Here is a 58,038-nt window from a genome sequence, read left to right on the forward strand (position 1 = left end):
TCCTTTGACAGCGAATAGCTTTGCCTCGAATAGCCTTCCCTCTTTCGGCTGCTTTAGCGGTAATTCGGTGGCATGAAAGTGGTCGGACTTTGGGCAATGAAGTAGAGGGAACGTACCCAGGGAAAGGTTGGAAGTGACGGAAGGAAGGCGGTGCCATCGTGCTTGAGATCTCACGTAACCAAATGGCGGGCAGGTGCTAAAAAGAGGAGGGACCCCGCTATTCCGCCGATTCGACGTGGTAAGGTGAGGGAAAAGGTGCCTGTTTTCCGGCAAAGGAATGGCCCGGAAGAAATCGAACAGAGGAGGAGGGAGGTTATCGTTCATTCGCCCGCTTACTCGTTCGTCGCACGTGTCTCCAGCCACCCGGCGGTGGCCAGCCAGTAGCAGACGATGCGGTGGACGAGAATTCGTAGCAGATTGTGGTCTCTCGTGCAACTGAATTGAGATGGGTGCCAAGGAACGGTTGAGGGTACTGTCGCTAGCTCGTTCGTCCGTAAGTCTGTTGGGCTATTCGCTTACAACGATAGTCATCGTTGGTGGTTTCTGCAAAATTTTCTTTGCACGCTAACCAACGCTGGTGGTGTTTCTTTGGTGCCATCTCTTGTACCCTTAAAGTGCGACAGCTGCAACACCAGTGGCACGCTCCACGTCATGGCAGCGTTCTGACTCCTTCGGCGCCATCCCACTGCTTGCAACGCTTTGCCTTCGAGAGAAAGTGAGTTTTTGTTTGTACTTGGTAATTTCCTATTACGACGGAAGATTGGCGCTCCTTGGTTTACACTAAGCATGGCCTTAAGCAGCGCTAACTTGACAAAACACCAGAACAAAGAGGGGAGACACACGCCAATCAGGACATATAAAAGAGCCCGGTGACAGACGTGTTATGTGTCTCCCTTCTTCCTTCTTGTGTTTCGTCAAGTTTAGCGCGACTTAAGACCCATGCTTGGTAATATTTCTCAACTAATTTTGGACTGCTTGTTTCCGGAGGGCAGAGAAGTACGTATCATTCGCGCTCTTATATCTTAAGACCCGTGCAATACATATAAGCGCCTACCAGGAATTAAGCCGCGATTTTGCCGTAGGACACCAATAAAGTGTGCCAGTATATGTTTATTATCGTAATAAATTGTGCCGGCGTGAAACACATCTGTATATCAGTGGGCTCGGACGTCGAATAAAGCTGAGGCTTGATTTTGTTTACTACTTCTTGTGAATATTTTGTTCACTTTGCCCTCCGTAATCGCCCTACACCATGCCGGGCCAATCCAATAATCACCGAGAATGACTAATTAGAGGGATGGATAACAAGAAATAAAAAGAAAGGAATGAAAAGAATTCTCACGGGATGCTTCTGCTGGAAATGATAATAACACGAATAAAGCTTTGCTCACCCGCTGATACTTTGCATGAATTGTGTATAGGTAGCAAAATTGGGTTCAAGTTTGTATGGCCTGAAAGCGTAGAAGGTGAACGGCGTATTTATGCCAGCGTCATTTTTCAACTTCTCGTGCAGCGTCTGAAATAAAGAGAGGAGAACATAAACAAGCATATTAGAAGCAGTTCCAATGCGCTCAGAGCTGGTTACTTAAAACCACGCTTGGTAATTTTTCACCACTATCGAATGACACGGCCGTCACACTTTTCTAAAACAAAATCAACAAGGACCCACGATGGAAACCACATGCGGCGTCGTATGCATTCACTAAAAGCCTTGAGCCATGGTGTCACGACTGCGGATGGCTGCGGCGGCGATGCCAGCCATTCGCACCGAGATTAACGCCAGTGAGGTTTTTCGGCAACTCGCTGAAGGTCACGGTCCGAAATGCAGCTGAGAAAACCTTACACACCCTGTTATTGCCGACAGAACACTCAGCTCGCACACTCTAAAAGAAGAAGCAATACTGTCGTCTCACATTACTTCTTGATGCTGTTATCTTGAGTACTCCCGCGATGCTTTCAGCATAGACGTCCTTTGCAAGCGGTCGTTAGTTTAAACTTTCATCGCAGTGGTCGGGCACTTGCCCTTGAAAAGAATGGAGAAAACTCCTGTGTGAGGCTCCGGTTTGGCCCAATTTCTTTCGCAGCATTACCATATCAACCCAACAGCCAAAGTAGCTGTGGCAGCGTTCGTGTGCCGACGACGACGATGTGCCAACCAATGGAGCGCGAGTCGCGCGAGCACGCGAGCACGCTAGCCGCGCGCCCATTGAGCAGGGAGGATAAAGTTAGACTGTAAATAAGTTCCGCCATTATGCGGAAGATCTGCAGGTAAAATAACAGAAAACAACAATTGCGGCACTGTGTGACTGTGTGAAGAACTGTCACTGTGTGAAGAACTAGATGTCGGCCGCTGCGGAGCTCCGTTGTGCCTAGTTGGTACGCCCCACCTCCGTACAGCGTTTTTCATCACTGTACCACCGCATACCACCCGCAAACAAACGAATTGACAGAGCGCTTTAACCGAACTATTGGTCACATGCTTTCGATGTATGTCGCCTCCAACCACACCGACTGGGACCTCATCCTTCCCTATGTCACGTACGCCTACAATACGGCCCCCCAGTTAACGACGGGCTTTTCTCCCTTCTTTCTTCTATATGGCCGCGAACCATCATTTCCCATTGGCACCATTCTTCCTTACAGTCCCAACTCATCAGAGGGTACACCGGTTTCCGAAGCCGCCCGATATGCAGAACAATGTCGGCAACTAGCTCGCTCCCTTACAATGCAAGAACAAGTGCTACAGAAATTTCGTCATGACGACGGGCACCCCCACCACCAGTTTTCGCCTGACGCTCTCGTTTGGTTGTGGGTGCCTCCTACTTCGACACCAGGTGTCTCCTCCAAGTTTGCTTCCCGATACCATGGACCCTACCGGATTCTACAGCAAACTTCTCCGATGAACTACGTCATCGAGCCTCTAACGCCTCTTACGGACCTGCGTCGCGGAGGCCGCGAAATTGTGCACGTAGATCGGCTCAAGCCGCATCACTTCGTCCTCACGACGCCTTAGGCCTCCTCGGCGGCTCCGTCTTCAGGGAGGGGGGAATATGTAAGGAAGAAGGGTGCCGTGCAGAGCTTCGCAGCCGGATCGCCAGTGCTACTGAAGTGGAGCACGGGGTAGACGCTGTCCCTGGTGTGACTTGCTAAGCCTACGCCGTTGTTTCTTCCTGTCGGCTTCGTTCGTGTCGTCCACAGCCGTGTCGGACTTCCTTGCCATAGAGCGAACGCTTCAGTTGCGCCTTCAAATGGCGGACTTTGCCACCATGGGCTGCGGTTAGGCTTGCATGGGGAAGACTTGGACAAATGGGTTCAAGAGCGATGGTCGATAATATGCGAGAAAGCTCAGAAGGAGCGCGAGAAGCGAGTGGTTGAACAGGCGACTGAGAAAGCACATCTGGAAGAAGAGCTTTGCAAGGTACGCCTTCGCACCAAATGCCTATATTCATCACTCACGCATCCTTGCTCCGAAGGGACAAGTTCCATGGTTGGGGATGCAATAGAGCAGTGCAAAGGTGACCGGAAAACTCTCTCGATAGTACATCGGAGGGTTTGCACCATGGTCAAGATAAACCTGAAGATATTGTTACGGGAAGGGAGAAGCGTTCGTCTATTTACAAGTGGCTTTTAATGGCTGATCCAACAAGCGAAGAGCATCGATACTGCTAAACACTTCTTCGTAATCGCTAAGACCACCGTCAGCGTCGTCTTCTTTCCACATTACCGACTGTGACATTACCCCCGTCGGAAAAAGCAGCTGATTGGTGCGGCTCATCGGTCCGAGAAAGGTAAGGTTTGAGACGGCTGACGTGGATGATGTCAGAGAGAGGTGAAGGCACCGTGGCATTCAGCGGAGACACTTCATATGTGACAGGGGTCACCTGGCGAAGGATGCGGTAAGGGCGATAGTATCGCGAGAGGAATTTCTCGGAAAGACCAACATGCCGAGTTGGATACCAAACTAGCACAAGAGCACCTGGTTCGTAGTTCACATCGTGATGGAGCTGGTCGTAACGGCACTTCTGGCGTGTCTCTGAAGCAGAAAGACGAATGCCGGCAATCTGGCGTGCTTGGGTCGCGGTGGCTATTACATCCCGAGTGTACTCTGTCGGCGAGTCGAGTGTCGTCGAAAGGAGAGTCTCGAAAGGCAAAGTCGGCTCACGGCCGAAGAGGAAATAGAAGGGTGAATAGCCAGCTGTGTCGTGGCGCGAGGAATTGTAGGCGAACGTGACAAATGGTAGAGCAATGTCCCAGTCGTGATGATCGGAGGAAACATACATTGCTAGCATGTCAGTTATTGTGCAGTTCAGGCGTTCGGTAAGACCGTTAGTTTGAGGATGGTAAGCGGTAGTAAGTTTGTGTTTAGTAGCACATGATCGAAGTAGGTCGTTTATGACTTTGGCAAGAAAGTATCTGCCGCGATCGGTGAGAAGTTGACGAGGTTCACCGTGGTGCAAGATAACGTCGTTAAGCAAGAAATCTGGGACGTCTGTAGCGCAGCTGGTCGGTAGGGCTCTAGTAATGGCATAGCGAGTTGTATAGTCTGTAGCGACGGCAATCCACCTATTTCCGTCCTTAGATATAGGGAATGGTCCGAGGAGATCAAGGCCAACGCGAAAAAAAGTGTCGGCCGGTATATCCAAAGGCTGCAGCAGTCCGGCAGGAAGCACAGCTGGTATTTGTCGGCGTTGACACGACTCACACGCGGCAGTGTAGCGCCGGACGGAGCGGTTGAGACGGGGCCAGAAAAACCGTCGCCGATTTCGGTCATAGGTCCGCGTGATGCCAAGGTGTCCAGCGGTGGGAACGTCGTGCAGTTGCTGCAGTACAATCTGATGCAGATGCGACGGAATGACAGTTAGCAGCTCGGGCCCGTCGGGGTGCATGTTGCGGCGATACAGGATGCCATTTTGTAGTACGAACATGTGAAGGGATGGGTCAGACGGAGCAGAGAGCAGGTGTTCGATAATGGGGCGTAACGACTCATCGCGTCGTTGTTCAGCGCCAATGCCTTGCAAGGCTGAGAGCGAAAGAACGCAGATCGGTGCGACATCCACTAAACCGTCCGGTACATCGACGGGATAAGGAGACAGGCAGGCGGCGTCCTGAAGTAGACGACGCGACTTGTAGACCACAGTGTATGTGTATTCTTGTAGCCGTAGGGCCCAGCGACCGAGGCGTCCGGTGGGATCCTTGAGGGAGGAAAACCAACAAAGGGCGTGGTGGTCGGTTGTAACTGTAAATGGCCGACCATATATGTAGGGTCGGAACTTGCCCACCGCCCAAATGAGGGCGAGGCACTCGCGCTCAGTAATCGAGTAATTGCGCTCGGCGGGAGAGAGGAGGCGACTGGCGTAGGCGATAACGCCGTCGTGCCCACATTGGCCTTGAGCTAAAACTGCGCCGATGCCGTAGCCACTGGCATCAGTGCGGATTTCTGTCGGAGCGGAGGGGTCAAAATGGGCGAGAACAGGAGGTGTGGTAAGCAGCGTGATGAGCTCCGAGAAAGCAGACACTTGTTCAGAGCCCCAACAGAAAGGAACGTCCTTCTTCAGGAGGTCAGTCAGGGGACGGGCAACATGGGCGAAATTTTCCACAAACCTGCGGAAGTAAGAGCAAAGGCCCATAAAGCTGCGAACATCTTTGGTACAAGTTGGTACGGGGAAATTCTGCACAGCATGAACTTTAGCGGGGTCGGGGCGAATTCCTGACGAATCGACGAGGTGTCCGAGCATGGTTATTTGGCGGTGACCGAAGTGGCACTTGGATGAGTTGAGCTGCAAGCGAGCGGTGCGAAAAACAGAAAGAACAGATGAAAGTCTTTCAAGATGAGTCGCAAAAGTTGAAGAGAATACGATGACGTCATCCAAGTAGCACAAACAGATTGATCATTTCAAACCACGCAAGAGCATGTCCATCATCCATTCAAAGGTCGCCGGGGCATAGCACAAGCCAAATGGCATTACTCGGAAATGATATAGGCCGTCTGGTGTGACGACTGCGGTCTTTTCACGGTCCATTTCGTGAACGGCAATTTGCCAATACCCAGAGCGAAGGTCTATAGGTGAAAAATAAGTGGCACCGTGGAGACAATGCAGAGCATCGTCAGTGCGGGGAAGTGGATGTACATCTTTCTTGGTGATCGTGTTTAGATGACGATAGTCAACGCAGAATCGCCAGCTGTTATCCTTCTTTTTGACGAGAACAACAGGGGACGCCCACGGGCTGGAAGAGTGTTCAATAATCCCTTTGGCAAGCATTTTATCAACCTCGCTCTGGATAACTTGTCGCTCAGAGCGCGACATCCGGTATGGGCGTCTGCGAACAGGTGCTGCATCGCCGGTATTTATCCGATGCGTCACGACCGTGGTTTGACGCAAAGGGCGATCGTTCAGATCGAAAATGTCGGAGTAGGACTCGAGGAGGCAACGGAGCTGTGCGGCTTGTTGGGTTGAGAGGTCCGGTGCAATCATCTTTGTAAAGTCGTCGGTCGGGGCTGATGCAGAAGGCGCAGAATGAGCAGTGGTCGAAGACGGCGCAACAGATAGAGCAGAAATGTGGCACTCGTGCGTTGGTGACAACGTGGCAAGAGACATGCCTCGAGGAACTACTTGCGGGCACTGCCCGAAATTTAGGATGGGAAGACATGTCTGATTGTCCACAACAGAAACGATGGTGTGTGGGAAGGAGACATTGTGAGAAAGCAGGGCTGAAGTCGCGGGAGTAACGACATAGTCTCCGTCAGGTACAGGTGGGCTGGCTAAAACAGGGATGAAGGTTGCTGCAAGAAATGGCAGGCATATGAAATCCGCGGAACAAAGCTGCGCTGGAGCTTGAGCAGCAAGGTCAATTGGAACAGGTAGAGGTAGGTCAAGTTGTACACCACCGGCGGAACAGTCAATCAGAGCAGAATGGGCGGACAAAAAGTCGAGTCCGAGGATCACATTGTGAGGGCAACGTTCAAGCACACTAAACAAAACGGACGTGTGGCGACCGGCGACACAGACACGAGCAGTACACAGTACAAGCACAGCCGGAGTTCCACCACCGGCGACCTGGAGCAGTCGAGTCGGAGCAGGAGTAAGTACTTTTTTCAAGTGCGTTCGAAGTTCCGCACTCACGATGGAAATTTGGGTTCCAGTGTCGATGAGTGCTTTAACGGGCAAACCATCCACGTCCACGTCCAGAAGGTTTCGATTAGTAGGCAGGGTCAGCAGAGGAATTTCAGGCCGGTGTTCTAGAGCATCGTCACCTCCAGGAGCTGCCCCAGTTAGTTTCCCGTCGGAGAGCGGCGACGGTAAGCAGGGGATGGAGAGCGACGCAGCGGAGGCGAACGGGAGCGGCGACTATGGGGTGATGGCGATCGGCTGGTCGCGGTGGCTCGAGCGTTGTCAGGTGCGTCTTCAACCTCGGTGGAGAGTGATCGCGGGCGAGGATTCAGTGGGGAGCGGCGGTAGGCCGGAAAGTTTGGTCGAGAGTGGGCTGGCCAGGAACTTCGACAGTGGCGAGAGATGTATCCCACACGTCCACAGTAAAAGCAGATGGGTCTATCGTCATGAGTGCGCCATTCGGCCGGGTTGCGATAGCTCGGATATGGACCGTATTGGCTACGGGGAACAGGGGCAGAGGCAGCAGACGAAGCAAAGTCAGCACGGCTGGCGGAGCAGATGGATGGAAGACCTACATTGGCAAGTTCTTGGCGAATGACCGACTGAATGAGTGACACAAGCGGCCGGGAATAGTCAAAGCACTGCGTCACTGGCGTGGCTGGAGACGCTGCTTCGATTTCTCGCCGAACGATACGTACGACGTATCGGAGGAGGTGGGCTCACGCGGTGGACCAATGTCTTCGTACGTCGATTAAGCTGCGGTATTAGGTAGACGCGTAAACTGTCCAACTATGCGGCGACTCTTGGCGTCTTCAAAGCGGCGACATTCGTTAATGATCTCATTGACCGTTGTGATGTTCTTATAAACAAGCAGGTTAAACGCGTCGTCCGCGATGCCCTTTAAGACGTGGCTGACCTTGTCTGCCTCTGCCATATTGTTATCTACTTTGCGGCAAAGAGCGAGGACGTCCTGGATGTACGCCACGTAAGATTCAGTGGACGTCTGTACACCGGTCCCAAGGTCCTTCATCGCAGCACGTTGGCGGCCGACGGGTTTGCCGAACAAATATCTAAGCTTCTGTTCACACTGGTCGCAACTCGTAATCTCTTCTTCATGTGTTTCGAACCAGACCCGTGCTGTTTTCTTGAGGTAGAATATTATATTAGCCAGCATAAGCATGTTATCCCACCTGTTCTGTGCGCTGACCCGTTCATAATTCTGTAACCAGTCATCAACGTCAACGTTGTCAATCCCGGAAAACATGCCGGGGTCGCGAGGCTGGGCCAGGATGACCGTCGGTGGCGACGACGGGGCCGCGGTGGAACTTTCTCCTTCGGAAGACATGGCGGCCAGGTTACGTCCGCTGCGGAGCTCCGTCTTGCTCGAGTAATTACCCCGCACGTCCACCAATTATGTTACGGGAAGGAAGAAGCGTTCGTCTATTTACAAGTGGCTTTTAATGGCTGAGCCAACAAGCGAAGAGCATCGATACTGCTAAACACTTCGTCGTCGCTAAGACCGCCGTCAGCGTCGTTTTCTTTCCACATTACCGACTGTGACAATATCAGGGTTTCTGAGGAACCGTGTGTTGTTTCCATAAAAAGTACTGAGGTGTCCTCACTGCGTTCCTCGAATCCGACAAAAGCAACTCCTTGTGACACTATGCGCACTTGGAAGGGTTCAGGACTGTGTACCAAATAAACTCATGGCTTTAAAGATTCAGAAGATCCTTTGTGTTTTCATGCACTCGTGTGTCGTTCTAGCATTGGCAGTGATGCTGCAACAATGCATCACAACATTCACTACCTTATAACGCCGGCAGTGACTTGATCGATGCCATCCACAGACATTAATGCCTGGAGCGATATGATCGCCGATTGCCCAGTGTACCCTGACCGAGAAGATAGATGTATGGTACGGTTGATGTGGGAACGGGTCACTTAAATGAGCTGTAATGTTTCACCTATGATTTCTCTCGGACTTTTGACCTTGGACACGGTGACATAAAGACTCGATTTTGTTTTGCTGAAATAGAGTGTGTCGTAATAGACTGTCGCGCACTTAGCGGCAACGTTCATTTTTTGAAAAAAACTTTGTAAAAAGGGGGCTTATGTGATGTGTGTAGTGCGGACACGGTGTGGTGGTTGGAGAGGACAAGAAGCAGACGAGTAGTGCGCGCGCCAAGGTGAATTCCATGCTGGATGGAAAACGACAACGTCTAATACCGTCAAGCACGTGAACACGAGGCGCAAGAAAAAAAAACAAACAGAAAAAGCCAATCCCATCACAAGACACCACGGAGCTTCAAGCAGCCAATGAGCAAACGAGGAATCGGCCAGAGCGGGAGAAAAAGCGGGGCGCGCTTGCATAAGGGGGATACACAGGGATAGTTCCAGCAAGCGACCCCAGTAGAAAGTTGGCCAGAGGACTGGGAGATGAAGACAGGCCGACGGGTTCCGGACCAGTGCCACCAGGACGTTACCCGACCGAGGCCTCCTTCCAACTCATTCCTGTGTGTCGCCACTCTACCCGATCGTGAATTCCTGCCCAAGGCTGGCCAGCTTCTGCGCCCGTGGGCAGGACGAGAGCAGCGGGGCTACGGGCCCGAGTTCTACGCCCAGCTGCCTGCACAGAACGCCGCCGCAATTTGTTCGTGCCGCGAAGCCGCCTGCCTTCCCTCTCCAAGCCAGTGCTGACGCGCTATGGTTGCCCGATCAACGGTCCAACACCTCGACCTTTGGTGAAACCGGCGCCATTTCTCGTCGTCTTTTCGCCGCTTCTCCACATCGAGATTATTATGCGCCCTTGCAGTCGTGGTCAGCCCGGACTCGCGCACTGTTAACGCCATAGTAGTCCTCAGTGTGTTTCTTGCCGTGATGTCTCTTTGAGTGCTTATTTTATGTTTTCTCCTCTTTCTAGTTTTATTAAAAGTTTGTGTGTGTTTTTGAAACAAACCGCTTTGTCCTCAGTTGGGTTCCCGGAGAACCATCAGAGAACCGAATCCCTAAAGAAAAGCACCTGCATCACATCTTGGTACCCATTGTGTCACCCTAATTGTCCAACGGCTATCTAATTTGCGCAATACATGACCTGCCCAGCCCCATTTTTTTCTCTTAACGTCTATTAGAATATCGTCTATACCCGTTTGCTCTCTTAACCAAAAAGGTCGCGGGGCTGCGGCTGGAACGTGTCATAGCTGATGGTATCGGCCTCGTGGGTCGGAAACAGGAAGCGAGGGGTTCCGCCGAGGTAAATATGACGTTGACCAGCATTACAGTTGCATCCCAGCCAATCTCCTTGCTGACACGCTCGTATGTCCTGAGCCACTCTACCACGTCAACGCTGTTCTCCGGAAAAGTTCCCGGGATCACGGGTATGTAAGAGGGCGATAAATTAGGTGGTGGTGGCAGACGTAGTTGGCAGCGACTTGTCATCAACTGATGTCCTGGCGGTAGAATCGAGATGGCGTGCTCTGCGAAGCTCCAGTGTCGGAAGCACCCAGCACCTCCACCAAATAAATGTAACGCGGAAGCACAGCAGGTAAACTATATAAACAATGCATTTGCAAAGGGTAGCAAGCACTGGCCAACATGGAAGCCAGCCAATATCAAGCAAGGCGCATCGACATCCTCAGGTGAGCCAAAGGCCGCTTATCGGTATGTTCCAGTAAATCCAAGTGTCCACGTCTTCTTCGGATCACACGTTGCAATATATATATATATATATATATATATATATATATATATATATTGTAACGCACAGTTTGCGTGACGGTGCTTTAATCACTTCACCCTGGGCGAACTTGTGCCCGACAAGCAGCTAAACGAGAGCCTCACTAGAACGGCCACAGCAGTTTTCCGCAAGGCACCCGCTCCTCTTCTTGTTTTCTCGTGTCCCGCGCTGATGGCACGTTGCTCCGATTGCGCGTGCCTTGCGGGCCCGTGTTGCCCGCTTCACTGCCGCTATCTTTCGCAGGTAGCAGTAAGAAGCAGGACGGACGCAGGAGGCGGCTGGCGCGTAATTTGAAATCGTCTTGCGTCATTGTCCCCCTTCCAAGAGTGCATCGTCCCGATGCGCATAGAGAAGGCGGTGTTTTGTAGACTGTCAGGAATTCTCAATGTTTGTAGGCGGAAGCAGTTATTGCCTGTCGTAGTACGGTTTCATTCGGACGACATGAACGATTTCTGTTCGATGCCGCCGTCGTGATGAGGTTACTTGACCTTCTGGAGCAACTTCGTAGTTCAATAGACTGATTCGGCGAATTATCCTATACGGGCCAAAATAACGACGAAGAAGCTTCTCTGATAGGCCGCGCATCCGTACGGGAGTCCACACCCATACTCTGTCTCCAGGTGCATACTGGACGTCTCTTCGTCGCAAGTTGTATCGGTCCGCGTCGGTTTGTTGCTGCTGCTGAATGCGGTGTCGCGCCAGCTGCCGTGCTTCTTCAGCTCTTTGTGTGAAGTCGCTGACGTCATTGTCATTTTCGAAGGTCTCATCTACTGGTAGCATTGCATCTAGGGTTGTGGTGACGGTCCGGCCAAACACGAGTTGGAAAGGTGTCATTTGAGTCGTCTCTTGCACAGCGGTATTGCACGCAAACGTGACGTACGGTAGTATCCTGTCCCATGTCCGGTGCTCCATGTCCACGTATATTGACAACATATCAGTCAGCGTTCTGTTCAGTCGTTCAGTCAGTCCATTTGTTTGCGGATGATATGGGGTGGTTTTTCGGTGACTGGTGTGCGTCAATTTCATGATGGACTGTGTCAAATGGGCAGTAAAAATGGTTCCTCGGTCCGTGATGAGAACTTTAGGAGCGCCATGCCATAGTACTATGTTAGTGACGAAAAATTCTGCTACTTCACTGGCCGTTCCTTTGGCAAGAGACCCTGTCTCGGCATATCGAGTTAGGTAGTCAGTTGCAACTACGATCCAACGATTTCCCGATGACGATGTGGGAAAGGGGCCAAGTAAGTCCATTCCCACTTGTGCGAATGGAGTTTCCGGTGGCTGTATCGGTTGTAGGAGGCCTGCTGGCTTGAATGGTGGTATTTTACGTCTTTGGCAGTTCCGGCAGGTTCGCACGTAGTTTTGCACAGAGTTCAATAACTTTGGCCAGTAATACTTCATGCGGATGCGTGCGAATGTTCTGCTCACTCCTAAATGCCCTGCTGATGGGTCGTCGTGGCATGCTTCCAATATCTCGAGTCGTAACTTTGAAGGTACGACGAGCAGAAAAGTCTCTGCACTATGTTCAAAATTTCTTTTGTATAGGACATTGTTTCTCAGGACGAACGACGACAAGCTGCGGACAAAAGCCCGTGGTATGTCAACAGGGTGTCCTTCTAGATAATCAATGAGCAGGCGTAAATCCCCGTCGGATCGCTGATGCTGAGCCATTTGCGATGTTGTCACAGCTCCTAGGAACGGGCAATCCTGTTCATTTTCCCTAAGCGTAGATTCCGTGTATTCAATCGGTGCACGTGACAAGCAATCAGCATCACTGTGCTTGCGACCGGACTTGTATACGACAGTTATATCGTATTCCTGCAGCCGTAGACTCCATCTTGCTAGCCGTCCAGATGGGTCTTTGAAATTCGCCAGCCAGCACAATGAATGGTGGTCGCTGATAGCTCGGAAGGGTCGGCCATATAAGTATGGTCTAAACTTGCTGATGGCCCATATCACCGCGAGGCATTCTTTTTCTGTCGCTGAGTAGTTCACTTCAGCCTTCGAAAGTGTTCGACTAGCATACGCAATGACTCGTTCCTCTCCATTTTGCCACTGAATGAGGACGGCACCGAGTCCTAAATTGCTTGCGTCTGTGTGAATATCAGTTTCGGCTTCCTCGTCGAAATGAGCAAGAACTGGGTGGTTCTGAAGACGCTTTCGGAGCTCATTGAAAGCATTCTCTTGCTCATTCAACCAGACGAAAGGCGAGTCTTCCTTTGTTAGCCGCGTTAGTGGTTCGGCGATCCTTGAAAAATTTTTGACGAAGCGTCTGTAGTAGGCGCAAAGTCCTAAGAATCGCCTAACAGCCTTTTTATCAGTTGGTTTGGGAAATTTCTCCACGGCCGCAGTCTTCTCAGGGTCCGGGCGAATGCCTTCTGAACTGACGACATGGCCGAGGAAAAGAAGCTCGCCAAAGCCGAAATGACATTTCTGCGGTTTTATCGTCAGACCTGCTGATCTAATAGCTTTCATCACAGCCCGCAGTCGTTCTACATGCTGCTCGAAGGTGGTAGAAAAAACCACGACATCATCAAGATAAACGAGACAGGTTTGCCATTTCAGACCGGTGAGCACAGTGTCCATCATCCGCTGAAACGTGGCAGATGCGGAACAAAGGCCGAATGGAAGAACTTTGAACTCATATAGTCCGTCTGGCGTCACAAATGCCGTCTTTTCACGATCTCGTTCGTCCACTTCTATCTGCCAGTAGCCGCTTTTGAGGTCCAGGGAGGAAAAGAATTTGGCATCTTGTAGTCTATCTAGAGTGTCGTCGATTCTTGGAAGTGGGTACACATCCCGCTTTGTGACGGCGTTCAGCTTCCGATAATCAATGCAGAAGCGCAAGGTCTGGTCCTTTTTCTTTACAAGTACCACAGGCGACGCCCACGGACTTGCCGACGGCTGAATTACATCGTCTTCCAGCATTTCCTTAACTTGACTTCCTATAGCTTCTCTCTCTTTTGGTGACACTCGGTAGGGATGCTGGAAAATAGGCCTCACTGATTCGTCGACAATTATCCGATGTTTGGCAATAGATGTCCGCCGGACTTTGGATGACATTGAAAAACATTCGGCGAACTCTCTTACGAGTGCTTCTATTTGCTCCTTCTGTCTGGGCGATAGACCTGGTTCGATGTCGATGGCTGCAAGGACAGAATCCGTATCTTGGAATTTCGATGTTGAAATCTCTGGGATGCTCAGGTCTGTAACTTGGACGAAGTTATTAAGGCTGGCAATAACGGTTCCCTTCGCGACATGTTGCACCTCATTTCCAAAATTAGTGAGGAAAACGTTGGCACATCCACCACGCAGCTGAACAAGCCCTCTTGCCACGCAGATCCCTTTTTCGAGTAGGAGTCTGGTGTTGCTGTCTGCAATTCCTTCGCAGTCACTGAACGCGTCGCTTCTTACTGCGACGGCTACGCTGGATCTAGGAGGAAGCATCACGTCGTCATCGGCAATGTAAAGGGCGTCGAATTTTTCTTTAGTGTTGAATGCTGCGATAGCGTGCTTTGTTGAAAAGGAAACACATGATTCCGGCAGGTTGATTACAGCGCCATTATCCTGCAAGAAGTCCATGCCAATAATCAAGTCTCTTGAGCACTCGGGAAGGACGATAAAGCTAGCGACGTACGTGAAGCCTCGTATTCCTATGCTAGCCGTGCACTTGCCCGTGGGGTCGATGAGGTGTCCTCCTGCGGTGCGAACTTGTGGTCCTTTCCATGGTGTCAGCACTTTCTTCAGCTTCGTGGCAAGCTCATTACTTATTACCGAGTAATCGGCACCTGTATCCACTAACGCGTTCACTTCGTAACCGTCAACAAACACGCGTAAATCGGAACCAACGTCGCTCTGATGGCACTGGTTTCTGAGTCCCTCGTCGTCGCTCGGAGTCATCGATGGAGGTTCTTGTCTTTTCGCGTTGGCAGCGACCTTACCTCCTGAGGTCACTGACTCTAGTTTTCCCGACGCGGGCTCTGTGAACGGCGTCTTGGGGAGCTTGAAGACGGGCGAGGGCTCGGTGACCGATGCCTCAACGGCGCTGTTGATCGAGGTTGGTGTTGCTGGTAGAGGTATGGGGAGCTCTGACGAGTGGACAGATACTCTTCGATTTCAAATGGACGCTCACCATTTCGGGGGCAAGGGGCGTTCACCGGAAAGCCACGAAGCCCTGCCTGGCGATAGTGGCACATTCTGTACAGGTGGCCAGCCTCCCCACAGTGGTAGCAGAGGGGTATTCGGTCAGGAGTGCGCCATACATCAGCCTTCCTGAATCTTCTCTCGGGTGGCGGCAGCGTAGCTCGAGGCATCGAGCTATTGATTGAGGAAGTGGCGGCGACGTCAGCACGTCCGGGAGTTTGCCGCAGCACATCGGCATATGAGACGCTCGGTTGGCGCAGTAGTGGCGCTTGGGGCTCAGCACGTACGGGAGTTTGCCTCAGCACATCGGCATATGAGACGCTCGGTTGGCGCAGTAGTGGCACTTGGGGCTGCGCACTGAGCTGTGGTTCCTGGACAGCCTGTCTGACCTCTTCACGAACCAGGTCTGCAAGCGAAGAGGGCGTTAGAGCGCTCTGGTCAAGCCGTAGCCTCTGGAGCTCTTCTCGCACTACAGATCGCACGAGCTCCCGTATGATCTCCACGCTGTTTCCAAAGACCGCTGGATATGCGTCTACAGAGGTGATGTTCATCTCCCGGTTGTACATCCTTGATCGCTGTTGCAACGTGCTTTCCATTGTTGTCGCCTCTGAACGAAACTCAGCAACGGTGCGCGGTGGGCTCCGAACCAACCCTGCAAACAGTTCCTGTTTTACGCCCCGCATTAGATGGCGTAGTTTCTTGTCCTCGCTCATGTTCGGATCAGCTCGGCGTAATAGGCGGGACATGTCTTCTACATACATGGCCACGCTTTCGTTATTCCGCTGGTTTCTTGCTTGCAGGGCAGCTTCGGCCCTCTCCTTGCGGTCGGTACTCGGGTAAGTCGCCAGCAACTCCCGTCGGAAAGCATCCCATGATACAAATGTCGCTTCGTGGTTTTCAAACCACGTTCGAGCGCTGTCCTCTAACGCGAAGTAAACATTTCGTAGCTTGCGCTCTCCATTCCATCCATTGAACTCAGCGACGCGCTCAAAGCGTTCCAGCCAGTCCTCGGCGTCTTCAAATGTGTCGCCGTGGAAAGGCTCTGGCGTCATTGGCGAGCTCACCACGATGTGAGTTGGCGTGGCTTGAGTTGCCATCTCGGTAGCGTTTCCGCTAGCAGATGCTGATGCTCCGATCGAATCCGGTAAAGAGGAAAACTCGGGGGGCTCACCACGTAGGCGACGACTGCTGCGTTGGTGAACAGGAGTCAACTCGATGGGTCCGAGTCGCCGTGAGTCCGGGCTCCTTTCTCTAACTTGAGAAGGGCTTGAAATCATACCCCGCACCTCCACCAGATTTGTAACGCACAGTTTGCGTGACGGTGCTTTAATCACTTCACCCTGGGCGAACTTGTGCCCGACAAGCAGCTAAACGAGAGCCTCACTAGAACGTCCACAATATATATATATATATATATTGGGCAATCTAATCTTCGATATCTGCTACGCGGATATTGTGAAAAACCTCGTAAACAATTCCCCTTGTCTGCAGCACAGATAATTCTTGCGGCGACTCTAAAAACAGAGTGCCTTTCTACAGCGCCCATAAAGAACAACGTTTGTGAATGTTCGATGAGTATTAGCTATAACCGAAAATCAGATAATTAGTATTTTTTCGCCAAATTTACCACCTTTGCCTTTCACCGTGTTGTTTCTAAGGTTGGCGAGTTTGCAGCAGCTTCGACTGCAGGATGTCATTTTGCATGACAGAGTGAATCTGCGTGCATGACACCTCGTCGACAACGATTTGCTGCACAGAATGTCATGAGATTTGTTATGCATCATCGACCACCTCAAGAACCGCCCTGTTTTTTTGTTGGAATGCGACAATAATGCAAAACGCGGTTGGTATTCTAACGAAAGAATCAAGCCCCGTTATCCCCATATTCTCCTAATTTGATTCCTTGGGTTGAAATAGCATAATGGACACCAAGGGGGGAAATCTTATATATAATCATTGTGTGTATGTAAAGTAGTTTTAGTGGGCTTTTCGGATGATATGGGTCAGTATAGCAGAATGCAGCTTTTTCGTCATTCATTGTTAACAGACCTCACTATTGATTGCGGCAACAAGTGTAATGTAGTTTGCTAGAACTCGTACGAACATATATATTGTGAAGAAATTGGCGTGGAGAAATAGACAAATACTTTGTAAGGAACAGATGTTCATTGAGACCAATAAATCTTAGCCTTACATCTCTAGATGGTACTGCTGAATGAATACCCACACTGTAGAATTATCCATAACATATTAGTCCATTAAAATAAAGCAATCTTCGAACAACATATGAACTTAACATTTGTTTGATAAATGATTCCTTTTTATGGCAAAGTAATACAGAAATACAATATACAAAGGAAAAAGAATTGGAGGAAAGGAAATTGAAAGCATCAACTAAGGCATGAATATAAACAGCGCTCAACTTTTCGCAATCTTGCAGCTGGTTATCGTCTTGCCTGACATTTTGATTCATCGTATTTGTTTATGACGTTTATTTTTATGTTAGAGCCAAACTCACACTCACCGTATTTTGACGTAATTGCTCATTTATTTATTATTTGGTCATTCTCTGTTTTTCATTACCGCCCAACAAAATGTGTATTCATAATATTTGCTTTCATTTCACATCTACACGGATGTTAACCGAACGCGTCGTGATGCGGCGTGTTTTTTTCCAATTTGTTCATTGTTTGTTTTCCAAAGGTCCAAATACTTTATCTTATTCCTAGGTAGTTTTCTGGGAAATCTAACTCTACTGCATTAATACCTGCTTACACGTGTAGATTCTTTTTTGTTTGGTCATTCCTACTCTTTGTAGGAATTGACAGCAGTGCCCTTACCTACTCCATCATAATCACTGCTAAACACGTCTTTCGGGCCTTTATTTTAACACTTCGGCTTGTCTTGACCTACACGATACGCAGGAGCTGCTCCCCCAATGAGGATTGGGGTGAGTGAGCAATGCGCACACAAGAACACTGCCAAGGAAAACACTTCCTGACCTGATGACAAGAATCCTTGTTCAAATGTTGGCTACAGCAACGTCCCTTCCAACAATGTTGGCCCATGTTCATGATTTTCTAACCCATAGGTTACCTTTGTTTTGTTCTGCGATTATACTTTATTCCCTTTCTCTAGGATGGAAGTTCACGAATACTTTTCGTTTCTCCTAGCAGCATCAAGTATATCCTTGCAAAGGATATTACGTTAAGAACAACTTTTGCCACGAAACTGTCCAATACGTGTAGCTGAAGAAACTAAACATGCTTAACTGTGCAAAACAATTTGATGACGGCATTTTTTCAGCTATTTGATTAAGTGATATAATGTTCATTCATATCACACACCCAAAGATTTCTTAACTTTTCAGCTATGTCAACGTGTTGGCCAGACAACTCTATTTTCTGAACATTTTCACAATATAGCTCCTGCTGCTAGAGTTACCTTCACGGCATTTGCATTAAAGGGCATTTACTATCGGGGACGAAACTGCCAAGTACGATGAGCGTCAACGGAATCGCATTGCTACGGGATGTATATAGCAGAGACCTTTAGCGTGTCCGCTATTCCGGCAAACCGGGGCGGTTTGGCCGGATTACCGGATGGTCGGGAGCGTAAACGTGAGCGGCCAGATTGGTGGCGCCAGCTTGTGGTGCAAAGCTCAACCGCCTAAACACAGAGTCAATTACTATATTCTTCTTAGCTGGGGTTAAGTTTTCGACAGCGGCGTAATTGGGAACACAATTGCGCCGCTGCCGAAAATTTGCACCAGCAGCGAAGCAGAATAAAGTAGGTTACTGCAATTTTAGCTCTGTGTTTGTCTGATTGAGCTCCACAACACTAGGCAGCTGCACCGCTCGAGTCGCTCAAGTTTACGCCCCTGACCATCCGGTAATCCGCCCAAACCGCCACGGTTTGCCGGAATAGCGGACAGGCTAAATGTCTATTTATTTTAGGTGCCGGGATGAGCCGCGCTATCATCTGCGTTCGAGAGCACTGGAAAGCATGAGCCGCGCATGCGCTTTCCAAGCGCAGATCTTAGTGTGGCTGATCCTGGCAATAGCGCAGCGATCCAATCAAGTCGAGGCTCGGCCGGGCTCACCACTTGCGTCCAACGATATTACATTCTCGAAACAGCCAATATGCGCTGTAAAATGTAATACCGGAAGCATCTGTATTTTAACGGTTGGACCATATAGTACTGTTACACCATACCAGCCCCTTCCGTTTTCTAAATACACGGAACACCTGTATATTAAGGCTTGGAACGTATAGTACGGCATCACCATACAGATTCTTACATTTTCCAGACACAAAAGTACTCGCTTTTTGTGTTACCGTCTCTGCCGGACAAGCCGTCCGTTCTAAGTATATCCCCTTTTTTATTTACGGAAAGGAATCGGTGACATATTACAGGCACATTTTGCCCTAAACCAGCCAACTTTGTTTTACAGTATGTTAAACGTATATCGACGTCGAAAAATCTCTAATCACCTAAGAAGTTAAGACAACCGTAGGGGTTTTATCGGCTGTTTTAGATAGTGACATGTAGAAAAAAAATCAAGAAGAAATGAAAGTAAACAAAAATATAACTTGTCGGCTGTGAGGACCGAACCAACATCCTTTGCATTACGAATTGTGCTACAGCGAAGGCCATCAATCCTTCCCCTTGCTTATATTTATGTGTACAATATCCAGCCCTGGGAGCATTAGCTTGCGCCACTCAGAGCCGTGACAAGCTGATGTGGAATTTCTCTCTTTTGCCCGATGATGTTGCGTAACACGTGAAGGTTCTAGAGCGCGCACCTGGCTAATAAACCTTTATATGCTATCTAATGACACGAAGGCTGCCAGTTTCGAGGTCTTCAATACGAATGAGCGAGAAGGGAAAGACATACGAGCTCGATTTTTGTCAATCACGACCATATAATGCCAACAGGCAATGAAGCCAAGGAAAGCACAGCGGTAATTAGCTGTGGTTAAAATCTCAATATCGAAAATGATGAACTGCGCCATAACTCATCTCACGATGACTGTCAATGGTAATGCGTTAGCATTGAATCAGTATGGCGACACTGCGTATTGACACCGGCGAAACGACTTAAGTATGAGGCCTGTATTGCAGCGGCAGTCCTCTTCCGCGCTTCTTTAAGAACACTCGGAGCCAGCTACAGCCGCCACCACGAAGCCTGCGCATGGGACAGGAAGTGAATCGCGCGTTGGAGCTATCAAAAGCTGAGAAATGGCTTATACAGCAAGCAGGCTCCTTTCTGACTGCTCTTTGTGGACATTCTGCGCCATCTAGCGGTGCTGCCGAGAAATCCGCGCCTGGTGTTCGACACGAGAAGCGTGGCACGCCGGTGCCTGCGAACGCTGAGAATTGTTACCTCGCTTGGCCGCACGCCCAGTGGCGCATACTCTGCGTCCCAACTTAGCGACAGCTTCACTGAAGAGCGGCACATACCGAGTGCATTCATGGCGCAGCTCGCCGAAGCGTTGGCGTGAAAGGCGTTCATTGAAAAGCAGCACATAATTGGCACATTTGTGGTGCAACCAGCGATTGCTTGAGGCTGCTGTTCTTCAGGAACCCATGTGACCTGTACTCGTTACCGCTCAGCATCGGACAAAATTTACCCCAGAAAGCCTGAACAGCATTCCACACCAAGGAAAATTGAAACGACTTGGGGCCCTATAACGTAAAACTATTCCAATATGTTTTTATTCCAATCTCCTGACGTCAAAAATGCACCACCACCATCGCAAGCATCGGCCGGTCCCCCGCTGGGTTGTCTCAAAAGGCCAATCAAACGCTCTCCTTATTCATAGGAGGGCTCTTTTGCTTGCTTGAAAAACGAACAATATTGCCTGCACTGTGCGGCTTGTCTTATCTAATTGGCTCACAAGAGGCGAGGAGCACGCTCAAGTGGAGGGGGGTTCGATGGCACTGAGCCACAGCACTGAAAATCGATAAGCGGATGAAGAGGGTGGTGCCGACGTCTGCGATTGATCCTCTTTCCCTTACTTAGCTTGCGGTGGCTCGTCGACAATCGCGACGCCATGCAATTGAAGCTTAAAGGGACACTAAAGTGAAAAATTATTTCTTCTGCATCAGTAAATTACCGTTCTATGACACCGAAAACGCCACTCTTACAACGACAAGACGTTTGGTAAGCCAGAGAAGGCGCAAGAACGAAATAAGGGTGGTGACGCCTACTTAAGTTCCCGCACATGCGGGCTGTGAAATCTTGGATTTTGATGGCATCTTCTAGGGCCGGTGACTTACATATAGCGGTACAGATTGACTACATTATGTTCTAAAGGAACCAAATATTAAACATGGCAAGTTTCGGGAACCTTTATACAGCCAACGCGGCCCAAATGCGAAAACATACTTTCGAATCCCTGACGTCACGCTGACTTACCGGCGCTGGGGTTTCGGCGCGAAATTAAAATACTGATACTTGGACCCTGATTTTCTCGTCTAATATTCAAACTACTTTTTGAGATGACTGCCTGCATGGTTCTCAAACAATGCTTCATTAGTCCAAAATGATTTATTGTTTCGCTTTAGTGTCCCTTTAAGAATAACGCTAAGACGGATCCACAGCAAAGAAGAGTTGGCAGAACGAGGACGTAAACGTGCCGAAAGTGCTCGAAAATGTTACACTGCCACGCAAAAATTAATAGACATTGCCTGATCCGATTAGCCATTGCCTGAGCGATCGGCGGCAGCCATCTTTTATTCCTTTCGGAACGGGGCAGCCTGCGGCTATTCAGAAGAAAACTCAAGTTTTTTTCGGCCTGTTATAATGCATCTTTAACGCGTACACGTCACTTTGACGCGGTGAGTTTTTGCGGTTTTGTGACGTCGTGTGACAGGCAGGTGAAGTGGGTGCAGCCCGAAAACTCTTGACGAATAGCCGAGGACTAATGGCTAAAAGGCGTCGAATCACAAATAACTAGCTATTTTTCTTTTGCTCAGTCAAATCATGCATAAACAGTGGGTTCACATCAAATCAAATGGGGAGCTATCGCGGTTTTCGTGACGTCGCCTGACAGACAGGTAAGGGGGGAGGTGTGTCCAAAAAGTTTTTGACCAATTGTTGAGGGCTGATTGCAGAATTGTAATAGAAAAGTTTGGAGTAGTTTTAAGTTATAGCGGCCGTGGACACCTTTATTCCTGGATGTGGAAAATACATTAATTAAAGAAACAGAAGATCGTCATGTGCCTGCTAAGCTAAATAGCATAGCAGTAAGAGTAATTGGTTTGGTAAGCTATCCACAACTAAAGGTTCATTGCAGCTTTTGAGAAAGGAAATACTAGTACTATGGCTATAGCTTTGTTTCCTGCGCATAAATCAGCATATTGAGGTATGGAACAAAGCGTATTGAACATTATACATCTTTTTCGTGACTGTAGAGCGGCACGTTACCAGTGCACATGCATAGTTACACAAGCAGACGTGATTGACGTTCATTCAAGAGTGGCAGACACCTAGGGCCCTATAACGTAAAGCTTTTGTAATGTGTATTTATTTCAATCTCGTGACGTCACATTTGCGTAACCGTCGACGCAAGCATCGGGCGGTGACCCGCAGCGTTCCCTCAACAGCCGAATCAAACGCTCTCTTAGTTTGTAGGAGGTCACTTTGCTTTGCTTCCAAAACGAATAACATTGCCTGGAATAAAATCAAACTTCTTTTCGTGGAACAAAATCAGTTGTGAGTGCAGTGATTGTCCGTGCCTGTGAGCGTTGCTTTGTTTGTGTGTTTCTTTTTTGGCGCTGCTGTTATGCCTGCAATAAGTGACCAACTCGCCCAAGAACTAGTTTTACTGTAGCATACATCTACTGGCGACTTATATGTAAACTTAACACCTACGCCAGGAAGTTAGATAGGGAAATATTTCAGGCATATTCCACATCAAAAGTTGCTGATGAATGTGCAAGAGCTCCATCCGTGGCTCTCACTGACAAATAGTTCTATCTTGAGAAGAACCTGATCAATGCTTTGTAATGGCTTGCTGTGGGCGCCTACCGGCTTCCTTGCGCATGTGGTTTTCTCTTACGTGGCACATTCGTTTCTGCGCCCGTCTCCCCATTTTTGGGCATACGGTGGTTCGTTGCATTTTTTTCTCTGAAGAAAGCCTGTCCGTTGAAGTCTGGCACTCTGTCCTGTCACAAGATTTTTTCCGTTACTCTTGTTTGCGCTAGTAATTATGTCTCAGCAAATGATAAAACGGCTTCTAAGCAAGCAAGAGTTGGCAGAGCGAGGTCGTAAACGTGCCGAAAGTGCTCAAAAACATTACACGTCCACGCAGAAAGTTTTGTCATGAGCAAATAAATCCGTGCTCTCCAGCAGGTGCGAGTAGCCAGTGCCCGACTGATCGGCAGCAGCCATCTTTTATTCCTTTCGGAAGGGGGCAGCCTGCGGCTATTCAGAAAAAAAAAACAGTTTTGTTCGGCATACTAATGCATCTTTAACGCGTAAACATCACTTTGAGGCGGTGAGTTTTCGTAATTTTGTGACGTCGTGTGACAGGCAGGCGAAGTGGGTGCAGCCTGAAAACTTTTGACCAATAGCCGTTGGCTAATGCTGAAAAGGCGTCGAATGAAAAATACCTATTTTTCCTATGTTCGGTCCAATCATGCTTAATCAATGTGTACACGTCGTATCCCATGGGAAGCTACTGCGATTTTCGTGACGTCGTTTGAGAGATAGGTGAAGTGGGGGTTGTCCAAAAAAAGTTTTAGACCGATCGCGGAGGGCTGATTGCAGAATTGGAACAGAAAAGTTTGGAATTGCTTTACGTTATAGCGCCCGTACTGGCATATACCCAATGACCCAAGTTGGCATCAAAAATGTTTATTGGAGACCAGCACCTACCGAGTGGCATATGCTGAATATTCCATGTTGACGTCATAGAGTTTCTTTGAACCACGGCCCCTATCCAGCCCCGCGTCTACAGTCACCTATGTCGTCGTGATAGCGGTTCTTCAAATCGTGAAAGAGCTGTAAGTATGTACACATTGCCACATACTCACGCGGAAAGATGGTTGCAAACAGACAGACTTACGTAGATAGGCAAACACATAAACACAGGTGTACCTGGAAAGTGCCTGAGGTACTCAAAGAATGCTAATGCATTAAAACGAAAACTGAAAGTGGACAAAAAGATGAATTCTCACTGGTAGGGACCGAACCCGCAACCTTCGCATTTCTAGCGCCATTGGTAGGGCATCGCACGCTCCATGCGAAGTTTGTGGGTTCTACCCCACAGACGACAACGTATCCGTTCGTCCAGCTCCATTTCCCTTTTATTCTCTCATTTCTACATTTAGTTTGCAACCACACCTTTTCTTGGCTTAGATTGGTTTTGTATGGTCGTTACTAATGGAAATTTACCGAAGATTACGGTACCCCCTAATGCGAAGTTTGATTGGAACTGCATACGTGTTTTCATTTCGCGACATATTGGCTTGCGCAGACAACCAGTCTCGTCCGCTGCGTTGCAAAGGGAGTGAAGCGTGGCGCGACTGCCTCGCTAATCGTGACGCGTGGTTGGAATTCACAGCAGCAGCTGAAGACAGACCACCGCTCCTGCAGCGCTTTTCCATGCAGACGACGCGCGCTACTCGGGTGCCATCATGTAGCCAGCGTCACCGGAAAGCCAGTCGTCCGCGACACTACGCTTTCATCCTCGCGCTTTCGCGATACCGTCCTCCTCCGCTTTCCCTCTCTTGGTTCCGCTGCACCCTCGTCTTCCGCTTTCCTCTTAGCGCTCTCCTTGCTGCCGCCGTCTTTCTTCTGTGCTCCACGTTCGCTCGTTCATCCTTTTGTTGTGCTCGTTCGCTAGGTTACGAGGACGGCAAAGTACGCCACCGACGCTTGCCGCAAGAAAGGGCGAATTAGAGATGCGCTCTAAAATTGAGCCCCTCTGTTTCCATTCCTTTCGAAGCGCTGCAATACCACGTGCACTGATGGCCACTGTTCATATTTATGCGATCTTTTCAGCCTTCTCATGCTGAATAGAAGCCAAGCATTTAATTGTGACACATGCAACAATCTTGCCAGATTTATGACTCACGGGGTACTATAACGCAAGTCTCTTCTTTACTATTTCTACTCTATTTCTGCAATCAGCCCACCTAGAGATTGGTAAACAATTTTTCAGAGAGGCCCCACTTCACCTATCTGTCACCGACGTCACGAAAATTGTGAAATCTCTGCATGTGATAACACGCGCATGCACTAATTATGCATGGTTTGCCAAAACCAAAAAAAAAACTTTTCGACCATACGCGTTTCTTACTTTTAGCCTTCCTCGATTGGACAAAATGTTTTCGGCCTACGCCCACTTCGCCTATCTGTCGTGCTACTTCACAAAAGCTCGAGAACTGTCCACGCCAATGTGACGTGTACACATTAAAGATGCATATTATGCCAAAAAAAACTTATTTCGTATAGAAAGAGAGTGTCCCGTTGCGAAACAAATTTAAGATGCGTAGCCGCCCATCGCTCTGGCACTATCTACAGGGAGCTGCAGGGAAGAATGCATCTTTTTCGTAATAATTGTTTTTGTTTTGTGTTTGAAGCAGTATTGTGTTGTTCATTCCTTTCGGCACCAATACAAAATCGCTCTGCCAACTCTTTTTCGCGCAAGATCTGTTTTACCGGCCTTTTTAGCCTTCCGTTGTACGATGTAGTCATTTTCGATCGGCCACCTTGAGCTATTCAAGAGGAAGCGGGCTGATCGCAAACGCCGCCACCACCCTTCTCATCAGGTTATTTCCTTACACTGCCGTAGGTAGGTTCCACCGAAGCCCTCTCCACTTCTGTGTGCTTCTCGTCATTTTTCAGCGAATTAGATCGGAAAGAATTGTGAAGGTAGTTGGTGCTATGGCCTGTGAAAGCAAAGTGAGCTTCTATAAACGAGGAAAGCGTTTGATTGGGCGCTTCAAACAACGCTGCAGGTTGCCGTCCCCTGCTTGCGTCACTTGTTACGTAAACTTGACGCAAGTAGATTGGAATAAAAACACGTTTGAACAGCTCTACGTCCTAGGGCGCTGTTCTGCAAGCAAGTCCACATGATTCCGTAATTGCTTTATTACAATGTACGCACCTTGTATATGGATCTAAGTGAGGTGATCTCGGCTGGGGTGTAGGTACTTCCGGCAGAGAAAAGCTCCTCGAACAGGCCACATCCTTTTATAGTTAGAACCTTATTTATATCCCGGACGCTTTCGATGAACTTGCGGCTGCTGATTATGTTCTCCACATCATGGAGAACGCCGCTGTTGTCAATCGTGAACAAGAATCTGTTGGTATTATTCAGAAACTCGTACGCAGTGTCTGCGTGAAAGGAAAAAGCCCGAATAAATACAAAGGCAGAACACGCAAAAATAATTATTTGAACAAAATGATCTAGTTCTTCACACGCCGAAGTTGTACCACTCATGAACGACATCTTGAAATTAATCTGCATCCTGCTAGACGGAGTAACCTATTCTGCGAGGCGCTAGGATGCATAACACATGAATGCATTCCACATGGACATTAGGTCACTTAGCACGCGCCTCTGAAGGCGAGTAACATGCGAGGTGTTCTGGAGCGTTAAAAGTATTAAACAATAATCGGGACTTGAGCCGTGACCCCCTGCCTTCCCCTAAGCAGTATTACGGTCGCGTTAGCTTTTTCGATAAATCGCTGGTGTGAACACCGCATGGCGGCTCCTGGGCTGAGTAACAATGCACAAGGGTTCACGCGCCATCAGATGAAGCATGCGCCACTTACACACAAGTACCCACAGTTGGCAAAGACGTGGAAGAACGCAAGCCCACCGCTTAAAGGGATACGGACACAAAAATTGGTGGGTGGTTTTCTGCGTCAGAACAAAAGTTGAACTGTTAAAAATGACGAATACAACAAGCTGCTTAGAAAAAAAGAACGAGAAACACCTTTCTTTTGCGATTTTCTGTTGCGCCTTGCCTCCAAGCGGCCGCCGGGAGAAGCTGAAACTTGACGTCATGACACCCCCGCGTGCCCGCGCGCGCGCGGCCAAGGTCAGCCACAGCCGGCGCAGTCTTTCCGGAATGTCGGCCCCTTGCAGCGTTTGTTTATCGCCGTCGGCTACGTTCGCACGGGGTCTGTCTGAAACATTATCCCCGTCAGCGCTCCATGCAGGTGGTGCATCTTACACGCGTGTTCGTACGGTCGTCGATAGGTATTGAAGCATTCTTCGTAGCGGAAGAAAATTCCCAGACATTACTGCGCCCACGGCTGTTATAACAGCATTATCGGTCGTGACATGCCGTCGCGCACGTCTCCCAGGGACAAGGTGCGTGAACTTTGCATACGTGCCTGTCAGCCACCGCACCCAGCATGGAGACTTCTAAAAAATGGCTTCACTTGCGCGGACCACTTCGTCAACGATGCTTATGCGGCCGGGCTAGCCCGGCTGTGCTCAAAAGCCTTGGCATGCCGCTCAAAAGGCTCCTGTTGAGGCAATACAATTCAAAGAGCGGGTGCTTAGTGACGCATTCGTAACTGTTAGCTGTGTTCGCCAACTTTTGTTGTTCTTGCAACAGACCCTCTCTCTTTCTGTATGCATGTAGCCGCAGCGGTGACCGCAGGAGTGCCTGTTGAAAGAAGGGAAATTACCCTTTCATTGGCTGTGCAAGAACAGATATTCTCGGCTTGTGACAGAAATTGTTTACCCTGCGGATGCATGTGTTTATCACAAAACAAGATAGTCATGTTGTGTGCACTCTCGCTGCGTCTAATATTGAACGACAGCATACGAGCGCTCTTTTAATTGATCAAATATACAAAACACAGCCAGTGAATGAACGCCAGACAACAGCATACATGTGTAGTAATCTAAAATGCGCAGCACATTTATCTACATTGCCGTTTCACACGTTGCTTTTTAACCTCAAGCAAAAAATTACGGATTTTCTTAGGTCTCTGCATAATCATGCGTCGGGTTTGATGACTTGGTTGTTCGCGCAGCATTTCCCTATTAAATGTCACAGCTAAAGACTTTCCTTTGTCTATGGACACAGAATCGATGTAGCTAAGTGATCTGGTCGACGGGTCCCAAGCGCAGCCGCCCATCTGAACGAGTTCAACCAGTAAATGGCTTCTAATGGCGTGAATGTGAAAGTAGCCGTAAACACAGGGCTATGAAACGGCTGCAAAATTGTACACATGCCGTGCCTCGTCGCGTAAAAACGAAGTGTGCAGCGATCGAAAGCCGACAGCGTAAGTAAGCACAAAGCGACGAGCTACGCTTCCTACGATTCAGCCGTAATAGCTCCCTTTCTGCCTCAACGCGGGTCACGAAACTAGGCATTTTGCATCCTACGTAACATAATTTTAGGAACTGCTGCTGCTGCACTTCAAGTTTACTAGAAAAAGAAATTACCATTTTGCTGGCCCGGACTGCCTGACCGGCATGTTCAAGGCCGCCTGCTCTTCTTTGCCGCTTGACGCGGAAGGCTCGTAACCGTAAGCGATTATATTTCTTGCTAAGTTGGAACGGTCCTCATCTACAGACGTGTACTCATCGCTGGTAGAGGCACCAGAACCCGAATCCATGCTCGCGATTGCGGCGGCGGCGCACCTCGAATGAGCGTGGCCGGCCGGCTGGCTATCCGACGGGGCTGTCGTGACGTCACGCCTTCCAACTCGCTTGGGCCGTGCGGCGTTGCGCGCGCTCACAAAAACGCCAAAAATAAAGCCATCCACTGAAAAATGAGCGAAGTGACTACTTGTTTTCGGTGTACTCGCACACTGAGGACTCATTTTCTGTGTTATCGTAAAATGTTCAGATTTTGTGTCCGTATCCCTTTAAACTGAACCATCGCAATAACAAAAACTTTCTTTCACGGCATACCTTGCAATATACGAGCTAAAAAGCGGACAAATGCTCTTGAGCCACAGAGTTGTAACTGGCGCTAGAGGCATATTAAAAAGTTTTGGCGTATTCGCTGTGCCTCTTCCAGATCCAGGTGCCACACAGCACTCAAAAGTACAGTTTTTGAATGCCTATTTTTCATTATGTAAAAGAAAAGTCGCAGTTTCGCCCGTAAGGAGGAGCACCGATTGCAACGGCAAATTAGTAGACAACTATACAAAGTAGGGATAGTAGTTTTATCGGCCACACAAACGTGTAAGCATTCGCTTACTAACTTAACAATGACATAATATATAAACGCGGCTTAACCAGGACCAAGAAAGAAACAGGCACGTGTGCCCGTTTCTTCCTACGTCTTTGTTCAGTCGTGCCGACACATTCTATCATGGATGCAAGCGAAGTAACCTGCCCACGTGTTTTAACTAAATTAAGAAGCACAGTGTCACACGCGCACAGGTAAACATGAACACAACTCGCTCGATGAGCGGAGAACTAACTGACAAACTGCCAGAGTGAGGAATAGCGGCAGCAGCAGCGATCGATTGACCTTGGTGTACCTGTCGCTTCAATGGGAACGAAACGTCGAAAGCAGAGCGCATACGATGCTACTGGCACAACACGCACTCTGCAAACATCCCAATTGCTTTGAAGAGGAGGCCCGTGCGGGCGGCACTTTGGCTGCTTCGCAGATCGCTTTCAAGATGGCACAGCCGCGCCATAAGCAGCCGCTGCCGGAGAAGAACGCATTCCCCCGCGCCTGCCACGTGACGGGAGAAGGTGCGCTTCCAGCCCTCCTTCCTCGCTCGCACACGCGAGATTCGGCCACACCCTCGCAAACTTTCACTCGCACACACAGGATACGGCCTGCGGCGTCGATTTTATCGCCCTTGGACTTAACTTATACGGAAAATTACGGCAAATGCAGACATACACCTGGAGTGTCCATATAATTGCTATCGCAATATTATTCGTCTACAAGCAAATGTAGTCACTAACACTTTACTGCACAGCTGCCTACGTTGTAAAAACGATAACAAAACGCTACCGAAAAAGCGACGTAACGGCGTCTGTGACACTATACTTCTTTTGCATAATGCTGACAGCTCAGCGGGAACTGTTACGGTTGGCGTCTAGCACCCCGTCCAAAAACGACTCTCGCCCACCATGCCTCATCGAAACGAAGTGTGACTTCCTAATTCGCCATGGTTGCCTCGAGTTTATGCCGGTCTGGCGGAAGCCGCGCGGTGTTTACAGGGCCCTTCTGTGTGTGTGAAACTAAGAGGGACCCTTTCCTCGAACTGTCAAGCCCTACAGGAGAACATTCCCGAACCAGCAACGTACAAAAGAAAAGGATAAGCGTCTACAATTCCCGGGCCAGAGGCTTCATATAACCTGAGGCGGGGCACCTTTTCCTTGTTGCAGGCTTGGTATATCCGGAGGCGGGGCGCCCATCCACAAACGAGACTCTGTGCCTGTCATGTGACGTCAACGGGAGCAAGATGCATCCCACAATTTTAGAGCCTATTTAAGGGGCTCCGAAAAGTACTTTTTAACACTTCATTCTCTTCTCATCATCTTTCACCAACCTTTGAAAAAACCAAGCTAGTTTCGCACTAGCAATCTTCTCATTCTGGCCTGGTCGCCATGCTCTACCGGACGCCTACAGCCCGCCGACAACGCCACGCTACCCAATAGTAACGTCGGTAGAGCTTTGATAAACAGGCGTCGCTACAACTCGGCTGCATTGCGATACGCTACCCTGGAGTACGCAACAAACTGGCTCGCAGCGATTGGGATAAGCAACCCTGGTGACCTCAACGTGGATGACATCTACAAGATCATAGCCTCTTCGTCCTGGTGACAACGTCCGGAAGAAAAGTGTAAGGATTCATGACTGCATATGGAGAGTGCACGGCTTTTCTTCCCTAAAATATCACTTGGCGTTAGGTATTCTTTTGGAGAAATACAGAGCAGTGATTTTTCTTTAACCGTTGACGCAAGTTTTGAGTACGTGGAGTTTGTTATAGTGTGAAGAATTAGGAAGAAACAGTGCCAACTAAGACGATCACGAGAGGGAGAACGACACAGGACAAGCGCCATCCTTCTCCCTCGCGTAATCGTCTTAGTTGGCGCTGTTCCTTCCTAATTCAAGTATGCACCATCTAGCCCAAATGAATGCTGTCCTGAACAAGTGTGAATAGTTTGCAGCGCTAAGGGCAGCCATGAACGTGAAGGCTCTAAAGAAGCCGGAATTGTTGAGCTTCGCCAGAGAGTTGGGCCTCCTAATTGCCGAATCAAAGAGAAAGCCGGAGATCATGGAGGCGATCAAAGCGATCGGGGCAGACGACGATGAACTGAAGGAATGCCTAGAGAGCATTGCGGAGAAAGAGGAAGAGCGTAAGCGCTTAGACGAAAAGCAAGAGCGTAAGCGCCTAGAGGAAAAAGAAGAGTGCGGCCGTGTTGCACGCAATCCACTCGAAATGAAGCGCGTAGAGATTGAGCTTTTGAAAGCTCAAAAAAATGAAAAACCTTGCACAGAGGCACGTGAAGGCGAGCGCAGAATGACAGACTTCATGGCACCCTACGCGGTAGGAGGGTTAGATAGGTCTTTTTCTGGTGCAGTTGGAGCGCACGTGTGAGAAGGCAAAATTTGCGAGAAACACGTGGCCGCAACGCTTGCTTACGTTACTGCCACGTGAGATACCTGATATCACTCCCCGCATTGGGAAAGAATAAGCAGAGGACTTCGATGAAGTCAAAACGAATCTACTTAAAAAGTATAAATTATCAGCGGAAGCATTCAGGCGAAAATTCAGGGAGGTCGAGACGACCAAAAGTGAGTAATACTCAGATTTTGCATACACCTTGGAGATAAACCTGAAGGAATGGCTCAGAGAAGAGGGTGCACTCGGCGACGCGGAAAAGACAATGCAGTGCGTTTCTTTAGAACAGTTCTACGGCCGGCTGCCAGTAAACACCAAGTATTGGGTTCAGGATAGGCCAGGCGTGCACACTATCACGAGAGCGGCTGGTCTCGCTGAGGAGTACGTAACTCGGCGTGCGGACGAAAGCAACGAAGCTCCTAAGAAGGAGATGAATAAATACATACCCGACAAGCCAAAGCGATGGTCAAATTCGAGTCGGTATAAAACTATGGAAAGGTTAGATTCGTTGAAAAATATTGACGAAGACAGCGAGGGAGAGAAGGAGTCACCCGAACAGAGTGCAGAAAGGCAGAAGGAAGGAAACTTTCGGGGCAAAGAAACCAGTAGTTTCTACAACTGCCAGCAAACGGGCCATATCTCCGTGGGATGCAGAAATCCAAAACTAGTGTTAATATCACTAACTAGTAACGAGGAATACCTCAAATTGCTAGAACCGCACATTCGAAACCTCGTGGTAAACGGCAAACCGTGTAGAGTGCTTCGCGACTCGGCAGCCACAATGGACGTTGTGCATCCGTCGTATGTAGAGGAAGGCCAGTTCACGGGAGAATGTTCTTGGATAAGGCAAGCCGTGTTTGTCCAGTGCTTGTCTCCCTGTGGCCACGACTCGTATTGAAGGCGCTTTTGGAGTACTGGACACTGAAGCTGCCGTCTCGGCACATCTCCCGCCAGAATATCCATATTTGTTTTCTAAGAAAACTGAGGATTAGCTGCGACGCAGGGGAATCCGGTTTAGTGAAGGAATAGTGCAAGCTCTAACTCGTTCCAAAGCAAGGGATCTCGCGCCCAGGGCAGTGTACGAGTGTCCAGTGGTGGAGGAAACAGGTTTGACAGTGGTTTCGTCAACGAGTACCAAAGAGGACAGCCCTGTAGGGGATAATACGGAAAGTACCCTAGCTAATGAATAGATCAGGCAAGCGCAGGAGCCTGAAATGTCTCGCGAAGCAGAATGCACGAGAAAGTAAGTAAACGTAAGGCCTGCGACAATGATTGCTGAGCAGAAAATGCGTAAGGCCCGAATCAATGCTAAGCATTACTATGGCAGGACGGCTAGGACGCGACGCTTTTAAGTTGGGGAAAAGGTAATGATCTTGAAACCCTCATTGAAAAACAAATTAGAGGTTCAATGGGAAGGACCGGTTGACATAATTCAAAAATTATCTGAAACCATCTACGTAATCACGGTCCCGGAAAGACGAAGGACACCACAAGAGTACCATACCAGTCTACCTATACCCTACCGGCAGAGGGAGGCCATCGTAATCTTGTCCTTTAACCAACCTCAGGAGATGCCTGTCTACTTTCCGCAGTTAACATCAGTAACGGAGGTAAAAGACATTCACGAGACCATTGACAAGCTAGTAGAGCTGGCGGAGTTTAATCCCAATCAAAAGGCCGAACTGAGAGAAATCGTTCTTGAATTTAAAGACATATTTTCAGACACCCCTGGCAGGACCACTGCGATCGTTCATGACATCGAGTTAACCTCATCGGACCCAGTTCGTTCGAAAGCTTATCGCGTTTCACCTCGTCAGCGTGAAGTCATGGCCGCTGAAATAAATAAGATGTTAGAGCTAGGTGTAATCGAGCCAGGAGAAAGTGATTATACCTCGCCTCTTATCTTGGTTGAGGTACCAGGATAGGAGCCGCGATCATGTATCGATTACCGCAGGCTCAATTTAATCACGAAGGACCAGACTTATCCAATACCGCATATCGAGGAAAAACTTGAAAAAGTGAGCAGTGCTAATTTCATCTCTACGCTCGATTTAGTCAGAGTGTACTGGCAGGTTCCGTTGAGGGAGAGGGCAAGCAGGCTTGCGTCGTTTATTTCCCCGATGGGAACCTTTCGGCCGAAAGTCCTGAACTTTTGATTAACGAATGCTCCCTATTGCTCCTCTATCCTTATCGACCAGGTGCTACGAGGAATGGAGGACTTTGAACTTCCGTATCTCGATGACATAGCAATCTTTTCTTCATCAAGGGCGGACCATATACACCACATGCGAACCATATTGTGTCGTCTACGAGAGGCCACCTTAACTGTCAAGGCTCTCAAATGCCAATTAGGGCGCGCGGAGGTAGCTTACCTACGTCATGTAATAGTGCAAGGCCATCGTCGGCCTTCCGAGGTTAAACTGACCGCAACAGACGACTTCCCGCAACCACGATCCAAGCGGGACATCAGATCATTTCTTGGCATGACGGGTTATTACCAAAGATATATCCCGCGGTATTCCGAGATTACGAGTTCTTTGACGGTTGCTCTCAGAAAAACAGAACCACAAACAGTAAAGTGAGATGACGCAAAAGAAAAGACTTTTAGTATGCTGAAGAAAGCATTAACGAGTCAGCCAGTGTTGAACGCACCCGACTACTCTAAGCCTTTCATTCTTCAGTGTGATGCCAGTGACAGAGGTATGGGGGTGGTGCTCTATCAAAAGAGAGATGACGAGATCGGACACCCTGTACTGTACGCCAGTAGAAAGCTTTCAGTTGGTGAGGAAGCATACAGTGCGTCAGAAAAAGAACGCGCCTGCCTAGTATGGGCGGTGGAGAAGCTAGCTTGCTATATCGCTGGTTCAAGGTTCACCATAGAGACTGATCTCTGTCCCTTCACATGGCTGCAGTCCATGTCTACGAAAAACGGTCGTCTTTCGCGCTGGAGCTTGGATTTTCAGCAGTACATCTTCCATATTCGCTAAAAGAAGGGTTAGCTTAACGGCAATGCCGACTGTCTGAGTCGTTGCCCATAGAGTAACAAAAGCCTCATGCTCACCCGGGTTTCCATGGCATTTTTACGTTCGTTCATACGTTTTTTTTTTCGCGAAGTTGTAATCGATTGTTAGCTGATTTTAATGACCACATCTTAACACTTTCAAGAAATGGTTGTTTTTAGTGTTCAGGGGGTGGGGGGAGGACGCGCGAAAGGAATGGGAAAGGAGTAGCGGCTTTTCTTTTTTTCTTTAAAGCCGGGTGTATGTTGGAGGAGGGTGGCCTTGTGCTCGCTGCTTTGTGGTGGTGGGTGCGGCACTGTTCTGGGGTGATTGCTTGCCCACGCAGGAGACGATAAGTTGCGAGACCTGTTTGCAAGTCCATTTTCACCGGAGCAGACCAAGGAGAGAAGTCACCAGAGCGCCACGAGGACTGATGAACGACTCTTAGAAATCTACCAGCTACGAGCCAAGGGTTCGTCACCTCCGAGGGGAATTCTGACAATGAAGGGCCGATCTCTCGCGCAGCGTCTGCTGGCCCTTATGCGTCGGGACCGCTGGAGATGCTGTTACGGTTGGCGTCTAGCGCCCCGTGCAAAAGGTGCTCTCGCCCACCATAACCTCATCGAAACGATTTGTGACTACCTAATTCGCCTTGGTTGCCACGAATGTATGCAGGTCTGGCGGAAGCCCCCCAGTTTTTACAGGCCCGTTTTGTGTGTGTGCGACTTGAGGGGGACCCTTTCCTCGAAATATCAAGCTCTACAGGAGAATATTCGCGAACCAGCAACGTTCAAAAGAGAAGGATAAGCGTCTACAATTTCATGACCTGAGGCTTGGTATAACCGCAGGCTTCATATCCTTTTCTTGCTGCAGGCTTGGTATAACCGGATTCGGGACATTCATTCCTTGCTGCAGGCTTGGTATCTACGGTGGCGGGACGCCCGTTCCGCGAACCAACGTCGCCTAGAAGAAAGGAAAAACGTCTACCGAACTGAGGCTTGGTATAACCGGAGGCAGGATGCCCATCCACCAGACTCTGTGCCTGTCACGTGACGTCAACGGGAGCAAGATCCCTCCCACGATTATAGAGAGCCTATTTAAGGGACTCCGAAATGTACTTTTTGACACTTCATTCTATTCTCATCTTTCACCGACCTTTTAATGAAGTGTGCAAGTTTCGCACTAGAAATCGTCTCGTACATGCCTGGTTGGCATTGTCTACCGCATGCCTGCAGCCCGCCGACAACACCACGCTACCCAATAGTAACGTCGGTCGAGCTTCGATAAACAGGCGTCGCTACAACTCGGCAGCAGTACGATACGCTACCCTGGAGTACGCAACCGAACGTACAATTCCCGCTTCCGTCGGGGACGATAGACTTGCGGGTAACTGCAAACACGAGCAAAAATTTTGCTCTGGTAGAGGCCTTCTCACTAGGCCTTCTTTGGATTTCACACAGCTTGTTCGCCGCACTAACATAGCCCTGCGAGCCCAAGCTTCTTGTAGCCAAGCAAGATATAGGAGAATTATATTGGAGTACTCCTGTTCTTCCACCCCGAACGCGGCTTCCACCGTAATACAAAGAAAAAGTAGTGTCTGTCAGAGGCCTCGGCTGCAGAAACTGCCACTTTGTCGCGTTCTGCGTTATTGTGGATTCCACCAGAGCGAAGTATCACACGAAAATGAGGTAAACAGCCCAATGAAGATGGCGTGCTTCGATATATTGTGTACTCGTGCAGTAAGCACGCGCGCTCCTCTAGCACGCCTGAAGTGCCACCTCGCTAACGCTGCAGTACATTGTCACTATGCATAGACAGCAAATACCGGGAATACAGAGCAGGACACATTAATTAGGCAAACTGCAAATCCAATAGCCATTGACCTCGTCTTCTCTTCTCCAATGCCCGATAGCTTCGTCTTAATCTGCGTGCCGTATATTGGATGTGCCATTTTCTCCCTTCAGAGAGAGCATCGTCCCGATGACCAGCCAACGGCAGGAACATGTCGTTTGGGACGAGGTGCGGGCACTTCACTTCATTCCGAGCAATAGGGCTTCATGCGCACAATGTTCACGACTTCTGGTAGACGCCAGGGATAACCTCGCAGTTCACGTCACTGAGGCGTCGTACAACATTATACGAAATAAAGTACCTCGCGAGTAGCTTTTCTGAAAGTCCTCGCCAGCGGATGGGACTTCAAAGACATACTTTCTCGCCTGGCTGATAGGTGACGTATTGGTGTTTTCGGCTGTCAACGCCGAGTCCTGTTTCCGGGTGATTCTGACGTGCGCAAGCTATGTCGCTTTTCAGCCGGTCGAGTGAAAGTTTCAGCGTCCGTGGCTGTATCACCGTAGCCATGTGGTGACATCGCATCGAGCATCGTCGACACTTAAAGGCCAGGAAGGTGACTAAATCGTGTCTTTCGTGTTCTTTTCTGCGGCTTTTCTGCGGTTCTTTTCGTGCACGGATGTGTGTCCGCCCAATTTTTTGTTACTGTCTACGTACATAGCATGATCCCGGTAGACTTGTTCAAGCGTTTTGCTAAGCAGTTTCTTTAAGGTTGATAGGCTACAGACTTTCGATGAGCCGTGCCGCTGAGGCTAAGCACTGTCTTTAGGAGTGTACCGGCAAATGCAGTCCCTCTATCCGTTATAATCACCGTTGACCGACCCTGTCGCAAAACCACGTTTTCACTGTGGAATCGAGCTGCTTCGACTTGGTGCCACTTGGAAGGGTTTTGGTTTCAGCGTGGCGTGTCAGGTTAATTGGTGGCAACAATGACCCGTTTTTCCAGTATTGGGAGTCGGGAATGGTCTAAGAAGGTGCATGCCGATTTGGGCAAATGGCGTCGTGGGCACTTGGACTCGATATAACAGCCCAGCTGCTTTCACATGTGGTGGTTTGCTTCGTTGACAATTGAGGCACGTGCGCACGTAATGTTTCACAAAGACGGCAATCTTTGGCTAGTAATATTTCTCTTTGACGCGGGCGCATGCTCGCGTGTAGCCGAGGTGGACCGATGCCGTTCGTTCTGGCAGGCTTGTAACACCTCACGACAGATAGTCGGGATGACAAGCAGGCGGCTGCTTTCGCATCAAAGGAAGTAGTTCTAGTAGAGAACATTATTAAGGAAACCAGAATGATGGTAAGCTTCCTGGGAATGTGTTGGGCGCGCTTGTGATTCTGCCTTCTAAAATATCCATAAGCGGATTCAGCTCACAGTCTTCTCGCTGCTGTCGAGCAATGGTGGCCGTGCTTAGAACTCGTATAAAAGCCGTTTCGTCGTCATCTTCTGCGACTTCATGCTCGATTGGTGACATTTAAAAGCAGTTGGCGGCGGAGTGTTGTCGTCCAGACTTCCACACCACTTTCATATAGAATTCTTGAAACCTTAGGCTCCATCCTTCTCGTCGACCAGGTGGATCCTTCGGGTTCATCAGCCAGCAAAGTCAGTGATGGTCGCTGAAAACGCTGATCGAGTGGCTATAGAGATATGGGCGAAACTTCATAACTGCACATACCACCACAAGATATTCCTTTTCTGCGGTTGAGTAATTAGACTCCGCACATGAGAGCGTCCTGCTTACGTATGCTATGACTCTCTTAGCTGAGTCTCACCATTGCACGAGCACAGCGCCTAGGCCGACGTTGCTAGCATCTGTATGAATTAGGGCAGGAGCGTCCTCGTCAAAGTGAGAGCTAGTAGAGGAGGTATTTGCAGGTGCTTTCGGAGATCATTAAACGCTATTTGCTCTTCTCCCTATATGAAGGCAACGTCTTTTAAAGTAAGCCGTGTTAACGCGAAGCTATATGCAAAAAAATTGCAATAGATATTTTGAAATCTACTCAGAAACCTAGGAAATACCCCACAACCATCTTGCCTGTCGGCGCTGAGAATTGAGTGAGTGCCGTGATGATCTCGGAGTCAGAGTGGGTTCCTTGATGGCTCACGCCACCTAAAAGTGACATTTTTCTGCTTTGAGTGTTACGCCGGTGGACTGTATCGTCTGTAAAACGGCCTGCAACCGCCTGAGGTCTTCAAGGCACGTTTCCGAAGAAAGTATGACGTCGTCGACGTACAGGAAACATGACTTCCACTTCACTTCAGGTCTGACAGTAGCGTATCCATGAGTTGCTGAAAAGTTGCTGGAGCTGAGTACAAACCAAAAGCAAGGAAATGAATTTCAGAAGCCCGTCAGGCATTAGCAAAGCAGTCTTTTCTCTGTATCTCTCGCCAACGTCGATTAGCTAATAGCCATTTTTAGGTGCATCGACGACAAGTAGCAAACATGCCTCAACCTATCGAGAGAATCATCGATAGGCGGTAATGGGCATACGTCTTTCTTTGCTACCCGGTTCAATTTGCGGCAGTCGAGAGAGAAAAGCAGACTGCCGTCTTTCTTTTATTGCGATGGCTGATGCCTGTTAAACGTGAATGCCCGCAGTATCAAAAATAAAACTGAGTTATTGGAATTACTCTAATGCAGCACGATCCACCCATTACTATTATGACAGAAACGTGGCTTCATGCAGATGATTCGCTTCAAGCACGGCCACCATGGTTGAGCAGGACGCTAAGCTTGGATACAGCCAGCCAGCTCATCTGGCAGCATGGATTCAGCACGACTACGGTGGACGCAACCGGCTCCCTTCATAATCGTCAGCTAGCAGCCGCTTCACTTGGGCACGGCACCACTTCGAGAATGGCAGGCTTACGTCCGTTGCCTTTTCAGGTTAGTTACCGGAAAGGTGTTGCTTGCGCTAAATCCAGTAATAATTGCTTGTTGGTGGTGTCGTGCCCACGAGACCTGAATGATGTGATGAAACATTTTTTGACTCTTGCGTGTCAAATGTGCGATGCCGTGTCTGCAATAACACTGATGCTGACACTGATAACACAAATCCTGGAGCAATGACTAAGGCTCAAGAAGAAGCTCTTGCTGCTGCACTAGAGGCTATTAAGAAATTAGAAGTAGCGCACTCAGACCTGCTTTCTGGACTAACTAGTGTCAAAGCCAGTAATACGGCAGCTATAAACAATTTTTCAAAAGCTAGAAAACGAGCTGGTAACACTACTCGCTGAACTGAAAATTTCGAAACTAAAACAAGATGCCGCTGATGGTGACATCAAGCTGCTGAACGACAAGATCTCCGCGCTGTTCGATACTCCCGCATCCGGAAGCTCCGCTGTTACAACAGCAGGTGCTGATATCCTTTGCGGTGTATCTTGTCGACTGACCACACTTTCTTCAGGATGCTATGACACTGAGGATAGAACGCGACGCTAAAACCTGCGATTTTTAACATACTTAACGACGAAAAATGTGACTGGGCTGCGTCCGAGCAGAGAATTGATGATTTCTGTCCTGAAAAACTTGACCTAAGCCTATCTGGCACGCACTTCGAAATGGTGCATAGGTTAGGCAAGCGTGCCGATAACAAAAAGAGACCCATCATAGCGAAGTTGACGTTTTATAAGGATAAAGAACGCATCTCATCAGCGGCGCGAAGGCTTAAGGGCTCTGGGTTTTCGATTTGAGAATACGTCTCCCCAGCTATATGACAAGGAAAAAGAGAACTGATCGAATTCGCAAAGGCTAGAAAAAAGTATTTCAAGCTAGCATCGACAGAATGTTCATAGATAACACAACCTATATGTACGACGGCGTCACTAGCACAGTAGCGCAGCTGAGCAGATAGCTGAAGCATAGCACTCGCACTCATGACTGTCAGCAGGCACCAGAACCTCGGATCCTACCTTCACTATCAATATTATTTACTAATTTTCGAAGCCTTGTGCGCAAGCTCTATCAAGTCTCTTCTTTCCTAAACGATGCAGGTTCTGACATTATCATCTTGACGGAAACATGGCTCCATCCGGACATTTCAGACAATGAAATAAGTCCCATATATACCACGTATTGACACGTGTACTTATCTTTATTGGGCGGGCACGTTTCGCCACCTAACAAATGTTATCACACAGCGCGGGACGCGCCTGCATGTATCCGAAGTTTCCGGAAAGTTACCGATGCTTCTATCCGCTGTCTGTTGTCGCGAACCTTATTATCTGATTTCAACGCCGGTCGCGAATGATGTAGAACTTTGTGGAAAGCACGGAGGTCCCAACGATTAGTCTGGAACGTTCGACGACTGCTGTATAAAAGCCGACGCGCTTGACCCGCTGATCCGATTCTCGACGATCGCCGACCATGTTCGCCGCTGTCGTTGTGCTGTAAGTCTAGCCTGTTTTTGTGCGCGCAGGTTCGCCCAATAAAAGTTAGTTTTGTCTTTCACAGTATTGCCACTGTGTTTTTGAAGTCACCACCACGTGACATCTGGTGGAGGTGCTTGTGCGTTCATGTACCAAACGCACCCGCAAAGCCACGATCCAAGCCGAAGCCCGAGGACAAAACCAACATCGCCCAAGACCAGCGCGCTAGCCGCAGACTGCAAGGACCGCCCCCAGAGCACGGACTTCTACCTGAGACGACAAAGAAGATCGTGGTCAAGACAACCCCAATGGCTGCCCCAGCGTCTCCCGTTATCCTACAACAACCTCGTGACCCAACGACCTTTCATGGAGCAGCGACGGAAGACCCGGAATCAAGGCTGGAGACCTACGAACGAATTGCGAAGTTCAACAACTGGGACGCCGACGACAAGCTGCGGCATGTCTCCTTCGCCTTAGAAGACGCCGCCAGAACGTGGTTTGAGAACAGGGAGTCGACCTTGACAACGTGAGACCTGTTCCGTTGCGGCTTCCTGCGCACCTTTACAAGCGTCGTGCGCAAGGAAAGGGCCGAAGCTATGCTGGACGCCCGAGTGCAGCTACTAAACGAGAACCTTGCCATCTTTACGGAAGAAATGAGCCGTGTATTTCGCCACGCCGACCCTGAAATGCCCGAGGAGAAGAAATCCGCCGACTCATGCGTGGTGTGGAGGAACTTTTTGCTGGAATGGTACGAAGCCCACCAAAGACCGTCGACGAGTTTCTTCGCGAGGCCACCAGCATCGAGCAAACACTCGAGATGCGAAACTGGCAATTCAACCGCCGCCCGAACTCGACAAGCTACGCGGGAGTTCAGTCACTGGCCACCGACGACCTGCGCGAGACTATCCGAGCGGTCGTGCGGGAGGAGCTACGGAAGCTGTTCCCTTCATCACAGCCTCAAGTGACTTCGATTGCCGACGCCGTGCGTGAGGAGCTCCAACAACAACTCGGAGTAGCCCCTGAATCGCCGCAGCCTCAGCCGCAAGCGATGACATACGCCACTGTACCCCGTCGTCACGTTCCCCCTCCGCGCCCACGGCCGGGCTCAGTGACGACACAGTTCCGTCGTCCACCACCACCCCCGCCGCCAACATGCCAACCTATCAACCCACGCGGCATTCCCAGGAAGACTGACGCTTGGCGCGCCCCCGACCATCGCCCGCTTTCCTTCTACTACGGAGAAGCCGGCCATGTGTAACGCCGATGATCATACCGGGAGTTGGGACTGCTAGGTTTCGCCGTTAACGCGCCGCGGCCATAGATTGGCGAATGACCTCACGATATCGCCGACTACATCGCCGCCACTCAGTGGAGCCCTCGACGACCTTCCCGTCTGCCGTCACCAGGCAGCTACCTGTCGCCGCAGCGCCGACCATACACTGGCCCAGCCCAGGGCCGGTCCGTCAGCCCATATCCGGAAAACTAAAAGCAGCAACTGATGGAGGTGCGGTTGCTGTTCGTCGAGCTGACGAAGATCCTCCGCCGCCGACGAAGGCGCCGAATAGACTGCCTCGACGACATAACGACACGCCGCCGTCCCGACGAAGTGCGGAAGCAATGAGTACGACGACAAAAGACAGCCTAATGACGACGCCACGTACCAGTCACAGATCATCGCGACGCAGCCGTGATCCGACGCCAAGACCTAACTGTAACGCAAGACAAAGGACCACCGACCTCGACGTGCTTCTCGACAGCCACGCAGTCACCGCCTTAGTAGACACAGGAGCCGATTACTCCGTCATGAGTGGACTCATCGCCGCCCAGTTGAGGAAAGTTAAGGCCGCGTGGGAAGGCCCTCAAATTCGGAGCACTGGAGTACACCTCATCACGCCGACTGGAGTCTGCACTGCAAGAATAACCATTCATGAACGGACTTACCCTGTCACCTTCGTTGTCCTCCAACAGTGTTCACGAGACGTCATTCTCGGCATGGACTTCCTGAATCAACATGGCGCAGTCATCGACCTGAAGTCGAAATCGATAACGCTGTCGCAAGATCAAGCGATACCGCCGGAGAGCTGTCGTTGTCAGCACGCCTTGAGTGTGCTCGAAGATCAAGTAAGCATCCCGCCGCGCTCCAGCATTATTATTTCCGTCGGCACCGGAACACCCGTTGACGTAGAAGGCGTCATCGAAGGCGACCAACATCTACTGCTCGACCGTGAAATTTGCGTCGCAAGAGGGATCGGTCGACTCCACGGAGGGCATGTGGAAGTTATGCTAACCAACTTCAGCCAAGAGTTCAAGCACATCAACAAGGGCACGACAATCGCATACATCCAGGAAATTGTAGACACCAGTAATGCCTTTGTCCTCTCGGATTCTGCCGCATCTACCCCGATGGTCATTGTCCCCGAACCAGACTTCGATGTGAATCCGAGTCTTCCTATGAGTAAGCAGCAACAGATCAGAAGTCTTCTCCGACGATACAAAGACTGCTTTTCGACGTCATCGAGGATTCGACTAACACCAATTGCAAAGCATCGCATAATCGAAGAGTGCGCTCGAGCACTCTGCCAGAGCCCTTACCGAGCTTCGACGCGATAACGTGAAGCTATTAGGCAACAAGTCGGCGAAATGCTTCGCGACGATATCATCCAGTCGTCGAAAAGTTCGTAGGCCTCTCCTGTAGTCCTGGTGAAGAAAAAAAGACTGAACCCTACGCTTCTGCGTCGATTATCGTCGACTGAACAAGATGACGAAGAAGGATGTGTTGTACCCCCTTCCACGGATAGAAGACGCATTGGATCGGCTCTGCAACGCTAAATACTTCTCATCGATGGACCTCAAGTCTGGGTACTGGCAAATAGAGGTCGACGAAAGAGATCGCAAAAAGACTGCCTTCATCACGCCAGACGGCCTCTATGAGTTCGAGGTCATGCCATTCGGACTTTGCTCGGCGCCTGCAACGTTTCAGCGCGTCATGGACACGGTGTTAGCCGGACTGAAGTGGCAGACGTGCCTTGTTTACCTGGATGACGTTGTTGTGTTCGCCGGAAATTTCGGCGATCACCTTAGGCGGCTGCCAACTGTGTTAGAGGCCATCAAGTCATCAAGGCTCACTCTGAAGCCGGAAAAGTGCCGCTTCGCTTACGACGAGGTTTTGTTCCTAGGCCACGTCATCAGCAAATCAGGAGTACACCCCGACCCACACAACACAGCTGCCATCCACAAATTTTCCGCAGCCAACCGACAAGAAGGCAGTGCGACGATTCCTTGGCATGTGTGCCTACTATAGGCGCTTTGTCAAGGACTTTTGACGCATCGCGGAGCCGCTAACACATCTAACCCAATGTGATGTCAAGTCGAAGTGGGAAACGCCGCAGGCCGAAGCATTTTAAGAACTCAAACGACGCATGCAGTCGCCGCCGGTACTTGCACACTTCGACGAGGACGCCGATACCGAAATCCTCACTGACGCCAGTAGCCTCGGCCTCGGTGCCGTGCTAGTGCAGAGGAAAGAAGGACTTGAACGGGTGATATCGTATGCTAGCCGGTCGCTGTCAAAAGCGGAAAGCAATTATTCTACGACTAAAAAGGAATGCCTCGCCATCATTTGGGCTACAGCTTAATTCCGCCCTTACTCTATGGCAGGCCATTCAAAGTCGTCAGCGACCATCACGCGTTGTGTTGGCTAGCTAACTTAAAGGACCCTTCAGGACGGCTGGCGCGATGGAGCCTCAGACTACAAGAATATGATGTCACCGTAATATACAAGTCCGGAAGAAAACACTCCGACGCCGACTGCTTATCACGCGCTCCCATCGATCCGTCATCGCAAGACGATGAGGACCACGACGCCTTCCTTGGGATAATAAGCGCTGAAGACTTCACTAAAGAGCAACGAGCACACCCGGAGCTAAAAGGCCTCGTCGAGTATCTAAAAGGTAAGACCGCCGTTGTCCCTAGGGCATTTAGGTGCGGGTTGTCTTCGTTCACGCTACAAAACAACCTGCTTGTGAAGAAGAACTTGTCACCAGTCCGCGCCAGCTACCTTCTTGTTTTACCGTCAGCGCTGCGTCCAGAAATACTGCACGCCCTACACGACGATAAAACCACTGGGCACCTCAGATTCTGCCGGACGCTGTCGAGAATACAGGAAATGTATTACTGGCCGCGTCTGACCGCCGACGTCGCCCGGTACGTCAAGACATACCGAGACTGTCAGCGACGCAAGACACCACCAACAAGGCCAGCAGGATTACTACAGCCGATCGAACCTCCTCGCCGACCATTCCAGCAAATCGGGATGGATTTGTTGGGGCCGTTTCTTATGTCAGCATCCGGGAATACGTGGATCGTCGTGCCGACGAACTATCTCACCCGCTTTGCTGAAACTAAAGCTCTACCAAAAGGCAGCGCAGCCGAAGTGGCGAAATTTTTCCTCGGGTCATTGAGCAATTACGGTGAAGAGGTCGGGAGTAGAGCGGCAGGCGATGCTGATCCGTCACGCACACATTCCCACCATAGGGACAGTACCACCATTCGCAACGCGGTCGACACGTGTCAAAGCTGGGGTGAGCTTTATGATTAATCGCAAAGCCGTCAACATTAGTGTCAAGGAAGTTTTTTTTTTTAGAGCAAAGGTGTCTACATCGAGGACCCCAGGATTTCGTCGTGGCGTAACGTGGACAGAAAACCATCATCATCTATGGATCATTCATCCAGGTGCTTTTGACCATACCATCCGTAAGGCAGAGGCTACAAGTACTCAGCAAAGCGAAGCGAACAATTCATACATTTTTTTGGAATCACGCGCACAACATACAGAACAGCATACGTTTCAGTATGCTGTTATTGTAAGGTGGTGAGTATTATAAGGTGATGCTGCGCCTACGTGTAATGTGAAGCACATAGCGCTCGTCTCATACGTTCCCGATAAAGATTACCGTTGCGCAAGTTGCCGCGACGACGGCAGCTTGACTGTAGTAAGAAGTGACGTAACTATAATTTCATACGTAAAAGAACATCCCGCCTAGCAGTTAATTTAGTGTGTTGACATGGATATGGGAAAGCCACGTAAGGACACAACTCCTCAAGAGCAGCGTGCATACGAGGCCCGGCGAATTTCTCTCGTCTCTGGTCCACTCTTTCTAGGTGCACGACGTAGCGGCGCCAACCAAGTCGCAGGTCGTCCAGAAGTGTTAGGCTAATAATTTGGCAAAGTAAACTTCAATGTCGCCACGTGAATAATTTCTAGCTACGTCGTAATGGATACTCGTTCTAGATGTCGTGTACAGCTTAGCTGTGCAACCACCTTAACGGCGTGGTTTGGAGACCATTGTTTTCGCAGGTAACGTCAACAGATGATTTGGGAGCTGGATCGACACCACAGCTGCACCTCCAGAAGCTACAGTGCCCAGTTTTTCGGCAGGGTGCGGGCGGCAATTGATGGCGATGAGAAGCTATGGGGTTGCGGCAAACGAGACTGATGGTGTCGAGGTGAAGGTGATCGGCTGTAGCGAAGGTTCGGAACTGGGGCATCAGAGGCAGTGGGTTCATGGCGAGTGGCATAGGCAGTAGTAGGTCCAAAAGTACGGGAATAAACGCCGGCGTATGTCTGAGTTCGTTGGAGCCTTCAGTTGCTGGAGTGAAGAGCGGCGAGGCCGATGCGACAGCAGTAAAAGCAGATGGGTTTGTCATCGGTGGTATGCCATTGGGACACGCTCAGAAAAGTGTTGGAAAAAGACTGCCGGAGATGGGGAGGGCGGCAACAACTTGGAGAAAGAGTGTGTTGTTACGACGAAAACATGGATTTCTCAGCCATGATCTCAAATGCCCATCGCACAAAGGCCTCGATTATCGCAATCGTGGTTGCTGGAGTATCGGAAGGCGTTGTGAAGAAGGATGGCGAATAGGTTGCCTCAAGCTCGCGGCGAACAAAGTGGGTTACGTTGTCACAGGTGACTGGCTGACGGGGTCGATCCTCAGGAGTTGACGTAGTAGTAGTATTGTGCGGTCGCGTGATATGGTGCGCGATACGGCAGCTCTTAGCTTGTTCATAGTGACGGTATGTAATTGTGATGTCGCAGAAAAGTAGCAAATTGAAAGCTTCGTCCAAGATTTCTTTCAGTATAATCGACTTTATATGTGTCAGGCATCTTGTCATCAGCTTTGCAGCAAAGAGCCAAGGCGTTCTGCACGTGTGAAACGCACGCCTCCGTAGGTGTCCGGGCACGAGTCGCAGGCGCCTTTCTCGCGGCACACTTGCGCCCGTTGAGGTCGCCAGAGAGTTGTCGCAGCTTTTCTTTAAAAATGTCCCTGCTGGTTAACGCTTTTTCATGAGTTTGGAGCCACACGCTTGGGTTGCCACTGAAATAGAATATGACATTGGGAAGCGTCATCGTTGGCCCCCGCTGTTACTAGCATTGGCGCGCGTTCATAGAGCTTGATCCATTCGTCAACATCGTCTTCATCCAGGCCTGAGAACACACCAAGTGGGTAATCTTCTCGATTAGAGCAGTTTCACGAGCTGCAGCCATGGCTGATTCTGTCTCTTCAAATGGAGCCATGGTGAGAAGCTCGATGTATCGACCCCTACGGATCTCCGCGGCGAGGACGGGGTTCGCAAACCTCCGCAAAAATTTTAGATGTGGACAGACAGATAAATAAGACTATCTACGCTATATTTACACTACCACGCCGCCAGGCAGGCATTCGCTTGTGTCGAGAGCCCAAAGACTTCATCGTCTTTCTCGCGGTGGCTTTCGATAGCATCCTAATAATATCTTCGTTACGGTCTGCGCAAAGTCGGCCCGCCTAGAGGAAAGGTCTCCATGGAAAGAGTGGCGCTCATAGATAAAACTAACAAGTGTTCTGCGACTTTTACGATTTGACATTTATAGCACGGGCCACGTTTTCATCACTACTTGTCCTCTATTCATTGTCGTGGTCCCAGAGGGTGAACGGGCGAAGACCATGCAGAACCAAGAGCTCCGAAGATGAACTAGTACCAATAAGTGGCTGAAGGCAGAGTTTTTTCGCCGGTAATTTATGTACTAGGTGTTTTTTCTTCTTCTTTAGCTGCACCGAACTTTTTAGAGAATTCGTATAGCAGATAGCACAATTCTAATGTTTGATCAAATTACCCGATGAGGCGGTCATTAGTTTTGCGAGAAATCAAAATGTTCAAGTGAATAGTGAACGTTATTACACAAATTATTTTTTAAATAATAGCTTGACGCCGCATATTTCAACTAACGAATTAGAGCTGCCAAGTTGGCATGGTGCAATCACTTGGAACGAATTGTCTGAACCGTACCAATTCCGAGATTTTGCACTAAGGTATATATTTGATCCTGTTGGTATACCATAAGTATGTACAGAGTTGCTCATAAAGGACGGGTCGCAGTTTTGAAATCCAGCACGTTTTGCAATAAAGCCAGACAGGCTGTATCTAAATTGTTTAATCGCCATGAGGGCATACTCTTGCAGAAATTGAAATGCGAGGCAAAGGAGATATTCAGGCGACCGAATTTTTCTAGACTCCGGAAAAGTATAGAAAAGGTAATAGCGATCATCCAAATCTGTTTTCTTAACGTGAAAACGCAAAAAGTTGTTAACTAAAACTCCTACTTGTAAATGACTCATTTCTAGCGAAGAATTCGTATGACGTTTTACATTTTGTAAGCTCGCATGCAGAAAAGAGTGTCAAAGCGTTTTTAATCGACATTACCCATCTTTACTTCTCATTACCTCACGATGAACTTCTCTGCATAGAAAGAGCTATTGACGAATTCGGAGTGATGATCTTTCAATCCGAGACCACACTTGCCTGTGGGAATTTTTTATAGCTTCCTAAATTTTACCTTTCATCGATGTTCATTAATTGGGACGGCAGGCCCATATTACAAAAGACGGGCGTCTGCATAGGGTGATGTATTGCAACTTTAGTGAGCAATCTATTGTTACTGCACCTCAATAGAACACTGGCCACCAAGTACTAACAACAACGGTGTGCAAAGGGGTTTAATATGTCGATAGTGATTTCTTTCTTTTAGAATGCAACCCATCCGATTTTAACCTAGAAGTCGCAGAAGTTTTGTTCATCGCAGAAAAATGTCTGAAGCCTCTGCAAATGACGCACGAATTACCCAGCAACGAAAGCATCCCGCTAATAGCCATAAGGTTCATTTACAACGATGATCATTTCAGTTGGAGCTAGGAGGCAGAAGCTAACTAAACCATCTTTGCCTTTGACTGCGTACATTGGAAACTAATTAGGAATGCAATTGTAAATCTGTCTCGAGAATGCATTCCAAAAATCATGCTCCCAATTAATGAATCCCAGTTTGAGCCCGGAATGCACTCGTCTCTCAGACAGGCGTTAATTTCCGTAGCCGAAAAGCTTCTCAATGCCATAAGGGCGACCAGTAATGCTACGCGTAAATCACACAGAGAAAAAAGATAGATTACGGTAATCCCCTATATTCATAGGGTATCGCACAATTTAAAGGCGGCCTAACGAGTTGACGTAAAACAGTTGTTCTCTGCTACGTATAAGTTGAAAAAGTTATGCAAAATGACGGGCGCAGAAAGAAGTAGAAACGAAATTGCGCAACGCTCAACATCGCACAAATTATGTAACGTGCAATAGTCTCCCGTATACCGCTATTATGTAAACGCTCTTCCGTAGGACAATCAGGTCGCTGCAATAATGAGAGGCTGCGGGAGCGCGCGAATCAAGTTAAAAATAAGACAGGTGGCTGGTTAGCCATTCGCTGCAGAGATTGCAGATGCAAAGCTAGGTCCGACCAGTGCGCAATAATAACAAGAAGCAAAAAATGAAATGACTCGCTTGATAATGGCGAAACATAACATTTATAAATTACGAAATAGGTGCATCAGTCAGGCGTCAGTTGCATTGCAAGCAAAAAAGATAGCTTCTTTTGAGTAGAGGTACACGAGGGTAAAGATGTTTCTCGGCCCATGCGCAGTGTTGTAGCAAGCGTATAAAAAGGTCGCGCTCTTTCAGAAATAAAACTGTTGCAAGTTTGCGTCTTCTCTATGCTAGCGTTTTTTCTTGTGTCCGAATCCTTTACGCGCCACTCTGCACATACTTCCGAGATGATAATTTTCAAAGTTAATGTCGAAATGCTTTGGTTTTCCAGTTACTTTTGTGCTTCAGTGAAGAAAACAGCGAGATATTAAAGAATAAACTGGAGGGCAACTGCATTTCGTCGGATGTATTGGAACTGGTGCTGTGCAGAGAATTTGTTCCAAGTGGATACGCCGTGCGAACTCAGTTGCTGTAACTCGCAGATTAAAATATGTGACATAATGTAACTAATTAAAAACCTTTATCAGCGGAATTCAATTGTTCAATTAAACATTTTGATTCCTTGTAGGATTATTCGCAGCCGCATCGAGTAATGTAAATCAAGTATTAGAATGGTCCTCTATGCCATAGTACAATTCTTTATACAGTACTTGATAGGCAATATTTAAAAAAGTTGGTGCAGTTATAAAAAACAGCCTGTATACGAAGTGGCCAGTTTCCCCACTTTAGTTAACGTTGACACGGTGAAAGCGAAAGTGCACCAGCTTTTGCTATTCCTAGCTCGCATGTATCAACCTCACAAAATGCACGTGGCGAATACTACACTTGTCCGCATGACAGCAGGTTCATGTAATGTGCACAATCTGCAGTTTAATTACAAAGATGATCACTATAACCTTGGTCATTTCGCTGGCATGACCAACCGACATGGTGAGCCTATCACTGGCGAAGTGTTGCATTTTTCTTCACGACTTACAGTTATAGCTGCCATCCGGTGACTGCGCGATGTCGACGATGACGTAGTCGCAAATCGTAGCGTACGGAAAAGACTGCGTGACGACATCATGCTTTTGGTATGCGGGGTAGCGGTTGGGAGCCTTGATTGTGCAGAGTAGAGGACCTTTATCTGCGATTTAACAAGTAAGAACGTAATGCATCAATGAACGCCTATTTTTTTATTAATATGGACATTTTTCATCACATCGGGCAGTGAGAACACACGGAACAAAACTAACCACATCAATTCAAAGTTCGAAGCAGAAGCAAAATAATACGCTTGTTATTACCGCGAAGCTGTATACCACTACCGATCAAGGAAATTTTCGTGTCGTAAGCGAAAAATGAAGGAGGCACTCCCAATACGTGGGCCGATCCCAAGGATGGCGCGATGCCGGGCCCACCCGCGGCGGAGGTGAAGCAGGCGTTAAGCGCTCCCCACACGTGGGTCGATCGCGAAGATACGTGCAATGCCGGGCCGACCCGCGGCGGAGTGCAGCACGCATGAAGCACTCCCCATATGTGGGCTGATTCCGAGGATAGTGCAATGCCAGGCCGACCCGCAGCGGAGATGAAGCAGGCGTTAAGGACTCCCATACGTGGGCCAATCCCGAAGTTTGTGCAATACCGGGCCGACCCGCAGAGGAGATGAAGCAGGCGTTAGGCACTACCCAAATGTGGAATGATCCCGAAGATAGTGCATTGCCGGGCCGACTAGCGGCGGAGGTGAAGCAAGCGTTAAGAACTCCCCACACGAGGGCGACCCCGAGGATAGTGCAGTGGCGGGCGGACCGGCAGCGCAGATGAAGAAGGCGTTAAACACTTCCTATACGTGCCGAACAGGCCGCCATTGGAATGAGAACCTGGCAAAGTTTAACGCTAGAACATTATCTAGTGAGGCGAGTCTATTAGTGCAATTGGAGAAATTAGAGGGCAGTAATTGGGATATAATAGGGCTCAGTGAAGTTAGGAGGAAAAAAGAAGCATGTACAGTGCTAAAGAGCGGGAACGTCCTCTGCTACCGGGGCTTAGCGCAGATACGAGAACTACGAGTCGGATTCCTGACGAATAATGATATAGCTAGTAACATACAGGAATCCTATAGCATTACCAAGAGGGTGGCAGGTCTTGTTATGAAACTTTTGAAGAGGTAAAAATTGGATGTCGTACAGGTCTACGCCCCTACATCCAGCCACGATGACCAGGAAGTCGAAAGCTTCTATGAAGACGAGGAATCGGCGATGGGTAAAGTCAAAACAAAATACACCATACTGATGGGCGACTTCAATGCCAGGGTAGGCCAGAAACAGGCTGGAGACAAGACAGTAGGGGAATATGGCATAGGCTCTAGGAATAGCAGGGGAGAGGTATTAGTAGAGCTTGCAGAACAGAATATTATGCGGATAATGAATACCTTCTTCTGCTAGCGGGATAGCCGAATGTAGACGTGGAGGAACGCGAGTGGCGAGACTATAAATTAAATAGACTTTATACTCTGCGCTAACCCTGGCATCATACAAGAAGTGAATGTACTCGGCAAGGTGCACTGCAGTGACGATAGGAAGGTAAGAACTCGAATTAGCCTAGAGCATGGAACGGAAGAAGCTGGTACATAAGAAGCCGATCAATTAGTTAGCGGTAAGGGGGGAAAATAGAGGAATTCGGAATCAAGCTACAAAGCTATTCGGCTTTAACTCAGAAAGAGGACCTTAGTGTTGAAGCAATGAACGATTATCTTATGGGCATCATTAAGGAGTGTGCAATAGATGTCGATGGTAACTGCGTTAGACAGAATCTCGTCAAGAAACGCCAATGTATGAAAGCCTCTAACCCTACAGCTAGAATAGCTCTGGAAAAACTTTCAAGTTAATCAACGAGCGTAAGACATCTGACATAAGGAAGTATAAATGGATAGAATTGACCATGCTCTCAAGAACGGAGGAAGCCTAAATGCAGTGAAGGAAAACCCCGAGTAGGCAACAATCCGATGTATGCTTTAAGAGAGAAAGCAGGCAATATCATTACTAATATGAGTGAGATAGTTCAAGTGGCTGAGGATTTCTATAGAGATCGATACAGTACCAGTGGCAACCACGGCGATAATTGAAGAGAGAATAGCCTAGAAAAATTTGAAATCCCACAGGTAACGCCGGAAGAAGTAAAGAAAGCTTTGGGAGCCATGGAAAGGGGGAAGGTAGCTGGGTAGAATGAGGTAACACCAGATTTGTTGAAAGATGGTGGGCAGATTGTTCGAAAAAAACAGGCCACGCTGTATACGCAATGCCTCATGACCTCGTGCCTACTGGAATCTTGGAAAAACGCTAACATAATCCTAATCCATAAGAAAGGGGACACCAAAGATTTGAAAAATTATAGACCGATCAGCATACTGTCCGTTGCCTGCAAAGCATTTACTAAGGTAATCGCAAATAGAATCAGGAACACCTTAGACTTCTCTCAACCAAACGACAATGCAGGATCCTGTAAAGCCTACTCAACAATAGACAATATTCACACTATCAATCAGGTGATAAAGAAATGTGCGGAATATAACCAACCCTTATGTATAGCTTTCATTTATTACGAGAAAGCGTTTGATGCAGTCGAAACCTGAGCAGTCATAGACGAGCCGTATGTAAAAACACTTAAAATATCTACAGCGGCTCCTCGGCCACCGTAGTCCTCCATAATATAAGCAACATAATCCCAATAAAGAAAGGCGTCAGGCAGGGAGAAAGGATCTCTCTAATGCTATTCACAGCGTCATTACAGGAGGTATTCAGAGACCTGCATTGGGAAGAATTGGGGATAAGAGTTAATTGAGAATATCTTAGTAACTTGCGATTCGCTGATGATATTGCCTTACTTAGTAACTCAGGGGGACCAATTGCAATTCGTGCTCACTGACTGGGAGAGGAAAAGGAGAAGGATGGGTATAAAATTAAATCAGCAGAAAACTAAAGTAATGTTTTAACAATCTCGCAAAAGAACAGCAGTTTACGATAGGTAGCGGGGCACTGGAAGTCGTAAGAGAATACATCTACTTAAGACAGGCCGCGACCGCGCATCCGGATCATGAGACTGAAATAATCGGAAGAGTAAGAATGGGCTGGGGTGCGTTTGGCAGGCAATCTCAGATCATGAACAGCAGGTTGCCATTATCCCTCAAGAGAAAAGTGTATAACAGCTGTGTCTTACCAGTACTCACGTACGGGGCAGAAGCCTGGAGGCTTATTTTTTATGGGGTTTTACGTGCCAAAACAATTTTCTGATTATGAGGCACGCCGTAGTGGAGGACTCCGGAAATTTTAACCACCTGGCGTTCTTTAACGTGCACCTAAATCTAGGTATACGAGTGATTTCGCATTTCGCCTCCATCGAAGTGAGGCCCCCTACCAGGGATTTGATCCCGCGACCTCGTGATCCCCAACACCATAGCCACTGACCTACCATGGCGGGTCCCTGGAGGCTTACGAAAAGAGTTCTACTTAAATTGAGGACGACGCAACGAGCTATGGAAAGAAGAATGATGGGTGTAACGTTGAGGGATAAGTAAAGAACAGGTTGGGTGAGGGAACAAAATCGAGGTAATGATACCTTAGTTGAAATCAAGAAAAAAAAGATGGGCATGGGAGGACATGTAATGAGGAGGGAAGATAACCGATGGTCGTTAAGGGATACGGATTGGATTCCAAAGGAAGGGAAGCGTAGCAGGGGGAGGCAGGAAGTTAGGTGGGTGGATGAGATTAAGAAACTTGCAGGGACAACATGGCCACAATTTGCATTTGACCGGGGTAGTTGGAGATGTATGGGAGAGGCCTTTGCCCTGGAGTGCGTTTAACCAGGCTGATGATGATGATGATGATACGTGGACCAATCCCTAATGATTGTGCGATGCCGTGCCGACCAGCGGCGGAGATGAAGCAGGCGTTAAGCACTCCCCACACGTGGGCCGATTCCGGGGATGGTGCCATTTCGGGCCTACCCGCGGCGGAGGAGCAGTTCACCATTAAGGAGCCTACATACACAAGTTCACTCTTCAGCTTTGTTCCCAGAGTGGATGGGAACTGAGGTTGTTTTTCTATATTTCTTCCTTAAATTATTGCTTCCTTGGAGCCCACTGACCGTACGTAAAATTTGGATTGGCTGCGGCTTTGGCATTAGAGTTAGATGGAAGCACGGTTGAGTGCGCGTCATATAATCTGGCATTGCGCAGAACTGGCACTGGCAGCGTCTCAGTGAATGTGATCAGAAACCGCGCCGCGAATCACAAGACGGCATGAGAATGGAAAAGAGGGTCACCGGCAAAAAAAAAAAAGCTCCGGCAGGCTTTTCCCACCATGCAAGACCATTTCTGTCGCAATTATTCCTGCTCTGTATTTTGCCAAACTTTCTATATAGCGACTTCATTTTGTAATGAATCATCTAGCAAAACGCAATTTTATGATAACGGAGAAATATTTCTTCAGAGACATGCAAACACAGAGTGACTACCACACAATTATAAACAGATGCAAGCACATTAACTGCAATGGCCCCTGCACCATGAGTCAGATCAGCATAAAATCTACTTTCCTCGCCACAGTCATAACGGCGGGAAGACCTGATAATTTCCGGAAGTCAAGTTTTGAGTACTTTTTCAGTGCCACTTGCTGGTAATTGAACTGGTGAGCAAAGAATTGAATTAAAACATTCCGCTCATTCTAGATCTGGGTATAGCGATGCAGTCTTTATTTTCGATCGGAAATTGTGAACTATGGGCTGTGTGAGAAATTATCCGGGAAATATGACGATTGCTGGAAACAGCGGCGGCTGTTTCCTCTAGCGGCTGCTTGTAGCGCTAGTTATTGATGACCAGTTTATGTAGACGGAGAAGTTATCAGGAAAAAAGAAGATTATAGAAATGCATACAAAAATGCTGCCACTAATGACATGTAAAGTACACCTGAATGAATCAGGCATGCTAGGTGGCTATTTGTACCCGCCCAGTTTCAAAGGGGATGCCTGTAAATCTTCATCAGCAGAAGGAACTTTGTGGGCCCGATGGTCTCTTTTTTTTATTTTGTCAATTTTTTTTATTTACTGCGAAGGGGAACCAGATTCTGCTCGTGCAATGGCATTGGTGTCAAATTTGCATTTTCTGGTATATTCTTCCCTAAAAGTCCTTCAAATTGGTTTATCCACGTAAGTTCGAGGGCCATAACCCTAGTTCTTCTGTGCCGTTGTCTCCACTCATCGCACACAGGTGTTTCTCTACTTTTCGTTTACATTTGGTCGACAGAGATCGGGAGCATTACCTAGGGAATGAGTAGGATATATCAGACATAATTGTACGCTAAGAAATTACAAAGTATGGCTTCGAGGAACCATTGATGAACACCTGCCGCAGAACGAAAGGGGTACGACAGATAGATTGAAGCGTCTGTGCGTAAGAAGGTGCTTGCGTGAACAGGACTACACGTGTTACGGGCGAATACGGTGGCAACGGAGGAGAGGGAAGGAACATTTAGCCTATCATGAATACAGTGAGTTAACAAACTTGTTCATGGCCAAGAGTCAAAAGTAAAAAAAGACGCCGTATTCAGCAATAATTACTCTTTTTATTGAAACATACGCTCTGTTCGCTGAAATCTATAGCAAAAGATTTCGCGCTTGCCGCTGCTGTGTTCGTCAAATTTCGCATAAAGATCGCATTTCATAGTACGGAAAATTCAATGTAAAACTTGAGAATGTTACTTGTTTGGCTTTTAAGAAAAAAAAAGCGAAATTGCTTCGTTTATGGAGAATCTAGCTGCTGTCAATGCAGCGCTAGGATAAGCTTGCGTCACTACCTGTCGGCAGCTGCTAAAAGCAAGCGTGCCGTGCTGCATTCTCATCTTTCTATGTATTACTGGTCGCACATTCATTATACTGTCTATCCGCGCTGGATATATAGAGAGCTCTAAAGGATTCGAGGAACGAAACAGCGTCGTAAAATATAGAGCCGAGCTATTGAAGCACTCTGATAACGCAGGCGAAATCCATGCCATGGCTGTTACACAGTGCTCCAACAAATACTGTACGACCCGAAATGTTTCTATATTACTGGTCTTCTCAATACCTTTAAATAACGGGATTCTGGAAACCATCCACTTGATAGAGGTACTTATATCTGCCGTTCATTATACATACCGACAGGGTAGCTGGTGGTAGTTCGCGGGCGGGTTGTTGTGGTCGTGGTTGTGGTCGTGGTTGTGGTCGTGGTTGTGGTCGTGGTCGTGGTCGTGGTCGTGGTTGTGGTCGTCGTGGTCGTAGTGGTGGTCGTGGTGGTCGTCCTCGTCGTGGCAGTCGCGGTGGTCGTCGTCGTCGTGGTAGTTTTCGACGTGGTAGTTTTCGACGTGGTAGTTTTCGACGTGGTAGTCCTGGTCGTTGCACTTGACGTAGATGGCGTCGTGGGCGCGGGTGTTGCTGGAGGCACGATGGGTAATCGAGAGATCCTTGTAGACATCTCTGTTACAACTGGAGTCGATGGAGCAGTGCTCGGCGGTGGTGGCGCGGGGATCACTGCAGAAAATGCAGAAACACTCGAGATCACTGAAATAAGCTGTAGGGTGTAATGTTCGTAAATTACACAATATGTTATGAGTAGTGATGACTCTAGGGTAACTTTCAGTACCTGATCTTCTTCAACCTACACCTAATTGGTGGTAATGTGCACAGAGAGCACCCGAACGCAGCCGCCATGCTCATCAGCACAACGCCATAACTCTAAGCGGTAGTTCACTACACGAATTACATACTCTACGCAGACGAAACGCTGAATGACAATTTTACAATGCTGCAACAATTGGAATTTCATTCTTGTTCTTAAAGAACTTGTATGATACCCTTTCAAAATTAAGTATATTACATGCACGGTACCCGAGAATGAACTTGTATCCACAAAATAATCGTGATATGCAGGCGTTATTTAAGGTTCCCATAGCACAAAGCCTCAAATGTGTCAGGAAGAAGAGGTAGTCAAGCAAGATTCATGTGATGTCATAACTGGCCAGTTGATTCACATGATTAAGAACTCTGAATAGAGGAAAAACAAGCTTACGTGACGTTCGTCGACTACAAGAAAATGTACCAGTGACTTTTCTTTAATGATTGTTGAGAGATACGCCAGTAATCTGATTTGTAAGTGCTGGCGAGGTGTATAACTACTTGCTAGCTTACTGAACTTTTGCCAGGGCTTAAATAGAGCGGTGTACGTTGCGATGACCTAACTATCACTGTAGTAATCACCGTCGTTTTGACTAAGCAGCATTAGTTCTTTTGTAGGTAAATGAATTTCCCGAATGAAAAATTATTACAAAATAAGCTTTCAAGTATTCATTATAGGCAAAATGTCTTTCATATAAATAGACATAGACGCTCAGCGTGTAGTTTTATCGAACT

General features: G+C 48.6%; 1 protein-coding gene across 1 annotated transcript; it reads right to left on the reverse strand.

Annotated features, from left to right (window-relative positions):
- Positions 1-332: 332 nt before the first annotated feature.
- Positions 333-57,184, reverse strand: LOC142578451 (uncharacterized). The gene is made up of 5 exons (XM_075687832.1): positions 56,788-57,184; positions 50,597-50,746; positions 26,107-26,336; positions 1,392-1,516; positions 333-435 (listed from the first exon to the last, which is right to left on the reverse strand). Exons 1-5 carry the CDS (start codon positions 57,101-57,103, stop codon positions 333-335), a joined length of 924 nt encoding a protein of 307 aa, XP_075543947.1. The 5' UTR covers positions 57,104-57,184.
- Positions 57,185-58,038: the final 854 nt, after the last annotated feature.

This window comes from Dermacentor variabilis, chromosome 4 (assembly GCF_050947875.1).
Source record: "Dermacentor variabilis isolate Ectoservices chromosome 4, ASM5094787v1, whole genome shotgun sequence".
NCBI classification, from domain to species: Eukaryota; Metazoa; Arthropoda; class Arachnida; order Ixodida; family Ixodidae; genus Dermacentor; species Dermacentor variabilis.

Bases quoted from the DNA above. Each gene is read 5' to 3' on its own strand.
- LOC142578451 (XM_075687832.1), bottom strand. From the start codon at position 57,103: ATGTCTACAAGGATCTCTCGATTACCCATCGTGCCTCCAGCAACACCC. The intron at 50,747-56,787 runs GTATGTATAATG...GTTAAATCGCAG, and splicing joins TACCACCAGCTACCCTGTCG to ATAAAGGTCCTCTACTCTGC. The intron at 436-1,391 runs GTGAGCAAAGCT...ATCTCAATTCAG, and splicing joins TTCATGCAAAGTATCAGCGG to TTGCACGAGAGACCACAATC.